Genomic DNA, 64,470 nt, shown 5'->3' on the forward strand with positions numbered 1-64,470 from the left:
TCATACATTCCATATTCCGATGATTAATGGATGTCTGCAGCTGTTTCTCTTCAATTTGAGTGGTGCCACATCAGCAAATGGAGGTCTCGAAAGCTATACCTTATCCATATGAGTAATATGGGTTTAGTCTGATGATGCAGCTCTTTCCCAGTCTTATTTTGAGAGCCTTCTAACCTAACCGGACTATTCATAAAGTTGCGCGGTAATGTATCAAACAGTGTTTCTTTGCTATTCATAAGGTTTTCCCTGGCCAATTATTTGAGAAGTGGACCTCCTCCTCCTTCTTCCTAGTCTGTCTCAGTCTGTAAGCTGGGATGATACCTGTGCACCATGTGCATCCCGCTGGGTTAGAAACACCAGTGGCACAGCCTCAAAACTCACATCAACACGTCACCACAATAGGACCAACTGACAGACAAGTTTGCCTCCCTGTTGGAAACCTCTCGTACCACACTTACCTGGGTCCCTGCGGCTAACTCCTCCTCTGTCCAGACTCCTAGGCCTTTTAATCCCTTTTCTCCTATTCTCCCGCCCTGCTGCTCTGGGCGTGTCTGAGTTCCTCTCTTCACCTGGATCCCTGCAACTGACTGCTCCTCTGTTCAGGTTCCTGGCTTTTTTATCCCCTTTCTCCCGCTCTCCCGCCCTGCTGCTTTGGGCATGCCTGAGTTCCTCTCCTTACCTGGGTCCCTGTGGCTGACTGCTATTCTGTCCCAGATGAGATCTAGAACCACCAAATCTTCAAACTCTTTTGTTCATGTACTCCACAAAATAATTTTTTTTAATTATGTACTCACTCTTTCATTTTTAGTTGATATCTACATTTTTCTTCATCACTTTAAATAGTTGTAAAGGACATACTTTCTGTCTCTTCTATATTGTGCAAGCTCTTAATTCAAGTTTTTTTTTTTTTTGAGTGTGTGTGTGTGGTAAAAATATGTATAACAAAACACTTGCCATTTCAATCTTTTTCTTATAAAATTCAATGACATTAATTATGTTCATCATGTTATACAACCATTACCACTATCCATTTCCAAATATTTCCATTACCCTTAATAGAAACTTGACAGGGAATTGACAGAAATCCAAGTTGGATTCAGAAGAGGATGTAGAATGACATTGCTGATGTCAGATGGATCTTGGCTGAACGCAGTGTCTACCAGAAAGATGTTTACCTGTGTTTTCTTGACTCTGCAAGGGCATTTGACTATGTGAATCATAACAAAATATGGATGATGTTGCAAAGAATGGGAATTCTAGAACATTTAATTGTACTCATACAGAACTTGTACATAGAGTAAGAGACAGTCATTTGAACAGAACAAAGGCATACTCTGTGATTTAAAACCAGGAAAAGTATGCATCAGTGTTGTATCTTTTCACCATATTCATTCAATGTGTATGTTGAGCAAATAATTTGAGAAGATGGACTATATGAAGAGGGATGTGGCATCAGGATGGGAGGATGACTCATCAACAATGTGCCATAAGCAGATGACATAATCTTATTTATTAAAAGTGAAGAGGACTTGAAGCATTTACTGATGAAGATCAAAGATCAAAGCCTTCAGTATGGATTACACCTCAACATAAAGAAACCAAAAATCCTCAAAATGGGACCGATAAGTAACATCATGATAAACCAAGAAAAGATTGAAGTTGTCAGGGATTTCATTTTACTTAGATCCACAATCAACGCCCATGGAAGCAGCATTCAACAAATCAAATAACATATTGCATTGGGCAAATCTGATGCAAAATGCCTCTTTAAAGTGTTAAAAAAGCAAACATGTCACTTTGAGGGTAAGGTGAACCTGATCTAAGCCATGGTATTTCCAATCACCTCATATGCATGTGAAAGCTGAAAGAAGACCAAAGAAGAATTGATACATTTGAATTATGATGTTGACAAAGAATATCAAATATATCATGGACTGCCAGAAGAATAGGAGCTCTGGTGGCGTAGTGCCTAAGGCACTTGACTGCTAACCAGAAGGCTGGCGGTTCAAACCGAACAGCCATTCCTCGGAATGAAGGTTGGGCAATCTACTTCTGTAAAGAAACCGCCTCGGAAACCCAAGGAGGACTCGCTATGAGTTGGGGCCAATTCGAAGGCACATAACAACAATAGGGGTATGAGGGGAGGGGAGGGAACATTGTAAAAAATAAATAAAATTTAAAAAAAGAAGAAGAAAAGGTACAGCTAGAATTCTCCTTAGAAGCAAAGATGTCAAGACTTTGTCTTATGTAGTTTGAACATGTAATCAGGAGGGATCAGTTCTTAGAGAACATGATACTTGGTAAACTAAAGGGCTAGGGACAGTGCCTGTTCTCATCAGCCAGACTAGAAAACCTCATACTTTATCAGGCATTGGTTAAAGTTCTCAGAAAGTCTTGTTTCAGTAGTGGAAAAAGAGGAAAACCCCCAATGAGATGGTTTGACACAGTGGCTATAATGATGGACTCAAACATAGTAATGATTGTAAGGATGACACAGGACTGGGCAGTGTTTTGTTCTATTGTACATAGGGTTGCTATACATTGGGACAGGAGCTCTGGTAGCATAGTACTTAAGGCACTTGACTGCTAACCAGAAGGCTGTCGGTTCAAACCCACCAGCCACTCCTCAGAAGAAAGGTTGGGCAATCTACTTCCGTAGTGATACTGCCTCAGAAATCCAAGGAGGGATTACTATGAGTTGGGTCCAACTCAATGGCACACAACAACAACAACAAATACATTGGGACAGACTAAACAGCACCTAAAAACAAAAATAATAGAAGCTTAGCTCCCTCCCTCCTACCCCTGGTAACCACAAATAAACTTTGGTCTCTATACATTTACCCATTCTATATAGTTCATGTAAGTTGGATTGCACAATATTGATCCTTTTATGAGTTGTTTTTTAATTTATGTATTTATTTGTTGTTGTTGTCATTGAGAATACACAACAGAACATACACCAACAGTTTCTACATGTACAATTGAGTGACATTGATTGCATTGTTTGAGTTGTGCAACCATTCACACCCTCCTTTCCTAAGTTGTTCTTCTCCCATTAACACAAACTCACTGCCCCTTAAGGCTCCTATCTAATATTTCGAGTTGCTATTGTCGATATGCTCCTGTGGAGACAGCTCTTCAAAGAGCACAGTGCTTAAGGCAGACCTTCTTTACTAGTGCAGCTAAACTAGTGTTTGGTTTTAAGAAGACCTCAGGGGATACTTTTGGTTTAACCTTTAAAGATTACCTCAGGGCAATACCTTTAGGGGTCTATCCAGCCTCCATGGCTTCAGAAAGTCTGGAGTCCATGAGAATTTAAAATTCTGTTCTGCATTTCCCTTTTTTTGATCAGGATTCTTTTATAAGATCTTTGATCAAAATGTTCAGTAAATAGCTTTTTCTAATTTTTCTAATTCAGTTTTTCTAATTCAGTTTTTTAAATTAATTTTTCTAAGTCTTCAAGTGTACTAATTTTTTCTTCTGCTATGTCTAAATTAGCTCTGGTAACATAGTGCCTAAGGCACTTGATTGCTAACCAGAAGGCTGGCGGTTCAAACCCATCAGCCACACCTTGGAAGGAAGATGGGGCAATCTACTTCCGTAGTGATACTGCCTTGGAAACCCAAGGAGGGGTCACTATGAGTTGGGTTCAACTCCACGGCACATAACAACAACAACAACAACATGTCTAAATTGCTGTGAATCCTATTCAGTGTATTTTCCATCTCAGACATTCTAGTTTTCATTTCTGTAAGTTCTTCCATTGGTCTACTTTGTGAACATATTAGATACAACTATAATAAGGGTTTTTAACATCCTTGTCAATTTTGAGTTGGTCTTGATTACTGATTTTTAGTCTCATTATGGGTCGTATTTTTCTGCTTTTTGCATGACTGGTAATTTTTTGTTAGACCCCAGATATTGTGAATTTTACCTTATTGTGTGCTGGATATTTTTGTATTTTTGTAAACATTCTTAAGCTTTGTTCTGGGATACAGTTAAGTTACTTAGAAGCAGTTGTATCCCTTTGAGCCTTGCTTTTTAGATTTGTTGGGTGGGACCATGCAGTGTGTGGTCTAGGGCTAATTCATACCCACTACTGAAACAAGACTGTCTGAGAACTCTAACCAATGCCCATTAAGCATGAGGTTTTCTAGTCTGGCTGATGGCAACAGGCACTGTCCCAAACCCTATGTGAGCTACTGTTCACTCTAATCCTTTTGGGGGCTTCTTTCCTTGGCCTTAACATATTAATGTCTCCCACACTTACGTTATGTGTTGAGCGCTACTCTGTTGGATACACAGGGAGGCTCTCTGCAGATCTCTGGATTTCTCTGTTCACATTTCTTCTCTGCAGTGCTCTGTCCTAAATAGTCTGTCTACCTTGGTTACCCTAAACTCTCAACTGTTTCCTCAGTTCAGGGAGTCTGCAAGGTTCTGCCTGGGCTCCCCCTCCTTGCACCACATTCTGCACCACAAACTCTCAAGCAGTAAACTGGGGCAGTCGTGAGGTTCACCTCATTTTTTTTTTTTTTTTTGTCTCTCAGTGATCACTGTCCTTTGCTGTCTAATGTCCAGTGTCTTAAAAACCATTATTTCATATATTTTTTGTTTGATTGGTTATTTCAAGCAGGAGGGAAAATTGGATCTCTGCTACTCCATCTTGGCTAGAAGGGGAAATTGTATACACACTTTCTGCTTTAAATATATATTTCAAACCATGGAGCTGCAGATTAAGATAATTTCATTTTTGGAAAATGTCCACTCAATATCCTATTTGCAAAGCCAGTCCTCTGTCAAGCCCATCAACCAAATTAGAATGACTTTCTATCAGTGAGAATCTGATTTTATTCTTTAATTCAAATAAATGTGGTTAATATGCATCCTGTGTCAACCACCTCAATTTTGATTTTTAATTCTTAGATAGAGAAGGCAGAGAGCTGAGCCACAGGTTTGCCCCCTTTGAAACTTCTCACAGATGTTCTCTAGGCTTTGCTGTCTTGAGAATTTCCTCAAGCTGAGCATTCTTAAGTAGTCCTTTGATTTGATTTTTATATTCCAGAACAAAGTGCCAGAGTAGGATTAAGAATGAGGGAGAGGGCACAAATGGAAAAGTGGAGGTTGGGACAGAGATCTGGCAGACCTAAGATTTTTCTTAAAGTCAAGCCAAACTCACTGTTGTTGAGTTGATTCTGACTCGTAGTGACCCTGTAGGACAGAGTAGAATTGCTCTCTAGGGTTTTGAAGGCTATGAATTGTTAATGGAAGCAGACTGTCACATCTTTCTCCTGCAGATCAGCAGATGGGTTTGAACCACCAACCTTTCAGTCAGCAGCTGAGCACTTAACCACTACACCACCAGAACTCCATAGATTCTTTCTTAGGTAAACCAATATGATGAGAGAGAACATATGAAGAATGAGACTCTGGAAATTGATTCCCTTAAGACTATCAGTGTTCACCTATTTTCTAGAAAGTCTTCATGTCCCTGTGTGGGAATGCAAGCCCTAGTCTGAAGGCCTCTGATGCAGAGTGTGTGAAGATGTTATAGACTGAATTGTGTACCCCCAAAATATGTGTTGGGATCCTAGGCCTATACCTGTAGATATAATCCCATTTGGGAACAGGGTTTTCTTTGTTATGTTAAAGAGGTCATATCAGTGTAGAGTGTGTCCTAGGCCTGATCACTTCTGAGTTATGAGGAGCAGCATAGACACAGATACGAGCAAGCACAAATAGGGGAAGACAGATGCTTCACCACTTGGAGATCACCAAGGAACTGAGGCATGCTGGGAAAGATAAGAATCTTCCCCCAAAAGAAAATAGCTACCTATGACATATCTGACAAAGGACTTATCTCCATAATCTATAGAAAACTTCAACACCTCAACACCAAAAAGACAAACAACCCAATTCAAAAATGGGCAAGAAACTTGAACAGACACTTCACCAAAGATGACCAACAAACACATGAGGAATTGCTCATGATCTTTAGTCATTCCAAACCAAAACAAAACTCACTGCTGTGGAGTTAGACCTGACTCATAGTGACCCCTCCTTGGGTTTCCGAGGCGGTATCACTACGGAAGTAGATTGCCCAACCTTCCTTCTGAGGAGTGGCTGGTGGGTTTGAACCGCCACAGCCTTCTGGTTAGCAGTCAAGTGCCTTAGGCACTATGCCACCAGAGCTCAGAGAGATGCAAATCAAAACAACGATGAGATATCATCTCACCCCAGCAATAATAGCAAAGTTCAACAGGACAGAAAATAACAAATGCTGGCAAGGTTGCAGAGAGATTGGAGCTCTTGTGCACTACTGGTGGGATTGTAAAATGGTACAACCATTGTAGCAAATGGTATGGCGTTTCCTTAAAAAACTGAAAATAGAAATACCATTTGACCCAGCAATTGCATTACTAGGAATATATCCTAAAGAGGTGAGAGGCAGGACACGAACAGATATATGCACGCTTATGTTCACTGCAGCACAATTCACTATAGCAAAGAGAGGGAAACAACCTAACGCCCATCAATGGATGAATGGATAACGAAACTATGGTACATTCACACAATGGAATATTATGCTACATTAAAGAACAATGAAGGATACGTGATCATCTCACAATGTAGATGTGCCTGGAGGACATCATGCTGAATGAAATAAGTCAATCGCAGAAGGACAAATATTGTATGAGCCCATTACTGTAAAAAAAACAAAGAAGGGTTTGCTTAAGGAAGGGAACTCACTTTGTAGGTTACTGGGGTGGGAAGGGAAAGGGAGGGATTAATTTTGGGCTAGGTGGTAGCCACACTCTGATGTGGGTAAGGGGAGGAATGGTATGGAAAGAGTCTGTGACCACCATGATAGCATCAGAAAAAAGGAGGACACTGAATTGTGCACATAAGATATAGATGACAGAGGCTAACGCCAGTATATCCACAAAGCTGCATTACCATTAACACCAAATACCAGGCTATAAATAAACACATAAACATCTGAGAAGATCAGATGGGGGTCAGTGAACAGGATTATACTCTAGATCAAGGACAGATTCAGCTGAGGCTAATCTTGCACAGATACCCATGATACAAAATACCCGCAATCCTTACAGAAACAACAGAAGACAGACATAGAGTAATCCCTCACAGCCAGCCAGACACTGTGGGTGAGAGGTACAATGGATCCACCAACTCAGGACCACAGTTTTGGGGGTACCTGACTCAATTGGCACAATAAAATACATTCAAAATCTTGTTCCACAAAGTACATTGATGAGTAGCAACTGGGGCCTTAAAAGCTTTCAATCAGCCATCCAAGATGCAGCTAATACATCTATCATCAGAAGCAAAGAAGAGTACAAAAAAAAAAAAAAGATATTTGGAAGCAATCAGCCCTAGGACATGATGGATCTCAAGACCGGAAGAACTAGATGGTGCCTGGTTACCAATGCCAACCACTCAGGAAGGATCAAAACTGGAGATCCTGGATAGAGTGGGAGGAAAAACGTGGAACAAAATCCAAAAACTCAATAATGACCAGAATTACTGATCAGATGGAGGCTGGTAGAACTCCCAATACTATGGCTCTGGGATATACTTCAGGCCTGGAATAAAACTCGCTCCCAGGGGATGGCTCTTAGCCCAATAGTAATTAAGATATATACACAGAACACTCAATCCAGGGTAATGCACCTACGTACTCTATGGAGATGCATTCCTTGGAGCAATCAACCATGGGGCACCAGAGGGGCAACATTCACACGAGGAAATACAGGACACACAGGAGTGCATAACTATGAGGGGCACTGGGGGGGGTGTTACTGGGCAGGGAGGGGAGGAGACTGAGTTAGGGTTGGGGATGGTAATTGGGGAGTGAAAACAAATGTACACAAAATATTGAATATGAAACAAAATCTGTAAACTTGCACCTAAAGCACAATGAAAAATTTAAAAAAAAAATCTCTTCCCCCAAAGCCAACATAGAGAGAGAGAGAGTCTTTCCAGTGCTCTGAATTCTGACTTCTAGCTTCTTGAGATGTGAGAAAATAAATTTCTGTTTCCTAAAGCCACCTACTTGTGGTATTTCTGTTATAGCAGCACTGGCTAACTAAGACAGAATTCACCGATAGAGCCATTACTGCTTCTTTCATTGTAATAGAAGGGATGAGGAGAGAAACAGGCAGGAGTGGGGTTAGTAAACTGGAGATTTGATAAGGAAATTTCTATTTGATGGCTTTAGTTTTCATTATGAAGAGTGAGTTTTTCCCTCCCCAATGGAAAGTGGTAGAGTTGTTGTTAGTTGCTGTCAACTGCAACTCCTAGTGACCCCACGTGTCCTGAGTAGAACTGCTCCATAGGGTTTTCAAGGCTGTGCCCTTTTGGAAGATCACCAGGCCTGTCTTCTGAGGAGCCTCCTGGTGAGTCCCACCTGTCAATCTCTTACCTAGCAGTAGAGCACTTAATCATTTGCACCACCGAGGGACTCACCAAAAGTGGTAGGTAGAGGGCACAAAATGTTTGAGGAAGGTGAAGAAAATATGAAGTGTCATAACAAAAAATGGAAACTAGTAACTAGAATGGAGACTCTAGGTAGGCAGGGCTGAGGGCCAAGTTGAGTTTGGTGGCAGTTGTGTGATTTTAGCAATGATGAAGCTTAGTTGTTTGATGTTTGTGAATTTGGTAGATTGCCCATCTTTTCCCTGTGCTGAGGTATAATGTAAATAATCACTCAGAGTCCTGATGATAATTACAAGAGAAGTTTATCAAAGTCCTTTCAGGGCTGCAGCACAAGTTGGCTTTGGACAGCCCACATTTACATTAACACATAGTGGCTTTCGTTTGTTCCTCATTTCCCCAGCAAATTGAATTACAATCTTCTTTTAAGCATGAACACCTCCAGACCTTGAGTTAGTCTCCCCTATGAATAAGAGTGAGGAATTTATGTTTTCCTTTTTCCCAAGTAAATGGGATTTGGATGCATGGCATGGCATACCAGAGAGCTTACCACTGCCTGTATGTGTTATCAAAGGATGGGATAAGGCCACCAGAGAAGAAAAGATTAGAAACTCTCTGGATAAGGGGTGAAAGTTGTAAACCACTTTATATTCTTTTGTAATACCCTTCACCAGTCTCCCAGCTCTGTCAAGCACTGTGAGAAAAAATGGAATGAGTTGGGGAAGGCTACGGAAGTTTCTCATGAAATGTCTCTTATAGAATCAAGCTCAAGTTGGAATACTGCCCAAATACCATGATATGGAATATGCCATGTGTCACTAAGATCTAAGATTCTGCCAGTCAAATCAGTCTCTGTCTGACTTTGTTACCCTGAAAGGCCTAAAGGGCCATCATCATGGAAGAATGGGTTTCCTTATAATAATAGACTATATCAAGTTATATTTTTAAAATATACTGCACACATAATTCATACTCTGAAGTTGATTAAGGATTTGTGGCATAAATAGGAGAAATGATTCCAAGTTCCAAAGTGTTAATGTAGTTCTCTTTTAAAGTGTCCTAATGAGGAGAAACTATTTCTTGAATTTTCCAGGGCAAACATGAATGTTTGACTATCTTTCCCTTCTCATGGCATGCTTCTAAGTCTCTTCCCACATATGTCCAGGGCCATACACTCCTTGTAACCACCAATAATAGTAATAAAGTAAGTCTACAGAAACTCAAAGGAAATTGAAAATGCTTTAAGTCTTGCATTCCAAAATCAGGACTTGAGAGGTGTGCTGGATTACCCACTGATGTGGGTTGCCTGCTGTTGGTTTGAACTACTCTAGGTGGAAGGTGGGGAGCTCTGGTAGCATAGTGCTAAGACCCTTGACTGCTAACCAGAAGGCTGGTGGTTCAAACCCACCAGCCACTCCTCGGAAGGAAGATGGGGCAATCTACTTCCGTAGTGATACTGCCTCAGAAACCCAAGGATGGGTCGTTATGAGTCGGGTCCGACTTGACGGCACATAACAACAACAACAACAGGTGGAAGGTGATGCCTTCTATTACTACTGGGTTCTTTCAGTCCCCTGGACCCAGAAACATCAAGTACAAAACCAGTTGCTACTTCGTCTACCTTCCTGTGAGTTTGTGTGGCCATGATCTACAAGAATGGGACCCAGAAAAGCCCAAGCTATAGCCCTCAAGTGCATCCAAATCCCTGTGCTCCACCTATCCCTTCCATACTCTCTAAAATTTCAACGACTACGTTCAGACAAAGTTTTTGAAGCTTAAGTCCCAGATGTCAGTGTCTCCCCTTGCAAGACACAAAAGAGTGTATTGAATTATTTTTGGTCCAGGTATCTGCTGCCTTGCCATAACATAGGGCAATAGAGCCTTGGTGAGTTGCTGAGAAGTAACTACGATGCTAGACTGCACTCCTTTTTGAGTCCAGGCAGGACTTCTGCTCATATTCAAGAGGAAGGGCTCACTTTGTCCTTCCTCTGGCTCACCGTGCCAGATTAAGACCAGGGCTCTCTTGGCCTGGTTGTGTGATAACAGAAGGTTGTGGTCCATGATGCAGAGAAGCTAGGACCCTGAAGAGCAGCCCAAGGTCAGAGAGGCTGAATTCTACTTGGACAGGAAGAGAAAGCAGTCCCAGCAGATCTTCAGGGGCACATGTCCAAGTGAGGTCCTAATCACAGCCTCCCTTTCTGGTGTCAAGAGGAAGAATGGGTTTGATTCACTTCTCTTGCAAAGGAGTCAACAAAGCCTGTCATTCCTGTCCACAGTCTTCTGTCTCTTCCACACTCTCATGTCTCTTTTGGGTTTCTATTCCACTTCCATGGACTACTTGTGAATGGGAGGGAAAATAGTCCTCCAGTTCTGCCACAGACTGTCTATTTGGCCCTGGAAAAATCCCTTCCCCTGAGAGTCCTCTATACTTTCCTGGATCAGTGATTTTCATACCACATTCTGTGGAGCTGCCAGGTGCCTAAGGAGTTCCTCAGAGCCCCCAACTGGCTGCAGTAGAAAGTGAGGCTAAGCTGGCTGGCTATTCCCCCACTCAACTTTCACCAGAGCAGCCATATTCTGAAACTTGTTTTACATATTATGTTTCCACATAAGGTTTCTTTGAAGAGGGGATCATGAGGCTACAAAGTTTGAAAGTTCCTGGGCTAGATGATTCCTAAAGTCTCTCCCAGTCTGAGATCTTGGTCTTCTGAAGCTCAGCTCATCTTCCTTCAGGAGGCCTTCCTGTCTGCCCAGTTCTGGGTATCTGAGCCCCAGCATTCCTGAGGGTGCCCTCAGTACATGCTGCATAGCACCCCCTTGATGACTCATCTGACGGTTGCATATCTATGTGAGCTGTTTCCCCAGCTAAGTGAGCTCTTTGAGGGCAGGAGTTCGATTTTCCTTCCATGCATATCTCCTTGAAGTACTTTATGCAAATGAGGTGTTCACTAAACCGGTAGATGTTACCAAGTGTTGTGAGCTCTCACATGAGATAAAACCTCTCAAAGGGGATTTTTGCTTAGGGAAGGAGAGCCAGCCTTTGACATGATGAGTGCCCCCCAGAGAGACCTGTCCTTAGGAAGGAAGCTGAGGACTCTAACCTGGGAAACTGCTTCAGACATACAACTCCAAGAGCAGGCCTGAGATCCTTCCTTGATAGAACTCTGTTACACCTCCATTGCCTGTCAGAGCCTCTCCTGGCAGAGAGGTACTCCCTGTGCTGTGGCCATGGAAGAGTCATGCCCCTCACCCTTGAAGCCTGACATCAGATCAGCTAGGATGCCCGTGGCTAGTAGGCATTTATGCCAGATTCCAAATGGAAGCCTTAGCACAGAGGACATGGGGGAGCAACTCTGGAGTTTGCTCAGAATCTAGTTCTCTCTGGAAATGGAGGCCTAAAAGGGGAAGTGGGCTTGTTTAGTCATAGACACATGAGAAGGCAGGTTGGAGGAGGCTGCTAGAACTGAAGGACCAAGACAGCCCCAGGCCAGTGTCCCCGAGGCAGGTGGCCAGGAGGAGATGGGGAAGTATAGTGGTGGGATAAATCAGAAAACCAGCTCTGCCACTTACTAGCCATGTGACCTTGGGTAAATCACTTACCTTAGTCTCAATGTGTTTACTTGTAAACTGAGAAGAACCTAGCCAACTGCAGGCTCCCCCATAGTAAAAGGGTGAGAGATTACAAGGAGACAGGGGGTGTGAAAGGACTCTGTAAACCAAAAAGTGCAGAGATGTAAAGGATTATTGTTTCCTGATGGAGAGAGCACCGGAGCCTGCTTCTAAAGAGGGACCACCTGCAATTTAGGGATGCTTCGAGGCTCACCATCCCACTTTCTCCTATTCACTCCTAGCAGCCTCTCTGCCTGGACTTGAAGAAGCTCTGTTCAGACTGGTGAGTGTAAGAGCAGGAGCAGGTTGGGACAGAGCTCACAGCCCAATTCCAGCCCAGATAAGCTCCCCAAAGAGAGGTTAAAAGAAAGATAAAGAGCCCAGAAAGGTGTGAGACCCAGGAGGCTGCTGGTTTCCAAGGGCTCTTCTGATCACTGAGGTATCCTGACAGTATCACAAGGGTTGAGTCCCTTAGTCCCATTGAACTTCTTGCTACTTGGGATGGGACCAGGTCAGCTTCCATGAAACATGGAACTACGTATCTGGCCTCCCCCCTTCCAGAGGGTCAGTCTTGGTTGGGCTGTGGAGGAAGAATGGCTCTCAGCAGGTTTCAATGAGAGCTTGGCATTTCCTTTCAAAGACCCTCCCTACTGAATCCTCCAAATGTGAGGAGTGAGCAGCAGCCCTGGCAGGGTTTAAAAGCCACAGCTGGAGAGTGAGAACTATCCATGCTGACTTGGAGAAACACCTTCAGGCTTCAGCCTGCTGTTGCCCCAACCCCTCATCCTTGACAGAGTTCTGCATCCCAGCCCAGCCTCACTGGGCCTCCCTTAGCTGCTATAGCCTGAGGTGTGGGTACTGGGCCTGCGCAGCCAGACATCTGGCAGATCTGGCTGGCTGTTGGGGAGCATGACAGGGCTGCCGTCCCCTGGCCCTGGTCCTTGCCCCCCGCGGCCCTTCCAGGATGAGCTGCTCTGGTGGGAGGCAGGCAGTGATGGGTCGTACACTGGCTCCCTGAGCGCCAGCCACAGCGTGTCTCGTTTTTCGTTCAGCTGTCCCCGTTCAGGTACTGGCTGCCCAGTTTCATCCAGGTCCTCTGGGGAGGCACCTACTGAATCAGGTACACGGGCACTGGGCTCAGAGGTGCTTAGGCAGGTCTCATCAGATACACTGAGTCCCTCCAGGGTGCTGGCTGAGGAGCAGAGGCAATCAGAAGGCTCTGTAGCCTTAGGCTTGGAGGAGTGGATTGGGGCTTCTGTTGAGGCTTGCAGGGGCTCAGCCTTCTGACCTAGGGAGTCTTGCTTGGCCCAGGTTTTGGGGCTGGTGCCAGCCTGTTTATAGGGCGAGGAGGTCTGCAGGGCTGGGCACTGGCTGAAGACTGCCTGGTGATCCAGGAGCAGCTCCCTCAGGGAGGCAGGGGCTGGTGGGGGCCGGGAACAGCAGGGGCCATCATGTAGCTGCAGATCCTCAGAAAGTACTGAGGGTCGGTGGGACAGCTTGCTGGTGGCTGTGCTGGTGTCAAAGCTGGGGCTCCGGCGCCGTGCCAGGGGCTGTAGCTCATAGTGTTCTGAGCAGGACCTAGGCGCCCCTCCCAGTGGCCCTGGTCGGGGGTGGCCTGCCTTTTCCCCACTGGGCTCTCCAGTTCCAGTATCCCAAGGCAGGTGAGCACAGGGCCAGAGGATCTGCCCACAGTTCTTCTCTGGCCCAAAGAAACAGCACAGAGATTGGAAGAAGAAGCTGGCAAAGCCACAGCTGACACACTTGACCATCATGAGGACGATGCCCAGCTTGCGGTAGAGCAGCACTGTGGCGGGCAACATGAGCACACCAGCCGCAAACAGGGCTGCAGCCCCTACTGCTGTAGCACAGCTAGTCTGGCGCAGTGAGAAGGCCACACGGCTCAGGCGGTCAGGGTGTGGGCATAGGTGATAGGAGATGCAGTAATTGACGGTAAAGTCTACAGACAGGCCCACAGAGGCAGAGAGGAAGAGAGCCTCGGCAGTGTTGAGCTGCCACTCGAGTAGAACTAAGAGTCCCACAGTGAGCAGTACAGTGCCTGCTACAGCTGCCACGGAGAACAGGCTGAGTGGAACATTCCAGGTACCCAGCAGCAATGTGGCAAAGGCCAGAGCCAATGCCAGGCCCAGCACCACAGCAGGCTCCGTGCTCAGGCTGTGCTGCAGGCTATACAGCTCCAGATGGCTGGTGAACCAACCCCTTCGGAGGCCAGGAGGTGCCATGCCCAGCTCTGCCGCCAGCCATTGGCTGACCTCCGTGTAGAAGTGGTGAGCCTGGCTGTAGTCTGAACTATACTGGAAGTTGGTCTGGAACTGCAGGACTAGGGCAGCCAGGCTGCCTTGGGCATCGAAGCGGGGGCCCAGGTCATGGGTGCCATCCAGGCCTTGCTCCACAGCCATCATCTTGAGGCAGTGCAGGAAGAGTTGGGGGGCCCAAGGGAAGCCTGAATGGTCACAGCACAGGCCAGGCCCCAGTCGTGCACAGTGGGGGCTCTCCATCCAACCCTGGAGGGCCTCCAGGAAGCACAGCGTGGGCCAGCCCTCCAGCTGGGTGCCAAAGAAGCTTTGATTCTGGGCCCCGTGGCAGAGTGCCAGGAGCCAGCGCTGGGCCTCAGGGCTGCTGGCAGAGAAGGCAGGGTCTATCACCAGTGAGCTATTGCTGCGAGGGTCCAGGGGGTCACCGGTATCCACGGGCAGGACACCCCACACCAAAACCACCGGCATGTGGCCACCCTCGCCCTGAGGCAGCCGCTCGAACAGGAACTGTTGGCGGTACTCTGCATCGAAGCGTTCGAAGGGGTGGCTTGGCCGGAAGACCTGGCCGCGGGGCGGTGGCAAGGTGGGCAGCCGGAGGCGGGGGCTGACGCCGGCGATGTAGGCGCCCCCTGCCGCCAGCGCCGCAAACCAGCAGATCCAGATGTAGCGGAACTTGATGACGCCGCAGGGCAACAGGCGCTGAAAGAGCAGGCGCGAGGTGCTGGCTGCCGCCCTCCGAATGCCGCCGAGGCGCCGGTGCAGCGCCAGCGCCAGCCGCCGGGGTGCGCTGCCGCCCCACGGGCCCTGGGCTCGGAACGCACAGCCGCGTGCCAGGTAGCGCTCGTGGAGCACGGCGGACGAGGGCAGCCAGGCGAGAGTGAGCACCAGGTGCGCCAGCACAGCGGTGCCCATGTAGAGGGCGAAGCAGCGTACGGCCGGGAGGCGGCTCAGGTAGCTGGCGTAGAAGGCTGCGCCCGTGGTGAGGCCCGAGACCAGCAGCAGGTAACCGAAGTGATGCATGGTGCGGCCCAAACGCTGCGCCAGCCCCCCAGAGGGCAGCTGGCTCTTGCTGAGGCGCCACAGGTCGAAGAAGATGAGTGTGTGGTTGGCGCAGACGCTGCTGAGCAGGACCAAGGCAGCGAGGTTGACGAAGGGGAAGTAGGCCATGCGGAAGGCCACGCGGTAGAGAAAGAATGCTACAAGCAAGGAGCCCAGCACCCCCAGCAGCACCATGAGCGTGAGGAAGAGCGAGCGCAGATAGAGGGCGATGCTGAGGAAGATGGCAGCCAGGGCCAGCACAGGGTAGATCGTGTCCTGGGCCAGATAGTGCCTCAGCAGCTCCTGCTTGAGGCCCAGGTCCATGCCAGTGATGGATGTGTAGTTGTCAGAGAGCCCCCAGGGGGCAGCTAGGCGATCCAGGTAGATGTCCATCATGGAGGCACCCTTTGGAGTGGGTAGGAAGAGCAGGCTGTACTTGAGGGAGGGTACCTGGTAGTCAGTAGTCTGGGGGCTCAGGAAGTCCCGGTCCAGTAGAAAGTGCAGGAGTTGGTAGATGGCACTGCTCCTGGAGCACTTGGTGGGAACCTGGGCACAGTGTGGAGACTTGTCTTGGCCGGGTCCCAGGCAGGAGGGCACTAGGGTGCCACGGTGGTAGTAAAGAGCACAGGCCCGCAACAGGGCCAGTGTGCGGGCCACATCAGCCTGGGTTGTGTCCAGGCAGGAGGAGCGGTTGGAGAGCACAGCCACATAGTTGCCCAGGGACCAGCTGGGGCAGCACTCGTTTTCTGCTGTTCGTAGGCACAGGGCCTCAAAGTGAGTATGGGAGCGGATCTGTAGGGCACACAAAGCAGGAAGCAGCTCAGGGGCCCAGGTTCCCTTAGCCCTGCCTGATGCCCTCTCATCTCTTTCCAGGCTGCAGGGCAGAGGCAGAGGGGTAGCTTGACAGTGCAGCAGAACTGGCTTGTGATGTCAGCAGTAGTGTGGGAGAGGAAAGGAGGCATGAGGTCTGAGAATAAAACATTCTGGACTGGGGTAAGCGACTTGTCCCAGAGTTGCTTTTGGCCCCTGACCCAGGTGCCATCAAAGAGGAGCCTCAGGAGTACTGCCAGTGGCCTCAGTATGAGAGACCCTGCTGCTCCTAAGGGCTCCTGCAGGTCACACACTCCAACTCTGCACTATCTGAGCCAGGCATAGAAGAGCAGGTGGCAGATGGAACAGGTCCAAGAGTACAGGGAGCTGGAAGCAAGCAGTAGGAAAAGTGGAGGCCAACAGATCCCAGGATCAGGGTCACTGCCAAGCGCTGGCCCCCTACCTCTGTCCACTGAGCTGTGTCACTGGGCCAGAGGTGTTTCTTTCTCAGACCTTGTGCCTCCTTTGCTCTTGCACCCTGCTACTGACATTACAACAGCTGGTGTAGTGCAGAGAGCACTGGCCTGGGCCCTGCTTGGCCACCAACTGGCTGTATGGCCTTGGGCCTGAGATGATAACAATTGGAACATTTATTGTGAGGTTACAATTGCCAATCATTATGTATATAGTTGTTAGCTGCCATCGAGTTGGGCCTCAGGTCATGGTGACCTCATGTGCCCCAGAATAGAACTGCTCCATAGAGTTTTTAAGGCTGTAACCTTTATGGAAGCAGTTCACCAGGCCCTTCTTCCATGGAGTCACTGGATGGGTTTGAGCCATCAGTCTCTAGGTTAGCAGCTTATCGCAAACCGCTTATACCACTCAGGCTCCCCCCCGCCACACACACACACACTATGCAAATTCTACATTTTTTAATTGTCACAGCATCCCTCTGAGGAAAGTGCCATTATTACCTTTGTGTGTATATATATATATACAGAGACTGAGGCACTGAGAGGTTAAGGAACTTGCCTGAAGTCACATAGCTAGGAAGAGTTAGAGCTGGCCTTGAATTTGGGCATCTGACTTTAGAGCACATATTCTTAATAAGTGGCTCTTGATACTTCAGATACCCTCCTGTAAATTGAGGGGCTTGGAATACCTTGTGTTTTCCACACTGTTTTTAGCAGCAAATCTTTGCTCAGATGTTAACATAGTTGGTTTTCCAGTTAGCACAATTAGATTGGCACTGCTTGGGTTGATGAGGGCTGGGTCTTGAAGCCCATACTCTCAGCTCCCTGGCCCAGGGCATCTTAATGACCCCTGATGCTCCATTTGCTGACCTTTTGAAAATCTCCGGGCTGACTGCTGCATGGTTCCCCTTCCAGCACTTGTAACTTGGCTCTTCTGAAAACAGCTGACTCTTCCTTTCCCACCCCAACTCAGAGCCTCTCAGCAGGGTGGGAATAATTTGCTAAGGAGCGAATGCTTTTCGACAGTCTACGCTGGCAGACCTGGTCAGCTGTATTTCCTTGGGGTCTATTCTCTAGTATTCCTGATTTCCCCAGCCCTCGTACCTCTCCAACCTAGCAACCTAGCTCACCTGATCTTGCTCCATGCGACACATAGAATGGATGGCGTGCAGGTTCCATAGGCTCCCCTCGGAGGTGGACATGAACACCAGCTGTGCGTAGCTCTTCTCTGCAACATACCCCCCGAGCTCAGCCCTTTAGCCCCAGGTCCTGGGCCCACCAAAGAGAAGATGCTTACCTAAGACTGTCTGAGGTCCAGATATTCATAAGCCCCAAACCTGGACCTGACTGCTGATCCTGAGTCTGGATTCTTGTCCTTTTACCCTATTCCCACTCAACTTGACCTTTGCTGGCAGGAGCGTTTGAGACCTGCCTCCTCCTCCCAGCTGTAACCCAACTTATTTGGCTTCAAAATGGCCAGCTGGCCATCTCCCCTTTCTGTCTGCCCAACTGTGTTCTCCCAGGTCCTCCTATCTTAGCAGGTGGATGGGAACTGGCCAGGAACTGGCCAGGCTGTAGCTTACCAGGGGGGCCACAGAAGAAGCTTTCCTGCCTTCTGTCCTCCAGGGGCTCAACCATCCTCCGAGGCCGGACGATGCCCTCCTGGGCACTGCCCCAGGATGTGGGGCTCAGAGTGGTATGGGAGTTTGAGCTGAGGTAGAGAGAATTTCTGTGCCAGGGACTATCAAAGGATGGAGGGCTCAGAGGAGGCCAGAGATACTCCCCAGGGGGTCCCAGTAAGTCCCTTTGACTTGTGAGGGTCACCCAATAGCCCCTCCCTGGGGACATTGATCTTCCTCCCTTTCCTGTCCACAGTGGAAAGATGGAAACCTGTTACCTGTTCAGCTCAAGGTCTGGGGAAAGGGAAAGCAGCTTCTTGGGGCCTGTGAGAGCCTGTAATGCTCTCCAGACCACTAGCTTGCGCCCAATGTCCGTGTCCCGAGGCTCAAAGCCCTGTAGGGAAGGGGCAGAGAAGGGGCAGGTGGACAGGTTAAGAGTTCTCCATCTGGCCCTTCTCAGTTCTGACCTTTTGATTCCCTGGAATAAGGAGGGCCAGCTTGTCTGCCTGGACTGTAGGACATGAATATGACTTCTGTTCTATGTCCCCAGCTCTCTTGGGAAGGAGAGAGCCCACTGTTGCCACTCCACCCCCAGTTGGGCCACTCCAACCTTCTGCTCCAGAATGAATGGAAGTGGCCAGGCCTGAGTACTCCCAACCCTCCCCTGGCCCCCTCACCAGCAAGGGCTTGGAGAAGTCAGGCAGCTGGCCCCCTAACAGTCCAGCCAGAGTGCAGAGGAGGACGACAGCCAGACACAGCAGCAGCATGGCCACTGGCCACTCGGCAATCAGCTGGGAGTAGCTGGAAAGGAGGAGTGAGCCTACATGAGTTGGTGTTGGGTGTAGTAGCAGGGGGCTGGGTAAGCTTAGGGGCTACCAAGAAGGGATGGTAGAAAAATGCATTGAACTATGTCACTTTAGTTTTGTGTATTTCACTGTACATATATTTCAATAAAATGTATTAAAAATGGAGCTCTGGTGGCATAGTGCCTACGGTGTCATGCCTTCTGCTAACCAGAAGGCTGGCAGTTCAAACCCACCAGCCACTCCTCAGAAGTAAGACTGGCCAATCTACCTCCATAGTGATACCACCTCAGAAACCCAAGGAGAGGTTGCTACATAAATTATATTTCAATAAAACGTATTTAAAAAAAAAAGAAAGAAAAAAGAAGGGATGGTAGAGGAGAGAGCACATGGAATGGGGCTGAATTAGGACCAGAGAAGGCCAAGCCTACCTCTTTGGCATCCGAAAGGCCTGTTCCTGTCTGTGGAAGGGAAGAAAAGACACTTGCTTGCCAGAGTCCTCTTGCAGGTGGGTGTGGAGTTAGGGGCATAGGTATGTCAGAGGAGAGATGGCATTAACCCTTTTGTGCCTTTCCCACTTGTGGCTCCAACCCTACTTCCTAGTCCATCTGACTGCCTCCCCCATCAGAGGCAGGGAACATACAGCGCTGCCTCCTAAAAAGGAACCCAGAGCCCTGGGAGCTACCCCATTTTAAACCCTGCCCACCTTCTTGTGGCAGCTGGCAGGCTGCTGGACCCCTCCTTACCTGACACTGACCACATGGTGCTGCACAGACCGTGGTTTCCAGGCCCCATCATGCTGTGAGGGGGCTGGGGAAGGGCTGAGGCTGGAGCCATGGGAGCACAGAGCTGCCCGGTCCCCAAGCCCTGGCAGAGAACTGCCCCCCCGGTATTCCTGTGGTGCCTGAGGATAGGTGAAGTGAGCAGGGGCCAAGGGGCTGGACAGACCCACAGGCTGGAGGGTGCTGGTTGCTGGTGGAGGTCCTGAAGAGCTGGAAGGGTCTTCAAGGGGGCAGCTGTGGAGAGAGCTGCTTTTCTCTGGGCTTGCCTCAGGGGCTACAGCCTTGGTTTGGGACCTGGGGAGAGAGGAGGCAGGGAGGATTGGGTGGGTGGTGAGGGTAGGCCATCCCAAGTTAGGAAGGAATGGTCCCATTCTAGCTCAACAGTGCTCAGTAAACCCAGACAAGGGGACAGAGGCTCAGGGCTGAGAGAGAGACAAGGAAGGTGGGGGCTTGACCTGTATCCCCAGCCCACCTCTTGGGATCCACTCGTTCACTCATCTATGCACATTCTCAGTAAACATTATTGGCAGCCTGCTGCATGCTTTCACACTTATGATCTTATTCCACATATACTTATTCCTTACAAAAATTCTACAAAGGAAAAGTCAAGGAATGGTTTATATATGGAGGGAAATTTTCTTTGTTGGTTACCAGGGGTAGGAGGGGAGGATAGGGAACACTGTTAGATAGGTAGAGGTAAGTATTGATTTGCATGAAGAGAAGGGCAATGTACCAAATGTGAGTGATCAACATGGTGGCATTGAGGAAAAGGAAGACATGGAGAGGTGCATGGGAGGTACAGACAACAAAGATGAACCCTTTTGCACAAACAGTATTGCATTGTCAGTGAAGGCAAACACAGGTATATGGGTGGATAGATGGGTGGACAGGCTGAACTATTAGGTATATCTATGCAGCAGGGAGGGAGCTCTAGTAGCATCATGCCTAAGGCATTTGACTGCTAACCAGAAGGCTGGTGGTTCAAACCCACCAGCCACTCCTCGGAAGGAAGGTTAGGTAATCTAGTTCCGTAGTGATACTGCCTCGGCAACCCAAGGAGGGGTTGCTATGAGTCGGGTCCGACTCAATGGCACATAACAACAACAACAACAACGTGCAGCAGGGAGTGTACCCAAGATCATGTATAGGGTTGGCAGACAATGGTTCTACAAGTGTATTTGTATGTTCTATAAGAATTCCCAGGGGTATAGTAGAGCTGACAAGGGACAAGGTTGTAGTCACTTCTTGGACACAGCCAGCTACCCAGAGGAAATGAGGAGTTGAACCTGTGGGCTCAGGACCATGGTCGCAGGGGACATCAAGCTCAATTGGCATAACATACTATGCAAAACATTGTTCCACCTCCTTCTTTGGCGAGTAGCGACTGGGATCTTAAAAGCTTGCAAGCAGCCATCTAGATACAACGATGGGTCTCTTCTCATCCAGAAAAAAGAAGAATGAGGAAAACCAGGGATTCATGGAAACAATTAGTCCTCGAGACTGGTACACCATGCAATCCTCAGCCTATATGACTATGAGACCAGAAGAACTAGATGGTGCCCAGCTACCACTGTCAACCACTGGATGAAGGATCTATGTAGGAGATCCTGGATGCAAAGGGAGAACAAAAGTTCTAAATGTGGAACAAAAGTCAAAATCATTTGGACAAAACAAGGCGGTGGGGGGGGGGAACCAGGTTTGCTGGTCTGATGGAACCTGGTAGAACCACTGAGACTATGGCCCCTAGCTGCCCTTCAGGTCTGGAATTGAACCTACACCTGTGGCTTCCAGCCAAACAAAAGACAGGCATAAGAGTTAAACATGTACCTGAGGTAGATATACTCCTTGGAGAAAACAATCATGGGAGAAAGAAGGGCTGTTTATAAAAGCTAGCAAGCTGCCATCTAGATGTAACGATGGGTCTCTCCTCATCCAGAGCAAAGAAGAATGAAGAAAACCAAAATTCATGGAAACAATTAGTCCTAGCAACTGGTACACCATCTGATCTGCAGCCTATACGACTATGAGACCAGAAGAACTAGATGGTGCCCGCTGCTGTCATCCACTTGGAAGGGGATCTGTGTAGGAGATCCTGGATAGAGAGGGAGAACAATGTGGAACAAAACTCAAAATCATTTGGAGGAAAAAAAGGGGGGGACCAGTCTTGCTGGTCCAATAGAGCCTGGTGGAACCACTGAGACTATGGCCCCTAGCTGCCCTTCAGGTCTGGAATTGAACCCACACCTGTGCTTTCCAGCCAAACAAGACAGGCATATGAGTTAACATTTACCTCAAGTAGATACACTCCTTGGAGAGAACAATCATGGGAGAAAAAAGGGCTGCTTATGCACAGGGAGACAGCTCAGGGGGCAGGAGCCCATGGAGGGATGGTCACTGGGAAGGAGTGTCTAACTATGGGGAGGAGGTGGGAGGGGAGCTGTTGCATTGTAGTAAACTGTGGTCAATGTCATGAGACAAAGTGTATGTGAACTGCTGTATGGAAAGTGAATTTGCTCTGTAAATCTTCACCCAAATCAATAAAAAGAAAAAAAAAAAAAAAAAAGAAGGACTGCTTATGCACAGGGAGACAGCTCAGGGGGCAGGAGTGCATGGAGGGATGGACACAGGGAAGAGGTGACTATCAGGAGGAAGTGGGAGGGAGCTGTTGCATTGGGGTAAATTGTAGTCAATATCACGAGACAACGTGTGTGTGAACTGCTGTATGGAAAGTGAATTTGCTCTGTAAACTATCACCCAAATAATAATAATAATAATAAACTCTACAAAGGAAATATTTTCATTTTATCAATTTGAAAGCTGAGATTCAGAAAGAGTAACTCAACTAGTGAGAAGAAGAGCTGGGACTTGAACCCACTTCTGACTTACAGACCTATGCTCCTTCTGCTATGGTCAGTTATTTGTCCTCTTTGTCAGACATGTTTTGAACACTGCTGCTCTCTGTTTCCCACCTGATGGCCTGTGAGTTTTCTCCTTCCTTTCTCTGGGATGTTCCTCCCCCAAATAATGACATGGCTCACATCTGGTGGCTGTTCAACTATTACTTCCTCAGAGATGCCTTCCCTGATCCCCCTCTCTAAAATAGTCACCCACCATCTCTCCATCCCCTTACCCTGCTTTATATTTCTTCGTAGCATTTGTCACAACTGGATATTATATAAGGAACTCTGGTGGGACTGTGGTTAAAGCACTGAACTGCTAACCAAACGGTAGTTTGAACCCACCAGCTGCTTTACAAGAGAAAGATGAGGCAGTCTGCTTCCATAAAGATTTACAGCCTTGGAAACTCTATGGGGCAGTTCTACTCTGTCCTATAGGATTACTGTGAGTTGGAATCAACTCGATGGCAGTGGGTTTGGTTTTGGTGGTTTGGGCATTATATAGTGATACCTATGAGAGCTGGAACTTGACGGCACTGCCTTTTTTTTCCTGGGTCTCATAAGTTTTCTGCCTTTGACAGGGTGTTTACCATTTTTCTATCACTCTCTGTTATGAATTCTACCTCATAACTACCCAGTGAATTTTCCTTCTCTGAAAGGTACCCAGCTTACACAGGTTCTGGCTTTTCCAGGTTTTACTGTATTATATATATTATGGATTGCATTTTGACCCCCTGAAGTGTATGTTGGAATCCTAACCTCTATACCTGTGTTGTAATCCTGTTAGGAAACAGAGTTTTCTTTGTTATGTTAACTGGGACATACTGGTGCAGGTGTATCCTAAACCTAATCACTTCTGAGTTACCAAAAGAGCCGATCAGACACGGAAAGACACACAGGAAAGAAAGACAGACTATAGAGACCAATACATCTATAAGCCCAGCAATATAAAGGACTGTGGCAGCTACCACAAGCTGAAGTAGACAAGGAAGGACCTACCTCCTCCTAGAGCCACTCCCTCAATTGTATGAATTCTAGCCTTCTGAACTGTGAGAAAATATATTTCTGTTCTTTAAAGTGACCCTTTTGTGGTCTTTGTGTTTTGCAGCACTAAGTAACTGAAACAATTTAGTTGTCGTATTTATTGCATGCTTCTCATGGAAGGTGAGCTCTGGGAGAGCGGGGCCCTGGTCCACTTGTCCATCTCTGTATCCCCACAGCATTGAACAGTACTTGCATTCACACAGAAGGTACCCAGGGATTGTTTGCTGAATTAATAGTATGAATACTAAGTGGTAGGCAGGCTGTTTATAGTGGTGCTAGGATGACTAAGACCCAGTTCTTGTCCTGCAGGCACTCATAGTAGGCTGGAGATGTGAAAAGTTCAGTGTGTTGTATGCTGTATGTGAAATGTGAAATGTGAAAGAGGAAGTCATAGAGCCCTGAGGGATTCTGGAGGAGGCCCCAACTTTGATGGAGGCAGAGATGGTCAGGAAAAGTCTACAGAGATGACTGCCACCCTTTCACCAATCCTGTCATGGCCTATGCATGGGCCAGAAGGTTTGCTTGGCAAGAGTGTACACAGTAGGGGAAGGGAGCTGGGACTACTGAGGAACTTACTGGGGAGGGGAGGAGTGAGAACTATATTCCTCTCCCAAAATGACTCATGAGGGTAACACTCTGTGCATGGACCCAGCCCCATCTTTTCTGAGGGGAGGAGGACCAGCCCACTGGCAGGCTTGCCAGCCAGGGTACCAGACCTAGAATGGAAGAAGGCAGCCATACAGCAGAATGCCTGAGGGCCATGGAGGGTGCCCAGAGGGGATTAGAGCTGGGCAGCATTGGCCAAAGCCTGCTTTCTTCCGCCTACTCAGCCTGGTTTTCCCAGCCCACCAGAGCTTGCACAGCTTCTATTGGAGAGCCAGGTTTATGGTGAGGCAACCCTGGCTTCCAGTCCTGCCTGCTGCACTGCTGAAGGGGTTGTGGGCCAAGTCCTGGCTGCCAGGACTGATGGACATTGCCCACTGAGGCTGAGTTCTTCCCAGAGACTAAATAAAGGAACTAGAAAGAACAGGCAAGTGCTTCCTCTTTCTCCTGGGAAGGAATGACCCTCATTCAGAGGGTAAAATGGGGGAGAAGTAGAGGTAGCTTCTGGCTCTTTGGGCAAGACACGCAATTCTTGGAGCATTGGTGTCCTTGTCTGTTGAGTGAGGGTATGATGTAATGCATGCGTCTTGGGGTTGGTATGGAAATTAAGCAGTATAACATATGTGAAGTGCCTGGCACAGAACCTGACATGTGTGAGATACTTTGCATTCTTTCCCCTTCCCACCGTCAGTGCTGTGGGGAGCATGCACTTTCAGAAGTATATTTGTATTTACAATGACCTCTTTAGGTACTTCAAATCATATATCTCTATTTTAAAACGTCCAACACTTTGAGACTCTCACTACATATATAATTATAAATACTTTCCTTTTTGCTATCCAAAAGCTGCATCAAAATTCAATCTCATGATTTAAATCACTGATATATTTTTTTACTAACCCAACATTTAGAAAAATAGGAATTTGAGCAAAGTAGTTCTAAAGCAAGACCTCAGATGACTCCATAATGTTGGTGACATAAGCAGCCAGCTCCTGGCAGATAAAAGACCCTATAGGCCAATCTCTATGGGCAAAGAGAAGCTAGATAAATGGCCTAGGATTATAAGTATAAGTGTAGACAACTACTTCTTTAAGATTTATTATTATTATTATTCTGCAGGTCTTTTTGAGTACCTGCCATGTGCTGGCCATTGGGCTTGATCTGAGTTGGATCCTTAAGGCATGGAGGTGACTAGTTAGCCTTGTTCTCCCTCTTTAGAAGAGGGCCTGCCATTTAGTGTAGGGAGAATAGGCAGCTAGGATAGAGGTGAGGGTCCTGTTCTACCTGCCCATGGCCTTATAACACTGAGCACTGGCTTGCCCTAGGATCTGGGCACCCTTTGGGGTGTCAGTTTCTTCATATAAGGGAAGACAGCAAGCCAGGGGGTGTTGGAGAATGAGAGCACTCCCCCTTAACCAGTCAGCTAGACTTCATGAGCCCCCCTTCTCTAGCTGGCTCTTGCCCAAGGGCATTTCCAGCCTCCACCTCTGCTTTGCTTCCACTTGGGTCCCTCCAGGCCCACATCCTCCTCTTCTACCCCTCTTCAGGGGTCTAGGATCCTCTGCCCCAGATCTTACCCTTTTTGACTATGCCTGTCATTGTCAATGTGGCAGAGTTTGAAACCCCCCACATTCTGACTGCTGAGCCTTTGCCTCAACTCCCCAAAATGAGAAAAGCCAAGCTCTATTCTTCTCAGAATAAAATCTTTCTCTTGACAGCCCCTGCTGCCCTTTGCTGTCAGGCGACCTAGTAATAAGACAAGTTAAACACTCCAGGCTTCACCTCCCAAGGCAGCTTTCATTTTCATCCTCTCAGTTCCATAGACCTTATTGGGATGAGTAGCCTCCTGGGCTGCTTGCCTGGGTCTGCTGGCCTGTAAGCCAAGTGACTGGGGCAGGCAGGTAGGGGGATGGAAAGTAGTGACACAGGCCTTACACAGGAGACCAACATCAGAGCAACCAGGGCTTGTTGATAGGGCTGCAGACACAGAGCCCCTACTCATGGGCAAATGCACATTTTTGTAAGGGGCAAATGTACATGTGCATTAACGGTGTCCCCAAACCTTCAGACACACAGTCATATGGACATCCATGTGAGCTTGCAGAGTGACCAGGACACATGAGGCAGCAGGTCATTCCTTAAGAAAAAAAAAAAAAAGTGTGTGTGTGGGGGTGCAGAAGGTAATTTTAAAAACACAAGAGTTAAATATTTCAAATTGCTCTAAAGTCGATACATTTGTAAAAGACTGTGTGTATGCTGTCTTATTGACAATGTGTCTATCCCCAGGATGTGCTGCTTACCCCAGTAGGAGCATATTTGTGTTCTTGAATTAAATTGAACAGAGTCCCTATGCCCAATTAGCATACAGGGTTTCCTAGGGAAGTTCAGCAAGGTGCTAGAAGTCTCAAGAAGTTGCTGAAAGACAGCAAGTGGTTCCTATGCCCAAAAATGACTCTCATCTGCAGGGGACGTGAGCAGACCAGGCAAGGCTAACCCTTGGCAAAATAGCTAAGGCAGTAAGTGACAATTTAGCCCCTTCTAGGGATGCTCCTGGGAGCTCTGGTGGTGTAGTCCTTAAGGCACTTGACTGCTAACCAGAAGGCTGGCAGTTCAAACCCACCAGCCACTCCTTGGAAGGAAGGTTGGGCAATCCTACTTCTGTAGTGATACTGCCTCAGAAACCGGCACATAACAACAACAACAACAGGGATGCTCCTGTCCCCAAGCCCCTTCAGTCACAGCTCCATCCCTGGCCTCTTTGGTCAAGTTATAGTTCCAGGCATCCTGGTCCAGGGAGCACACCATCCTTCATCTCACTCCCTTGAAGAAGGCTCTGTGCCTCAGACTGAAAAGTGGCTAAATCTATTCAGGCTGAAATGTTGACAACAGAGGGAAGAAAACATTTCACTTGTGGGGCCTTCCCAATGAAGTACATAATGCACATTTTAACTGGGACAATGTGGAGACAATGTGTCGTCCAGTTCTGCTTTTACTTTCAAAGAATGCCTTTTATTTCAGTCTAGGCAGGAGAGACAGGCAATGCCATGTCAGGGGAGGGATTCTGGGGGCGGCAGCACCATGCAGGACACAGAAATTGCGCCATATTGCTACCTGGCTGGGCTCTTTCCTCACGCATATGGTGGAGGAAGGAAAAGGAGAGGCACCGGGATCTGGCCGTCAGCAGGAAAGTGTCCCTTTTGCCTCTCCAGCTTTGGGGCTCCTTCAGAGATGGTACGGACTACTGGCGGCCGGGTTTTCGGAGCCTGTCCAGCCCAGCGGCTCCATGGAGTGCTGGCGGCCGCTCGCGGGGAGTGGGGCCCACACGTGCACAGCCCGGGCCAAGCAGGGCAAGCAGGCGACCGATGGTGCTGGACAAAGACAATCCCTGACGTGGCGACCGAGCATCTACCCTTCCCAGGACCTGCCTTTGCGAGACTCCCGTGCACAACACACGCGCACATTCGTGCACCCTTACACGCTGGGACCCGGGCTGAGGTCGCTGCGGGCTTGGGGCTTCCGGAGAAGATGCAGGGGCAGGGCCTGGAGGAAAAGACTAGCCGAGTGCTCCAGAGGCTGGGGGGGGGGGGCCATTGGCCTAAGAGGAAAGGTAGGCACAGTGGGTGGGGCAAGTCCCTCGGGGCGGTAAGGGCGGTGGGGCCGACACTAGGGGGTGCCAGGGAGCAGGGAAATTGACCTATAGAATGAGGGCGTGGCAAGGGGGACTGGGAGCGAAGAGGCCCCGGGGAGGAGGTCTGGGTTGGGCTAGGGAATGAATGGGGCGGTCTATGGCGGCTACTGGGGATACCTGGGGCAAGGTGCTAGCAGGGCTGCGAGTCTGGGGCTGCGGAGCGATCTGCCCTACCTGTCTGGGGAGCTGCCGTCTGGGGCCAAGGACTCCCCCTCGGGCCGCTTCTCCCCTTCTGGACCCGAGCCAGGCGCCGGACCGCTGCCGCCGCTACTGCAGCTACCACCATCCATGCCCGTGGGCGGCGCCGCTGTCCGGGCGCTGGTGCTGAAGCCGCGGCGGCGGCGGCGGCGGCGGCGGGCTTCTGCGCATGCGTCAGCGCCAGGCGGGCCCGTCTGTAGGCGGAGTCGAAGAGGAGCCTAGCAAATGGGCGAGACGCCGGGGGCGGGGACAGAGGCTCCCCGAGACGGCACCGCCCTGCGACTGGACTCGCAGTTCTGAGACCCCCAGGTTGGTGGTGCCCCTCCGCCAGGGGCAGGACTGTGAGCTGCTGTTAGGAGTCTGGCTGGCTGGCTAGAATCTTCACACGAGTCTTTCTTGGGGGCCTAGGTCTTACTGTAAGGAAGTGGGGAGTGCGGTAGCAGGCACCATGCCGAGATCCTCACATTTCCAAAACGCAGACTTCCCGTCACAATATCAGGCAGCTTTAGGCCCGCATTTGTTTCGGATCCTCTCAGCATCTCCCTCTCCTACCCACTGGGACTGGGCACCTCGTCAGTTTGGGTCCTTCTTGTTCATATGGGCTTTTATCAGGGTCCACGCCCCTCAAACGTGGAACCACGACTCTGTTCTTTAAATGCTGAGTATGAGGGTAGACGGAGAGAAGACGGGTGACATTCAGAGGATCCCTAGTCCCTTTTGTTATAATCACCCTTATGCTGCTTCTCAGTCTGGAAGGTACCTAACAGCCACTCACACCAGGACACTTGTCCACTATTAGGGAATGGCTGTGAAGTTTGGGGAAGGGGAGGACAGGGCACATTTGAGTTGGTGGGCCATGTGCATACCTGGCTAGAGGGCTGTGGTAGAACTGTCATAAATAATGGCAGTATGAGGATTACTGCAGGAGGGAGAGGGTCCCAGATGTGGGATTTGGATAGGCAGAAAGGGTTTCACAGCAAGCAGGCTGTTCAGGGCCAGGCTGCGTGTGCAGTGAGGGATCGTCACTGAAGGAATGGGGCTGGGGGGGTCAGAACCCAAGAATATTTGGAGTATTGGTGTGAGATGTTTGCAAATGTCAGTCTGTGCAAGGCATGAGTCAGTGGGGGGTGGGAGTGGGAGAATCCAGAGGTGTAGATATAGTGGGCCTGCCCTGAGTGTGTATAGTCTGGTTGAAGACATGAAAGACCAGTCCATAAGTTGGTGCTGACTGGACAGGATGTGGTGAGGACCGTGTGATGGTTGATAGAAACTGCAGAGAAGCGGAAAGAAGTGTGCAAAGACGGAGAACCTCACTCTTCCTAACAGGCCTTGGAGAAGGCTTCATGGATATGATGGGGCATCAGGTGGTTTGGAAGGAAGGATAGGCTTTGAAATGTGGAGTTAGGAGAGAGAGAAGACATTCCTGTGGGGATGAGGGAGGGGGCTGCACAAAGTTAAGGAGGCCAGAAAGTTCGATGCATTTTCAGGGAATGGTGAGAAATCCATGTGGACAATAGGAAGCCATTGATGGCTTCTGATCTGTAGAGTGAGGTATGCAAGATGGAACCTTGAAAGGCCCATCAGGGCTGGGTTTAGGATGGGGTAGAGGAAATAACCTAAGGCATTTGACTGCTAACCAGAAGGCTGACGGTTCAAACCCACAAGCCACTCCTCGGAAGGAAGGTTGAGCAATCTACTTCCGTAGTGATACCGCCTTGGAAACCCAAGGAGGGGTTACTATGAGTTGGATCTGACTCAACTGTGGTGAATTTGGTTTTATGGAGAGGTAATAAGGCCACACTTGAAGCCCTTTGGTAGAAGAGGGCAGACATGAAAAGTAAAAGAGGGGTGGCCTTATACAACCATGTGCAATGGGCACCACTGAGCCAAGCTTCTGAGAATGCTGCACTGGGTGCCCCATTTTCATAGCTGGAGAACTGAGAGACACCTGGCCCCTGAGCACTAGGCTGAATGTGAAGGAAGACTGGCCCTTTTAAGAATAGAACATGGCCTTTAGGAGACTGTTTATTAGGAAGAGAAGATTTCAGTTCAGGTTCCATAGCAGGTCAGCAGGGCAAGCCACTCAGGCTCCCCATCTGTGTCCTTTTTTCTTCTACTTCCTCAGTGATAGGGACCAGGGGGCTTCCCAGGCTTCCCATAAGGCCCTGGGGAGTGGTTCCCCCCAGGACAGTGGCCAGGGCTATAGCCATGGCCATGGCCAGGGGGCTTCCCACAGGGCCCTGGTGGGTGGTTCCCACCAGGACAGTGCCCAGGGCCATGACCGGGGTGTGCCCACAGTGAGCCATATGATGACCTCCATGGCCAAGGGAGTGCCCTTTCCCGTGACAGTGCTCAGGGCCATGGCCAGGGTCATGCCCCCCACCATGGCAGTATCCCCATAGAAAGCCAAATGGACAATGTCAGAGCTAGAGGTCAGTGCCAATCATTCCTCCCCCTCCCTGGAGAGGATGAGGGACTCATGGGCACCAGCAGGGGGCTTGTGGGGGAGGGCTGGGTGGCAGGGACAACACCAGACTCCTAGCCCTGGACCTTTTGCCTTGATGAAGTCACAGCACTGAGCAGATAAAAGGGAGGAATTTAGCATTATTGGTTCTATGACTTCTGCTCTCTGGACCTCAGTTTGCTTTATGTGTAACTTCTCTTCTCCCTTCCTTCACCCAGGAACCTTTGCAGAGCAATTAGAATGTTGCCATGCTGGGAATTGTGGGCAGACTGTACACAGAAGCGAGGGTGAAGATGTGAGTGGCTACAGAGGAGTTCATGGAGGGCAAAGGGGAGACAGGAAGCCGGGTGGGGGGAGATGCAGGAGCTACGTATGAGGAGGGCAGAAGGTAGGAGAAGACCAAGGGTAGGAGGTGCCAACGTGAGTGCTCTCCACATAGGTAGTATGTGTGTGGACATGGATGTGTGCTGTAGTTACATACCAATAGTTATCTATGACTGTGCACATATGCATGGGTCGGTGCGTATACATGTGTGCTGTGTACACAGATACATGCATATGGGATGCATGTGCCTGGTTGTGTGTACATGAGAACGGGAGTGTGTGGGAGCCCTTGTCTGTCCCTGAGCAGGCCAGACTCAAGAAACACTGAAGAACAGAAGGCAAAAATCAAGGTTTTATTGCCTAAGGCAGAGAAGGCCTGGAAAGAGAGTGGTTTAACCATCTATCTTGGCTGAACCACTCCTGGTCCCAAGGCCACAGGGATCAAGGAAGAAGAGATAATCCTTAACTTCTGATGCTAGGGCACTAGAGCCCTGGGGGAGCAGAAGAAGCTTTGGGCCTCCACTCTCGAGGTTGGATTACTCCCCAGTCTGCTTCTGCCTCTTGGGACTTGATAAGGGTTTCATACCGGTAAGAGGGGGTGGGGAAGAGGCAGACCTCTGCTCCAGGGCTGGGGCCTTCCTGTGATCAGGTCCTAGCAGTCCCTGCCCCATCAGGGCTCAAACAATGTTTAGAAAGTCACTTCCTGCCCTGCCTGCATCTCCTTCTGTAAAAGCTCTTGGGGTGGGACCATAGCCCCAGGCCTAGGAGCTGGCTCTGCAGGGAATAGCCAATTGGGGGAGGTGGGGAGAGTAGGGTGGAGGGCTGGCAGCCTCCCTCTGTGGCAGAGGCAGGCCCCAGAGGCCCTGCAATGAAGTTGAGGTTTGGGAGAAAGCCAGTCATCCATCGAGGCTGTGGGGGTAGCCAGGAAAGCAGAGAAGCATAGAACAGGCGTTGAAGCAGCAGGAGAGAGGATGGGCTGCTGGGGCAAGGGAGGGGATGTGAGGGAAGGAGAGAGACAGATGGGAAAACAGAGGAGAAGCCGCCAAAGAGAGGGTTGCAGCCGGCAGGGGGTGGGGAAGTGTTGTTGTGCTGCCCCACCCCAGGAGCTGATGTCTCAGCCAGCTCCCTTCTTTGCATTTGGTGGGACTGTTGGCTGCTCCCCAGAGGTCATGGGGGGGGGCAGAGCTGGGGAGCTTTCCTACCTTCAGGCCTGTGGGAGAAGAAAAGAAAAAGAGAAGCAGCTTTGGTCACTTGGCTCTGCAGTGAAAAACCCGTCTGCTTGCTGGCGCTGGTGCTGGGCTGGCGCTTTGTGCTTATACCCTCATCTCAACACCTCTTTCACACCTGGTCACTTGCCTGACAATCATTCCTTCATCCACTCATTCAACCACAGAGACATATTGAAAGGCAATTTAAAATTCAGTGGTACATCCCTGTATGCTTGAGAACTGGCTGAGTCTTCCAGGTGGGGAGGTCTTATGCCCACTCTGTCAGCTGTCTGTCCTCCCAACCTCCTCCAAACTTCAGAATGGTAAAGGAGACTCTCCTCAGTGGCAACCCTCCATCCTTCTGCTCCCCATCCAGGCAGGTCCCACCTACTCTTCCCATCAGCCCCCTCAAGTCCCAGTCATATAAGTCCTCAAGTCTCAGCCCAACCTCTGCTCAATCCCTCAGAGCTGTTTGTTGGCTCTTGGCCATGGCTCATGTCTTCCGGCCACTTGGAGATTCCTCCAGCTCAGCTGTGCATTGCTTTCCTGCAGGAAGCCTGCTTAGATTGGTCCACCCTGCTCGCCCAGCTGCTGATCTACTGGGCTCGTTCCACAGCTCACCAGCCTGAGTGGTCCTGGGTGTTCTGAAGTGTTTCTTTGATTGTTGTTGTTGTTGTTGTTATGTGCCGTCGAGTCGGCCCCGACTCATAGCGACCCCTCCTTGGGTTTCCGAGGCAGTATCACTACGGAAGTAGGATTGCCCAACCTTCCTTCCGAGGAGTGGCTGGTGGGTTTGAACCGCCAGCCTTCTGGTTAGCAGTCAAGTGCTTTAGCCACTATGCATAGGACTTGTCTATTTGAGGAAATTTATATTTCTTGAGATCCAAGGTGGTCTTTGGGTTCTTCTGAAGAGAACCAATGGTGCAGTTGCCAGGAGCTGGGTTCTGGGCTTCAGATCTAGCCATGCCTCCATGGCCTCAACCGGTAAGCATGAACTCTACCTTTCCTGGGCCTTGTGTGTATGAGGGGGGAAGCATCTGCTTGTTTTACTCCTGAGCTTGAAGATTTGATGAGATAAAGGGTGTGTAAGCTTGTTTCTAAACCTAGAAAGTGTTCCACAAAATATAAAGGCCTGTTTTCACGTTGGCCCTACCACCACCATCTCACACACACATACACACTGCTTTGCATGCAGAAGTTATGCTAATTGCCTCTGCCTTCACCACCCACCTTCCTTCTCCAGGCCTCCCACCCTACAGCCTCCCAGCCACGGTGCTTACCTGGCTCCATCTTTATAGGGCAAGAGCAGGTGGTGACACAAGGAACACCTGTGGTTCACCAGGTAGAGTTTAGATGATTGTAATCTAAATCTTAGTCTCTTCTCTCCCAGGGATCCACACATACAGCCTCTTCAAGGCATCAAAGGGACCAAACTGTTCCTTCTGGCTTAGCTTGGTACCCAATATGGAACTGACACCCAGTAGTTGCCAGATATGAGTGTTAAATGAATACAGCAGATTCTTCCAACATGGTGACATGGTGGGTAGACAGAAATTCCAGAGAGTACCTGGCCCTGAACTGTATCTTGCCACTTGACACCCAAATTCACCTCCAAACTCACAATTATGTGTTTATTCATTTCCATTCAGGCCAATTTCAATCATGTTGATTACTCATGTTGCATGCCTGCCATGTGCCAAGTCATGGTGCTCTGTCCATATAGCCTCTTGTCCCTGTGTAAACATCTGACTTAGGGACAGGAGAAGAGGCATAGAGAAATCAGTGTGCCCAGGCAGAGAAGAGCAGGATGGGTCAGTGGGTGGGGGCCTCTGGGAGACCCAGGACACCCAATGGTCTTTGCCTCTGCAGCACAAGTGAATAGAAAGCCTTCCAGGGTTCTAGCTCTTGTTCCTGAAACCCTTCTCCAACACACCAGGATTGAAAAGGAGTGGGTAGTTTGGGGTCTGATCCATTTTGTCATTCACCAACAAGCTATGCTATCAATAGATGGAGCTGCTGAGGTCCCATGTGCCAAGGCTAGCCTCATCTTCCTTGGGGCTGGCGTGCATTTCACAATAACAACCCTAGGATGCACAAATTGCACACATAGTACGTTCATTCTTTCCTGACTCACAAATCAGGGCCAAATACTTGACATCAGGGCTTTCTGGTACTCATATGGTTGCTGAATGTACAATCACAAATGTCCACACACACACACACACATCCTTAGTGTGAAAGCCCCTAATGTAACAGGCAAGGGCCTCCGGAGCTACCCATTTTTCTTAGCTTCCACTTGCATCACAAATGTTTAGCTGAGGTCAGCCTCTGTGCTATGCCCACATTTCTGCCTGTGGCCTCATCCTTCTTCTTAGTGAGTGATGGAGTAGGAAGAAACTTTGGGGCTAGAATTGGTGAGGGAACAATAAAGAAAACCTTAGGGCCAGTCAGGCTCTGAGTTGGAAGAAGGAGAAAGAGGCTGCCAGGTCTTGGGCTGGGAAGGGTTCCTGGTGCAAGCCTGGAAGTGAGAGTTTATCTCCCCAACTCAGACCACGGTATCTGAGGGACAGGAGTTGGTGGCTTTGGAAAGGTCCTAATGCAATGCCTTCAACGCTCAGCTAAGTGCCTGTGCCTGGGCAAGGCAGAGGCTGTAAATTCAATTATTACTCAAGTAGAGAGCTGGGCGCAGGGGCCCAGCCAGGAGTGGGGGCAGGGCAGGATAAGAAGATAAATATACAGCACACAGGCACACATTACAGTCACCAGAGAGACAGCCCGATGCACACAGAGGCACACAGAGGCAGATTCAACACATACACATATTCAGAGAGACACAAAGCCCGCAGAGAAACCACAACCTCACAGACACAGAAGCCACTCTCACAGAGACCCTAATGCCCCCTACCCATAACAGGCAAGGCCAGATCCTTACCTGAGTCCAGAGCAGGGGAAGAAGGAAGTCTAAGACTCTGTCTGTCCTCAGATGTATTTATATAGTGTAGGGAGGGGCTGGATTGGTCAAGGTATACTGGGAAGGTCCTGGACAAAGAGTGTGGAGGGATGAGGAGGGGCAGGTTAATATTTAGTTGGGCAAAGAACAGCTGGAAGTAGATTGTGTGTGTGTGTGTGGGAGGGAGTGATGAGGGGGTGCAGTGCAGGACAGATCTGCCTGGTGATGAGATGTCATAGAACCACGGCAGGAGTCCCAATCCTTAGCAGGGCTATCTAGCCAGGGGCTGGCTCTGACCATCTGTGGAGCTCCTACTGAATGCTGGAGTCCTTGGGTAGTACAAACGGTTAACGTGCTTAGCTGCTAACAGAAAGGTGGGAAGTTCAAGTTTACCCAAAGGCACCTGGGAAGAAAGGCCTAGCACTCTACTTTAAAAAAATGAAAATGTGAAATCCAAAGCAAGGAAGAGAAAGCAGGGAAGTTCTACTCTGACACACATGGGATTGCCATGAGTCAGAATTGACTTGATGGCAACTGGTTACTGAATGACAAGCCATGCATTAGACGAGTCACACACAATGGTTACCCACTGACTCCTCTGGCCTCAGCTGCCTGCCACAGTCCCTAGCTCTGTGTGCTTAGTCCCCTGCAGACAGACCAGGGGCCTCTGTTACAAGCTCTCTTATCTCCCTGTATCCTTTCTTCTAATGTCACCTGACCCTACTGGACTGTATGCTCTTCAGATGCAGGGATTATGGCAGCTGTCAGTCATTTTTATGTCCCAGGGATTGGCCCATTGTGGGGCACGTGCCCAATAAAATTTAGTGGCTGAATGAAGAGTTGGAGTGAAGTTACTGTTGGATAATAACTGGCTTCTGTTTCCGTGGTCTATATTTTCTGTGTTTATTTTTCTTCTGTGCATTGAAAAAAAAAAATTTAATTATATTTTTCTGGAAAAAGCAGCAGCAGCAGAAGCAGCATTTCTTTCCCAGTCTCACCCTCTGTCTGACCTGGCTCATGTTGCCTGCCTTTGAGCTCACAGTGCTTTGCAAAACAGAGGACATCTAAACCTCTCCAGCCTCAGAGAAGCAGAAAGACCCTGGCCTGCCTTGGGTTTCTATAGAAGCAAACAAGAACCATGTGAAATCTAAAGCAAGGAAGAGAAAGCAGAGAAGTTAAAACAACCACTCTTTCCAGGTTTGCCTGCAGAGCTTGGATGAACTGGTTGCATTTTAATTATATTAAATTCATTTTTAAAAAGTAATATATAATTTGATATTAAGAACTTAATGCTAATCTTGTATGTAATAATGATAGTAGAAGAACCCTCTGCCATCAAGTTGATTCTGACTCATAGGGACCCCCTTAGGGTGTCCAAGTCTGTAAATATTTATGGAAACAGACTGCCTCATCTTTCTTCTGTGGAGTGGCGATGGGTTCGAACCACTGACCTTCTGGTTAGCAGCCCAATGCCTTAACCACAGTGTCACCAGAGCTCCTTAATGAAAATATGGGTATGTTCAAAAATTGTCCTTGTCTTTAGGAACAAATACTGAAGCATTTATAAACGGAAAAAATAAATAACATATACCCAAGGGAAGGAAGTGCATCAGGGTTGTATCCTTTCACCACATTTAATTCAATCTGTATGCTGAGCATATAATCTGAGAAGCTGGATTATATGAAGAAGAATGTGGCATCAGGATTGGAGGAAGGCTCATTAATAACCTGCAATATGCAGACAACACAGCTTTGCTTGCTGAAAGTGAAGATGACTTAAAGTACTTACTGATGAAGATTGAGGAACACAGTCTGCAGTATGGATTACATCTCAATATAAAGAGAACAAAAATCCTCACAACTGGTCCAATAAACAGCTTCATGATAAATGGAGAAAAGATTGAAGTTGTGAAAGACTTCATATTACTTGGTTCTACAATCAACACCAATGGAAGCAGCAGTCAAGACATCAGAAGATGTATTGCATTGGACAAATCTGCTACAAAAGACCTCTTTCAGGCACTGAAGAACAAAGATGTCTCCTTGAAGACTAAAGTGCACTTAACCCAAGCTATGGTATTTTCAGTTGCCTCTTATGCATGTGAGAGCTGGACAATAAATAAGGAAGACCGAAGAAGAGTAGATGCTTTTGAGATGTGGTGCTGGTGAAGAACAGTGAGAGTACCACAGACTGCTAAAAGAACTACAAATCTGTCCTGGAGGAAGTGCAGCCGGAATGCTCCTTGGAAGTGAGAATGGCCAAACTTCGTCTCACCTACTTTGGTCATGTTGTCAGAAGGAACCATTCCCCGGAGAAGGATATCATGCTTGGTAAGGTGGATGGTCAATGGAAAAGAGAGAAGGCCCTCAACAAGGTGGATTGACACAGCGGCTGCAACGATGGGCTCGGATTGTGAAGATGGCACAGGACCAGGCAGTGTTTCCTTCTGTTGTATGTAAGGTCACTAAGAGTCAGAGACAACTTGACGGCACCTTAAAAAAAAAAGGGGGGGGAAATGAAAACATAGGTCCTCACAAAGATTTCTGTATGAATGCTTCTAGCGGCTTGCTTTGAAATAACTAAAAATTGGGAACTTCTCTCATGTCCATCAACAAATTATAGTTCATGCATTCAATGAAATGGTCCTCGCATCACAAAGGAATGAACTACAGATCTGCACCACAACATGACCAACGCTCAAAATAACTATGCCAAGAGAAGACAGACAAAAAGAATACGTACCGTATGGTTCTCTTTACAAAGTTCTGGACCTTTAAAATGTAAGCTAGTGCCAGAAAGCAGTTGAGTGGTTGCCTAGAAATAGGGAAGTAGGGGGTGGGGATGGGGTGGAAGGAGGGATTGGGTAGGGGCACCAGGAAACATTTTTGAGGTTGCTAGATTCATTCATGATCTTGATTGTGGTAATGGTTTCACAGGAATATAAATATGTCACAACTGTCAAATTGTACAAATGAAATATGTACAGTTTATTATAGGTCAATTTAACCTCAGTTAGAGCTGTAAAAACAAAAGTAACACAACCACATCAGAAAACAATTTGATGACACATTGAGGGGATTGCAACCAAAGCCACAAAATAATCTATGCATAAATTCTTGAATGGGAAACAAATTTGCTTTGTAAACTTTCAGCTAAACCACAATAAAATGTTCACAAAAAATGAAAACAATTTGAAAAATAGAAGGAAAAACAGCGATTCTTCCTTATTTTCAGTGTGCCAGGCCACTCCTCGGAAGGAAGGTTGGGCAATCCTACTTCCGTAGGGATACTGCCTCGGAAACCCAAGGAGGGGTCGCTATGAGTCGGGGCTGACTCGACGGCACATAACAACAACAACAGGTACTTTTACAGAATCAAGGATTTCATATCAGCTATTGGAGGCAGGCATGATGATTATCATCCCCTCTTTTGTAGATAAAAAAGCTGTGGTTCCGAGGAACTAAGACACTTGCCTGAGATCGCTCAGCCAGTGTAATGTTAGTCCCAGTCAGGAATTGTCTGACCTAAAGCCTGGGCCCCTTCTCCACATCACCTTATCTGTCCTTTCAGGAATGCTCTTTTGAAAAATTCCAGCCTGCTTTGGTAACATTATGGACAAAAGACTTTGCTTCACAACTAGACCAAACACAAACCAAACCGACTGCTATCGAATTGGTTCTGACTCATAGCAACCTCCGTTGGGTTTCCAAGGCTGTAAATCTTTATGGAACTAGATTGCCCCATCTTCCTTCCACAGAACAGCTAGTGGGTTTGAACCACCAACCTTCTGATTAGCAGCCAAATGCCTTACCCTGGACTAGACCAGGAGTTGTTAATCCACTGGGTTCACATCTATTGTGGGCCTACAGGGTTTCGGGCAGGTAGGGCAAGTGAGCTCCTGGGAGGGACAGAGGGGAAGTTCACAAAGGTGTGGCACCCTGCACTGTCCCCACCCTGTAGCCACATATTGCATGGCACAAACAGTGCCCCACCCATATCCCTGCCTTCACCAGCCCTCCAAGCCCTCCTCCTCCAGGTAGCCTCCTTTTCCCCTTAGAGGACCCTGAGGACATGACCTCCCCACGCTCACGCCCAAGCCTTGGACAGGAAGCCAATGGATAGGCCTCTGTCCTCATAGACCCCCAAGGGGGCAAGCAGGGCTGCAGGGCTGAGGAGTGGGGTGGGGGCTCAGTGCTCTGGGTCCGAGGTTCCAGACCTCAGTTCTTAGTGTCTCTGGAGTCAGGGTCTGAGCACAGGGTCTGGGTCATGGCAGGCAGGTGGTGGTGACATGGGAGGATGAGGTGGACAGAGAAGATGGGGCAGGCTGGGCAGCCTGGTGGGACCGGAAGACCTGCTGGGAGTGAGAAGAATGTCCATAGCAGTGGTTGCTCATTGGAGTCAATTTATAGTAGTGTGTGTATGTTCAAAGGAGCTCTGGTAGCGTAGTGCCTAAGGCATTTGACTGCTAACCAGAAGACTGGCGTTTCCAACCCACCAGCCACTCCTCAGAAAGAAGATTAGGCAATCTACTTCCGTAGTGATACTGCCTCGGAAACCCAAGGAAGGGTCGCCATGAGTTGAATCCTACTCGATGGTAGTGTGTTTTGTTTCGTGTGTGTATGTTCAAAGGAACTGAGGTGGTGTAGTGGTTAAAGCATTTGGCTGCGAACCAAAAGTTCGGTAGTTTGAACCCACCAGCTGCTCTGCCAGAGAAAGATAAGGCAGTCTGCTTCCATAAAGATTTGTTGTTGTTGTTGTTGTTAGGTGCTGTTGAGTTGGCTTTTACTCATAGTGACCCTGTGTACAACAGAACGAAACACTGCCTGGTCCTGCACCAGCCTCACAATCCTTGCTATACCTGAGCCCATCTTTGCAGCCACTGTGTCAATCCATCTCGTTGAGGGCCTTCCCCTTTTTCACTGACCCTCCACTTTACCAAGCATGATATCGTTCTCCAGGCAATGGTCCCTTCTGACAACATGACCAAAGTAGAATACAACAGTGCAGTTCTACTCTGTCCTAAAGAGTCACTATGAGTCGGAATCAACTAGGAGTCAGAATCGACTCAATAGCAGTGGGTTTAGTTTGTTGGTTTATGATGTTCAAGGAGCCCCTGGGCCTGGTTAATACACCCAGCTCCTAACTGAAAGGTTGAAGTTCGCGTTCACCTAGAGGCGCCTCAGAAGACTGATAATCTTCTTTTGAAAAATCAACCATCAAAAACCCTATGGAAGATGGGGACCAGGTTTGCTGGTCCGGTAGAGCCTGGTGGAACCACTGAGACTATGGCCCCTAGCTGCCCTTCAGGTCTGGAATTGAACCCACACCTGTGGTTTCCAGCCAAACAAAATACAGGCATATGAATTAAACATTTACCTCAAGTAAATACACGCCTTGGAGAGAACAATCATGGGAGAAAGAAGGGCTGCTTATGCGCAGGGAGACAGCCCAGGGGCCAGGAGTGTATGGAGGGATGGACACTGGGAAGAGGTAACTATGGGGAGGAAGTGGGAGGGGAGCTGTTGCATTGTGGTAAACTGTGGTCAATGACATGAGACAAAGTATATGTGAACTGCTGTACGGAAAGTGAATTTTCTCTGTAAATCTTCACCCAAATCACAATTAAAAAAAAAAAAAAACCCTATGCAGCACAGTTCTACTGTGACACACCTGGGGTGGCCATGAGTCAGAGTTGACTCCACACAAACTGGGGACTTTAATGTATGTTCATGGACTCTTTCCCCTGCTCAGTCCTAACTCAGGACAAGTAGAGCCTTAGCCACGTGTGTGTCCCCTATATCCTTCTGCACTGTGCCTCACAGATAGTAAGTGCCCACTAAGAGCTAGGATTTATTGCTGGCTGAGAGAGGTGGTTCTTCCCTGACAGGAAGCCACAGAGTGGGAGAGAAAGTTGCTCTGTGGCATGAGAAGAGACATTTCTGGTTTGAGGGGCTGCAACCAGGAAGAGGAGAGGGGAGGGCAGGAAGAGGCTGAGGGGTGACATCTGCAGCAGTGGAGGGGGGTGCTGTGGGTGGGTGAGGACCCACAGTGGGGTCCAGAGGCAGGATTTTGGCCATTTTTGTTGTTGCCAGTCCCTGCTCAGCAGAGCCAACAAGGACTCCCTGCCTATGGGCTGCCCTGAGGAGTAGGTAGGGAGGCAGGACAGCTAGCTGCCTTTACATCCATTTGGGCAGAACAGGTTTCTCATGGCATGAGGACCAAGGTGTCCCTCCCACGCTGGCCATAGGCTGGAGACAGTACTTCAGGGATGAGGCCATTGGCCTCAGTGAATCAGGGCAGCCATGAGGAAGAAGGTCCCCACCCTCCCACAGAGACTCCTGGGCAGGTCACTGACCCTGATCTCCAAGGAGAAACTAATAATATCCACCCTGGCAAATTCACAGATTTCAAAGCTTGAAGAGATCAAATGACATCACATATGTGTGGGCTTTGGAAGTGTTAGGTGTGTCAAGTGCTATAATTATTATTGCTATCGGGATAAGGATTGATGATGAATTTGCTATCTTGGCCTCATTGTTCCTTCCTCTGCTCAACACTGGAGCTCTTCCTCTGTGACATTTTACCACCCTTGGCCACTGGCATGGCTCAGAGCATTCTACCCACAGGCTCCTGAGAGAAGCCTGCCTCAACCTCCCTGAAACACCTTCCTTCTCCCTTGGAAGACCCAGGTTTGCCCAGAACTGAGGGATACCTGGGACTTTCAGTGCTAAAATGTGCACAATTCCAGGCAAGTGGGGATGACTGGTCATCCTACTTGTCTCTCTACCTCAGACTGCTCCTCTTCCCCTATGACAACTACCACGTCCCCCACCTGACATATCATTGTGCTCTCTCACACTCTGATTGGACTCTTCTTGCCTTGAAGCCTCTAGGCTGGGTGATAGCCTCCAAGCCATGCCATTCATGGCCACTCCAAAGGCCATCCCTCTTCTCAATGGGGCCCAGCCAGCTCCCACCATCCCTTGGCCTTCCATGGAGCCACTCCCTCAACCTCTAGAAGCTGTGTCTGACCATCTTCCTGAAAGACTCCTCTTATACCTCACACCCATAAGAGGTCCTTGTCTGCTCAAAGGAGCCTGCCAGCCTTTCTCCTGGCCCTGTTGGCACTATCCCAAACATTGCCCCACAAGACCAACCTGGGCCTTTCCTTCCTCCCAGCCCAGAGGAAGGAGTATCCTGGGGACATACAGGGAAACAGTTCTGCTCCTCTCATCTGTGAGGGCCACCAGGCTTCAGACCTAATGCTGTCTTGGCTCCCCCCTACCCACTGTGTCTACCCCCCAACTATGCTAATGCTCTGAGGCTCCCAAAGTCCCTCTGGTCACTCCTTCTCTTTACTGCCCACTTCCCTGCCTGGCCCAGACTACTTTCTCTTACACCTGGACACAGCCTCTTAACAGCACCCTCTTCCTCCCCGGAGACAAACCATGCCAGCCTCAGCTCCCTAACCCACTGAGTGGCATCATCAGACCCCTGCTCTAAAGCCCTCAGTGAACCCCTCTGGACTTTAGGGTGAGGTTTACTCCCTCAGTGTGTACCTCAGTGACTTTCCCAATCTGGTCTCTACCATCTTACTGGCAAAGCCACCACCACTTCCCCGCCTCTTGCCATGCTGCTCTCCAGCATCCATGCAATGTTCTCTCACTACTGTTCCCTTGTCCAAGTCTTGCTCATGCCCTTGAACTCATGTTCTTTTGGAAAACTCCTCTTGGCCTGAGCCTAGACTTCTCTGACAGGCTACTGCTACCTGGTACTAGCAAGTGTCTCTGAGGTGCAGCCTGGGGCCTCACCCCTAGGTCCTCTCATTGCCTAGGCCAGATGATGCATACCTTAGGTGCCCTGCTAATGATGCTGTGGGCAAGCCCTGATGGGGTCACCTTCTGCCTCTGGTTGTGGACAGCTCTGGACTAGAGATCAAGGCAAAGGTTTCTGGGAAAACACTGAGTTCTCTGTGTTCCCACCATGGGAAACAGAGCCCTGAACAAGGGCTCAGCTCCATCCAACGTTGGAGAACTCGTGATGCTCCAGCCCTGGGTGTGCCCTGGAGAGCAGGGTGGAGGAGTGAGTCCCCAGACCGGTCCTCGTTCTGCCTCCTGACGCCTCAGAAGGTTGGACCTGGGTCCTGCCCGGCTCCGGCATGTGTGTTCTTGAGAGGGGTGTGGCCCAGACTTTGTCCCTTGTATCTGGAGCCTACCCAGGGCTGGTCCCTCCAGTCCTACTTCCTGCACACTAGGTCCTTCCCACCCCAGACAACTGTAGGGAACATCCAGAGGCCTGGCCTGAGAGGGCTGCACAAAGACCTCTAGTCAGTAGGACTCAGAACAATAGTTTCTTAAGACAGGAATGGCCATGGGAAGGTGAGGGGCAGTGGGTTTGTAGGAAGGGAATGTCATGCTTTAATCTAATCTCTTGCTGTTTCCTTGCCCCTTCCAATTTTGAGGGTCACCTGCCTAGTAACTGGGCTGTCATGCAATGCAGCCTTGCACATCCTCTTCCTCAACACTCACCCACCCACCCGGAGCTGGTAAGTAGAGCCAGTGGCCTCTGATGGCTCAGCCCTAGCTGAGGAGGATGGTTCCTGAGCACTGGGATGTGAGTCTGGGGCTGGGCCTGGTGGTATCCAGTGCTGAATGGGCCATAGTGACTGTCTCCAGGATCACCAAGGCAAATTGGGGCCAGATGGCAGCCAGGCTCTTCAGAGGGAACAGGGCATGGAGGAGGGGAGTCAGCAGGGAGCCTGCATTTGCTGGCAGAGAACCCCATGAAGGGAGGTACAGAGAGGATGGTGAGGGGCTGCCTCAGGATCCCCCATACCAGGTCACAAATGGTCCCCATAAAAAGTGTGTTCCAGCCCCATTGGGGTAGTGGGAGACAACATTTGGGGCCTTTTAAAGGCCACTATGGAGATAGTATCTGGCCACTTGGATGGTGGCTAACACAGTTACCTGAAGAAAGAACAAAACTATTTAGAGCCTCACTCTGTGACCTAACCTGTGCTATCTCATTTCATCTCCCCAAAGACCTAGTAATGTAGGTACACCCTCATTTTATAAATGAAGATCAAGGATAAAGGGTTTGACCTAAAGCCACATAGCTAGTGAAGTTCATTTGGGATCCACCATCCAGCCCTACCTTATCCCACAGAGAGATTGAGGAGAAGTTGATGGCCAGAGGGTTTCTATTTTATTAATATAAATACAATCTCAACGGTGGGGCCTCCAGGTCTGTGCTCTCTGTGGTGGTCCAGAGGGAAGGACCTCTCTCCCTAGGGTGAAGGACTCACTGCCACCTTGTCCTCAGAGTTGGTTCTGGGTCTGTGTACAATGGACCACAAATATGGTTCACCCCAGGAGTGGAGCTATCCTCTGAGATTGCAGGCAGCCGGCAAGGAGGATGGGGGACCAGGCACGAAAGAGACGTGACCTGGGCCGGTGCCCTGAGGTGGTGAGACACTCGGCCCATCCCTGGACACGAAGAAGGAGGGCACAGAATGAACCATCAGCCCAAACAGCGTTGGCGGGGCAGCAGCGGGTGAGAGGAGCATTGGACCGGGAGTCAGCTGACTTCCAGTCTCACCTGCTGCAAACTGTCTGTGCGGTCTTGGGCAGATGGCTCTGCCTCTCCGGGCCTCAGTTTCCTCATCAATAAAACAAAGCTTCTACAACTGGGTGCTTCGCTAGACTGATGCAGTTGGGAAGAGGGGCTTCGGGAGACTTGGCAGAGAGGAGCTGAGAAGTGGCGAGGGAAAGGGGAAATCACCGCGCTCCTACGCGCCCCCAAAGCCGGGTGTTCGTAACTTGGCTGCCCCCTTGTGGTGGCAAGGAGTAATCGCGCCGCGATCTCACGGGAACACCGTGACTGTCATCCTCCTGCCTCCCCCTGCCTCCGCCTGCCTCCCCCTGCCACCTAGGGACTTCTGCCCAGGGAGGAGTAGTAGTACTCTAGGGTCCTTCACCGTTCCCTGCCTCCCTTAGGACTGCATGCATTCTGTCTGGAGATAAAGGGAATCACAGATTATGCACAGGATACTGCAGTTAATGCACAGGATAACATAGGCTATCCATCCCACTCATGTATTCATTCTGCAAGTGCCCATGGAGGGTCTGTAATATGCAAGGGCACTGTGCCAGACACTGGGGATTCAGAGGCACTTGGCATACCGTTCCTACCTTGAAGGAGCTTCCATCCAGTGGGGAAGCAGCCAGGCAAACCACAGATTCTGGAAAGACTGGGAGAATGTGCGGGTGCTCAAGGGTGCAACACATTGTGTGAGTAACACTGGGTCAGGGCACAGCTAGCAACTGTAAGTCCCTGTCCTGGCTATTGGGGTGTTCTGGGCACATGGCTCTCCAGCCTATTGGGCTGGGAGACCTTTGCCTCCAGATTAGGGGAGTCCTTCCCTGAAGGCCCTTCCAGAAGAGTTGGGTCACACTCCCTCCCTACGGGTTGGCTGGATTTCCACTGTGTTTCCTGTTTCACCTGTTCTCCATGCCGTTCTCCCACCCCCATCCTGGTTGGGAACCGAGGCCAGTGGTGGTAGACCCTGCCTTGCCTCTGTGGTCTCCTCTGTCCACACTCCTTTTCTCCAGATTGGGTCTGGGGTTCTAAGAAGGTGGGGAACATTAGGCCACATCTAATCTCCCCCTTCCAGGCCAGTGTTCTTTGGGTCTCCCAGCCCAACAACACAGTGTGGGATAGGTGATGGGAAGCTTGACCACTACCCACCCAGGGCCTTGCCTCTGCCCTTCTGAGGCTGGACTGCAACTCAGCAGCCTGTGTGGGGTAGGAGAGGATGGGAAGATGAGGGAGTACATGTGCGTGTGTGTGAATGTGTGTGTGAGAGAGAGGAGGCCCAGGGTGAAGAGTCTGGTGCGTCACTGTCACTGGAAAAGTAGACAAGTCTGACTCAGTGGGAATATCCGGCAGGAAGATGAGAGTGCAGTGGCATTTCCAAGCAGGATGGGAACTCTAGGGCAGTGGAGATTGGGTGTGGGGTCAGAGGTGCTGTGTGAAGGGCTGGACAGGAAAGGGGCTAGCTGTGATGGGGAGGGTGGGGCGGAAGGGGCAGTTCCAGGGGAGCAATTCCAGGCTGGATCTCCAGCTGCCTGGGCTGATCTGGGAAGGAGAGAGAAGGCAGCTGGACTTTCTCCCCTGGAGATAGAAGGAGACAAGTTGTGGCATGGGGTTAGGGAAACTGAGGCCCAGTCACCTCATGGCCCTCCCTTCATGGCCTGAGAGTTGGGTCCCTGTAACTACTGAAAAAGAACCTCCTCCTTGCAGAACTCTCAAGCTGTAGGTCCCAGAGGCTCTAGGGGGAGCTGCTTGGAGAGCTGCCTCTCTGGGCAGGGAGACCAGCCTCAGTTGCATGGGGCAGATTTGGAGAGGGGCTTTCCAGGGAACGCTGCTTCCTTTCTTGGGGTCAGAGAGAGAGAGAGAGAGAGAGAGTAGGGTGCCCAGGGCAGGACAGCAGGTGGGCCAAGTTAATAATGACTGAAAGGACCAGCACTGGAAAGAAGAGCCAGGAAGGGCCTAGAGTTCAAGAGACTGAGGGGGCAAGGCTATTGGCCACTTGGTGTTGTCACATCAAGGTCCCTAGAGGAAGGCCCAGCTTCCTATACCAAAGAGCTAGAAACCCAAACAGCTGAGCCTCCCAGGAGGAGCTGTATTTTAAAAAACAGAGAGTGTTCAACCTAAAGGAATGAATGACTATTGGTATAATTTTAGGTATGTGGTATTGTTCAGTGACCTAGAGGGGTGAATTTCTTAATCCCTTCGAATTACTTAAACTGAATAGTAGAACAGAGATACTTTTGGGGTGGGGGGCCCTCAGACCACAGGGCTGGCTGGACTGGACTGTATCCTGTAAGCCATTCTCTACTAGATGGGAGGGACACAGCCCTACACTGGCTGCCCGTCTGTCTGCGGGCTGCCCAGGCTGAGGTTCTGCTGGGGCACAGAGCCTCAGGTGACAGCAGGGCCTGGGCAGCTAGGCACTGCTTTGTGAGCTCGGCCTCCAAGGAGAAGCTCTGCAGTCTGGGGACGCTGGGGCAGGGCAGGGAAAGGTGCTGGGCAGGGCCAACTGGCTGCCAATGTCCTGGTCCTCGCCCTCCCAGAGTGGATGGGTGGGGGCGGCGACCGCTGCGTTCCTGGCTGGGAGCCCAGAGGAGTCTTTTGTAATCACAACATGATCTCGTGTGCTGAGCAGTGAAGCCGGCAGGGAGAGGCCGGCAGAGGCCCGGCTCGGCTCCCAGCGGCTCTGCTTCCCTCCCGCTCTGGCTCCCCTGGGGCTGCTCTGGAATTCTCTCGGTGGTGCCCGTTGTTGCCATGCACTTGGCTGTGAGTGGCACCTTGCCTTTGGCGGGGGGCTTCCTGGCGCTGGGGGTGGGAGTGGCTGGGATAGCAGGCAGTCACATTCTCAGGGCAGCTGGGGACAGCTGGGCCTGGGAGGAAGAGGGCTGTGCCTAGGCGGGTGGGGGGCTGGGCAGGGGCATTGGTCACAATAGAAACCCTGCAGCCAGGTGGGGGAGGGACCCAGGAATCTCGCTCCAGAGGCCTGGCCTACTCAGGGTACCTCCCTGGCTGGGCCTTGCCAAACAAACGAGGGAGACTTGCTGGGACTGTCAGTAGCTCACGGCCAGGAGAGGCTGGGCTCATGGGAGTGGTGCTTGCCTAGGCTGGGCACAGGCCTGGGAAGTGGGGTTCAGGTCCTGGTAGCTCAGAATGGAGTCGGGACCTCTCTTTTTTCTGTAGTTCTGGGCCTGGGAGCCAAGCAGCTCCCCCCTCGACCTCCTGAATCCTCTGGCAGCTTCCCAGTCACGGCAGGTTCTGCTGCCAGAGCCATTTATAACTCCCATTCCAGCCTCCGCTTGGCAGTAGAGCTCCTTGGAGAGCCGGGGGGAGGGGCAGCCCGCTGCCGGGAGCGTCAGGCCTGGTAAGAGGAGGCCCCTGACCTGAGCCCCTAAGAGCAGAAAGATGCCAGATAGGTCTAGTTGGGAGGGGGCTTGGAGCCTTGCATGTGTCACTCTCCAAGTAATCCTCTTCCTTCCTGTCTGACCTAGTTCTGGGTCTGGGGTCTGCTCCTTGGGTGTTGAGAATACAGTCAGGGGTGTGAATGTGAAATTGGGAGAACTGGGAAGGGGTGGGTCCAGCAGCCAGGAGCTTGCATCCTCACCCTCTCAGGGGTCTCATGGGGCTGAGTCCCCAGTGAGCAGGCAGGAGGAGAAGGATGCTGAGCTGGACCGGAGGATCATAGCCCTGCGAAAGAAGAACCAGGCCTTACTTCGCAGGTATCAGGTGAGTGGGCTGCAGCTGGGCCAGGAGGACTTACTTGGCTGCCACTCCCCTGCTGACCCGAAGACCTTCGCATGGTGAGCTCGCCTACTATCCAAGCCTGCGTCGGGCTCTGGAACATGTTTCTGGGCCTGGGGCCAGGGATTGGTGGGCATGGTCCCTCCCAGTGGCTCAGTAAAAGGTCTGGGGATTCTGTGATGTGGTGCCTCTGCCCCCTGGTGTCCCACTGGTGTCCTTCCATGTAGGCCTTTCGGTGTCTGTGTCTCTGTGCATCTGGGGGGCCGTGGCCTGTGCTGACCCCGGCCCCTCCCACAGGAGATCCAGGAAGATCGGCGGCAGGCGGAGCAGGGGTGCATGGCTGTGAGCATGCCGCAGCCCCTCCAACCTGACAGCCTCACCGTTACCATCAGCCAGGTTCCTGGCGTAAGCCTCACCCCAGGGAGATGGGTAGAGTGGCAAGAGGTGGTGGCCCAGCCCTTATCAGAAGACTCCCCCAGTTCTTCTTCTCCTCCCACCCCTAGTTCTGAGGTGTACCCTCCAGTTCCCACACCCCAGACCACTGCTTCCCACCACCCAAAAGGGCTAGAGCTGAAAGGCCACCAAATAGAAACTTTCTCATCCCTTTTCTAGCCCCATAGCCCTGCACCAATGCCCCAAAGCACAGGCTGCTCCTAAACCCAAAAGCCCAGGGGCTGGAAACCCTGTAGGAAGTGAGAGACAGCTAAATGCCAAGAACAGTGTCTGAGAGACAAAGCCACATTGTCTTAGTGCCCTGGATTTCCCACTCCAGAGATGACGGGCCACTGTGGTATCTTGGGCCCTTGTGTCCCTGGGCCCTGGATAACCTAATGTCATTGGCACATGAGAGTGGGAGAGGAGTTAGCTTCTCGGAGGGCATTCTAGGGAGGGCCACTGCTGGAACCTGGGTCTGGGGAGCACCCAAAGGACCCAGCCCTCAGCTCCTGCCAAGCTCTGCCATGTGGCCTGCAGGAGAAGCGAGTGGTCAGCAGGAACTGGTCCAGGAGCAGCCTCGGGCCCAGTGCAGCCAGTGAGATGCTTGAGGATGAGGACGGGGACCACACTGCTGCTTTCTGCTTGGGGGAGCGGGTGGAGCTGGCTGTGACCATGGAAAACAAAGCTGAGGTGAGCAGGCTGAGGGGGTGGATCCGGCCACCAGCGGGAGCAGACTCTTCTTCCCTGGCTCTCTCTTCTCCCCCAGGCCAAGAGGATTGTAAGTGAAAAGCCCACCAGAGCAAGAAACCAAGGGGCCGATGGGTCACCTGGAGGGGGCTCTGGACGGAGCCCCCACACGTACATCACTGCCAGCTCGGATTCTGTACAGAAGGTATATCTTCAAGAAAGGTCAGGGACATGAAAGTGGGGGCCTCACTTGGGCGTGGCAGACATGCTGTGTCAGATATGTCTCCACCTGCGGGGCCATGGCCCCGGGCAGCACTTCCAAGAATTCAAGAATTCCCAACCTTCCTTTCTCTGGCCAGTCTCCCCTTTCGGTGGCCTTGCAGAGGCCGCCATAAGAGACAAGGTAAGCCAGAGATATAGTCTAGCCTCCTAGCCTACCTAGCCTAGCTGGATCTGAAACCCTGTTCCTTTCTGGGACCACTGTGTGTGTGTGTGGGCGGAGGGGGGTGGGCCATGTATATGAGGGGACTGGCCATGTGCCAGCTGTGACCTCTAGGTGGCAGCAACCCCTAGTCCTTGCTCTTGTTCACAGCCTTTGAGTGCCCCTCCCATCCTCATAACAACCTTATGAGATAGGTTCTATTATTATCTCAGTTTTACAGATATGGAAATGACACACAGAGAGGTTAAGGAACTTGTGGAAAAACACACAGCTAATAAGTGGGTGGAAACTCTGTCTATGCAAACACAGCATGTTACAGACAGAACAGGCCTAATTTTAGGTGAGGCAGTTGAAGACCTGAGAGGGGAAGGGGTTGATAGCAGCTCTAGGTCTCCATTCCAAGCCCAGTGCTCTTTCTGCTTCTACCTCATGGTACTGAATGCCTTTTCCTCACAGGGTTGCCGGGAGCTCCGGAGTCCAGGCTGGGTCCCAGGACCAGCTCCCCGGTGGCCAGCAGGGGGGGTCCCAGAGATGGGCTGGGACTATGACCAGTGGAAGCAGGAGCGGGAGCAGATCGACCTGGCCCGCCTCGCCCGGCACAGAGATGCACAGGGTGACTGGCGCCGTCCATGGGACCTGGACAAGGCCAAGCCCACGTGGGTGGCAGGGCCAGGCAGCTTGCTGGGCTGACACAGGGGGGACCTGAGGGTAGGGCTAATTGTGGGCACTGCTTGAGGGCTGGTGGGACCCTCCTCCCCAGGGTGGTGTGGCTCTGCTTTAGCCCTCTGACCAGGCCCTAGGCACAGGGGTCTCTGTGGGCACTGGGTCTCCGTCTCTTCTTGGGCCACCATCTCCCTGCTGCTTTCTGTTCTGGGGCTGGGGTGGGTGGGGTGCAGTGTTGGTGTGGGTCCTGCTGCAGCCTGTCTTCCCTGGCACCCAGCAGCCTGACTCCCTCTCCATGTCTACACAGGCCAAAGGACTCTAACCACCCCAGGGAAGAAGGCTTGGCCAGGGGGGGCAAAAGGGGTGAGTCAACACCCACCTCTTCCCACTTCTTGACCTTTGTCACTCCACCTCTTTGTCTGCCTCTTGGTTTCCCAGTTATTTTCAGAGCTGGAAGGGATTATCCAAGAACATCTTCTTTCTTCTCCTTCACTATCATAGGAGGACACTGTGATCTCCTCTCCCATCCACCACACCCACAGCTCGTCTCAGGTTCTGACTCCAGAAAGTCACTGAAGGAGGCTCACATGGAAGTCTGCCATGGAGTCCTTCAAGGGTGTTGGTCCCACGTGGGTGGGAGTCCCACTTTCCCTGCCCCTGACCCCACTGCCAGAACAGAGCTCTGTACGTTGCTAGCCCCCTTATTTTCTACTAAGCGGAGGCTGGGGACAGAGAGGTGAGGCTGCTTGTCAGAGTTACCCAGTATGGGGTGGCAAAGGCAATATCAACATAGGACCCCAGCTCTCAAGATCTCCAGGTCAGGGCTCTTTTCAGGAGGCAGAAAACCCACAACTGGCCCAAGAGAAGAACTGACAGCTTCCTGGTCCTAGAGGAACCAGTGCCTTGGGTTCTTTGTCATCCACCCTATCCCCATTTTCTTCGCCTGCCTTAGGTCCCAGGAGCCACCGGAAGCTGCAGCCCCCACCATTGGTCCCTGATGGGAAAGGTGAGTTGGGGGAGAAGGAGGAGGAGGAGGGTATAGCCAGGCAGTGATGGTGCTCCTTTCTTTGACTTGGTGGGCCATCTCTTGCAGGTGGTACCACTCGGGGTGGGCAACATGGCAGACCCTCGGTGGCACCGGCCACAGGCAGCAGAGCCAGGGGAAAGGAGAGGCTGACCGGCAGGGCCCGCAGGTAACAGGTGGCAGAGGGCAGAATCAAGGGGGGCATTTGGGACTCCTGATTTCCTGGATCTTCCGGCCCTTGAGAGGATAGGACCAGCACAGGTCCAGGTGGCCGCTTTGGCCCTGGGGGCCTCTGCCTCCTGGCTAACTGCTGCCTGGCAGTGGGTTAATGAGGTGCCGGGAGAAGCCATCAGCAGAGGCAGCTGCAGTGAGCTGGTGCCCAGGGAAGCTGGCAGTAATTACAGCAGTTACCTTCCCAGGGGGACATCAGGCTCGTCTTTTCAAGGCACTGCAGGTAGGGACATGCCTGTAGTCCCCTCAGAACTCAAGGTGCTGCAGGCTTGGCCATAAACAGCAGCTGGGGACCTGGGACCAGGGTGGGCAGTGTTCAGAGGAAGTGGTTGGATTTTGAGAACAAGGTCAGGCTGGGAGGGAAGCATCCTGGAGGCTCATTCAGGCTCAGATCCTCCTTAGACCTTTGGTCTGTAGGTTCTCCCAATGGGGCATGGCCATCAGTTATGGGGGGGTTAACATGAAGTGGGAATGGGTAGGAGGAACGCCTGCTATGTGTGCATTTCTACAGGTGGGATATGAAGGAAGACAAGGAGGAGCTGGAGAGTCAGGAGGTAGGTACTTGGGCACAGGATGGGGTGGGCTGGGGACATGAGTCATGAATTCACCAGCCACAGGGCCAACCTCTTGTTTCAGGGAAGCCAAAGCACCAGAAAGACTCCAAGTGATGAGGAACATGGACAGAAGCAGAGCGAGGCGGAGCTGGGCAAACTCGGGAGTGCTCTGGCCACCAGCCCGGCCCAGGCATCCCCAGAAGGGCTGAAGGGGGAGTCAGGGGCTTCAGCAGCTGGTTCTGCCCCTAGCTCTCCACAACAGACTGACCTGACTCCTCTTGACCTCTCTCTAGGAGGGGCCAGAAGCCCTGGGCCCGGGGAGAGCACGTGTGTGCTCAGTCCCGTGCCTGAGGCCCAGGAAAGCCCTGTGTCCCAGCCAGATGGTTCAGAGCAGTCTCTGAAATGGACCGACCACCAGGCCAAGCCAGAAGTCCAGACTTGCTCTGAGCCACAGAGAGAAGCAGGATCCCCACAGCCCAGAGAAGATAGGTCTGGCAAGGTTGGGGCCCAGCAGGGCCTGGCACCGAGAAGCAGGCCGCCCAGAGGAACCAGCCAAAGGGCACGAGGCACAGGAGGTGTAAGGAGCAAGACAGGGAGGCCTGGCCCTTCAGGAAGATGCTGAGCATAGCTCCTGGGAGCTAGTAGCCAGGACAAGGAGAGGAGGAGCAAAGAGCTCAATGGAGAGTCTTGTGTGTGATTGGCATCTGGTTGCCGCAGGCTTGTGCCAGCTTGGCAAACCCTCTGGCAAAGTGATGTTGTGAGGGTAGGAGGTGTTTCCTTCCCCGCACCTCACCTGCACATTCCTGCACGTGTGTGTGCTTCATGTGCAGGTGTGACCCCTGCTGTATTCCCCTGCTGGCTCCTGGTCAGCCCTCTCTTGGTCTACTACTGCCAGACCACAAGGCTTCCCTGTCACACTGAGAAGACAAGCCTCAGAAACACTTGGCACCTGGCTCCCTGCTCCCTATCATCCCTAAGGGCCTGGGCTTCTACCCCAGCTGCCAGTTTTAGGTTCCTCAAGTTCAGGCATCCTCAGCGGCTGGCATGGCTGGTCAAAGCCTGGGCCCTTTCCCTTGAACCCAGGTGACTTACCCCTTAGAGTCACAGAATGATAGAACCAGGGGAGTCTTGCTAATTACCTGCCTAGCCTTCTGCCTTTCCTGACGAGGAGCTGAAGCCCAGAGACAGGAAGGCCACACAGCTGGCAGGGACTGCCTTGAGCATAGAAGAGTGGGGTCCAGATCTTGTCTGGGAAGCACGGTCTTTGGAGAGGCCCCTCTCTGAACTAGGGTGGGGTGGAGTGCAGTCCTCTTCTCACCACAGGATGGGAAGAGCTCACCACCAGGAACCTCTGCAGGTCAGGTATCAAGTGCCCCCTGGATCATTTCTTGCCCACTTCCACTTCCTCTTCCCCCCACCACCTCCCCTAAGTATGGCCACAAAAAGCACAGACTCAAGAGAGGACAGGGACTCAAGAGACAAAGAAATAGTGACTCCAGCTAAGTAAGACAACAGGACTTGTCTCTCCTTCTTAGTTTCCATTCCCACCCCTTCCCTGGGGCCCACGTCTGGTGAATTATCCAGACTCCGCACAAGCTGTGGCTTCCTCTCAATTCAACAAACATTTCCTGAGCACCCACTACAAGTAATCCAGCCAGTGGGCGATGGTGACTTTGCCAGCAAGAGAGAGGGAAGAAGCCCAGTCATCCACCACATCCAGGGTAACAATGGGAGCTGAACACGCATCCTGGCTAGAGGTGCCTGACAGAGCCAGGGCAGGATGGTGGTCATAACCAAATGGAAATGACCACACTTCAGCTTGGCAAAGGCTAGTGCACTTCTCTCTCTTGTGATGCATGCTCTTTGCTTTCAAACCCTTGTTTGGCCCCCTCTTCTGTGGCTCCACCGTGGTTGTCCCTCTCTGCTGAAGCTCCTGGGCTCACTTCCTGTCTGAGGGCTGCAGGGAGTATCTGCATCATCCCAGGGTTTCTCCACTGTTCACACTGAAGGCTAATCTGTAGGGTCCCAGTGCTGTTTCCTCTCTCCCAGGGTTTACTGGCTCTTGGCCCCAGCCTCTCCATATAGGAAACTTGAGGATCAGTTATTTCTTCAGTAGATCAAGCTGTTCAAAAGGCAGGAGGGAGGGGCTTCTTATGCTTCAATGTGCAGATTAATGCATAATGTAGTTCAGAAGGTCCAGTGTGGGCCTAAGAATTTGCATTTCCAATAGGCTCCCAGGTGACACCTAAACTGCTGGTAGGGATTATACTTTCTGAGTAGGAAAAATACAGAGAGAGGACTGGGGGACCAAGATAGACTCTAGGTGCTAAGGGCTGGTTGCTGGATGTGCAGGAGATAGGGTAAGTGCTGTCCATGCCAGGTAAGGGATAGGTGAGCAGAGGCCCTTGGGGAAGGTAATTTAGATGGCAACAAGTGGGTGCTACCAACTTCCTGTAGTGGGGAGTGAGGAAGCTGGTAGGGAATTGGATGGGTGAAGTAGAATGGAAGAGATTGGTGTGGGGTTGATCTGAGGAATTTGTGGAAGGACTACAAACATTCCTGTGCAGGTGGGAGGAGGGCTTCTATGAGACATGCCAACTCAAGTTTTCCTCTTGCCTTCCAGTCACATGTATATGGCTTTGGAGGGTGGCTTAGGCCCCAAAACTGCGACTCCCTGAGGATGGTGCTGGGGTAGAGCAGGCTCAGGCAGAACCCTTGAATTTGGATGTCTCCAAAAGCTATTTTGATAAAGAATTTGAATTCTAAGATTCACACACTGCTCCCAAACCCCCAGTGCTGCCAACTGTGTACAGCTGTGCCTCCTTTAAAGGGTAGATGCATGTTTGATGATGGGATGGGGCTGGAAAAATTGGATCGGGTGGAGCTCTTCATCCCTCACAACAGGATGAACTCAGGAGGGAAAGCTGGGCAGATGGGCTCTGGAGAAACAGGGCTTCTCCCCTTGGGGTAACATCCAGAAGGATTCTGGGATAAAAATGTCATGGGAATCACTAGGGGTTGGAGAGAATGGAGACTAGGCAAAGGGCATCTTCACTGTAGGAAAATTGTAGGGCCAGGCAAATAGCACTGAGCTTTCTTCAATACAGGGCAGCTCTACTTTGGGATAAAGGGAGCGGCAGCTATGGTGGCCACCCCTCCTGCTGTATGATGGAGACATCTATGGAATAGGATGGACGAGTAGCTAGACACCATGCCCACAAACCACAGGGTCAAGAAAGCCTGGCTGTATCTCTTCCTGGCTCCATTGTTTAAAGGCTTAACTGAGTCTTCCTCTCGAATGCCCTTCTCCTCTCCTACCAACAGACAAAACTCAAAGGTGGGAAGTTGTTCCTTAGATGAAACTATCAGAAACCCAGGCACATTGCTAGAGGAACTGAGAGAGGAGGGCACACAAGCGTAGTAAGAAGGCAGCAGAGAGATAACAGTTTCACTTTGGGCCTCCAAGTGAGGAGGGCAGAAGGCCTGTGTTCCAGGCTCATCTCCCTTTGGCAGAAGGGAAATACAGTAGTTGGACTGCAGCAGGGGAGTGTTTTTCGGACAGGGAGCATGGTAGAGTGGAATAAGCATGGGCCTTGGAATCACAGGTTGAATCTGAATCCAAGGTCTGCCATCTGCTAGCTGGTTGACTTTGGTCAATTTCAACCTCCGTAAGCCTCAGTTTCCTTATCTGCAAAATGGGGCTAGTAATACCACTAAGGTTGAGAAAATTAGAGACAAGAGTATGTGGAACATACCTGGCATACAATAAGCATTCTACTAACAGTAGCCTGGCCTATAAAGGATGCTTAGTACCCACGTGTTGAATAAATGAAGTAGCTAATTGGTGTGATCTCTGTCTACTTTGTCTTCTTTTTATCTTCTCTTCTAGCCTCATCTTCTCAGGGGTTCAGTACACTCTCAGGGAAACAGGGATGCTTTGTAACATTAGTTCAGCCTTCCAGGCAGCTTCTTTTAATCCCTCTGGGTGGTCTAGTCAAGAGCCTCACAGAGTGACTCTGTTTTCACAGGGCATGTTCTTTGCTCTATCCACTAGCTCTATGACAAGGATGTCTTAAGCATTTTCCCCTAACTTCACATACTGGCTCTTAACAGCTCAGAGTGGTTCCTTTTCTCTATTTACATCAGTACTGATCTTATGATATCACACCACTGTTTTTTGCTTCTTTAATATTTTTCTAGGAAACAAACTCCCTTGTGGGGTTCACTCCACACTTCTCAGAGTTCAGTTTTGTCACCCAAAGGAACACCGTGACAGTTATTTCCTTATAGTCAAGGGACCACTGGGGATTGCTGGAAGCAGGGGAAAGGCCCCAGCTATCTAACAAGGCCCTTTAGACGGTTTAACCACCAGTCAATGCCAGCCCCAATCCTGGCCTCAAGGACAAGAGTACAGGATAAGATGGCATTGGCCCCCCAAAAAGAACAAAGGAAATGGCAAAAATTCCCATATAGTCATACCTTTTTATTTTGGAGACTAAATCAGCAGGGCTAAGGGAATAAAACAACCTAAAGATACCACTTCCCTTCTGCCTCTGGAGTCATTTATCAGTGTCCACAGACCCAGCCACAGTGTTTCTTTCTGAGCATGGGTTATCAGGCCTTGTGAGGAAGGCCTGACACGCTGACCACAACCTGAGCTGAGGGGAGAACTGAAGTCTAGAAAAGGCAGTTAGAGGAGTTAGCATGAAGCACCCACCCAGGGTGCTTTCTCTCAAGGAGTCTGCCAGCCTTACGTCACAGCCCCTTCATTAAGCATCCACTTGACGCCAGGGAAGTGAAATAGTACAGACCTGGCACCAGAAAGAACAAACGTGGCACCCAGTACTCCTTTTAAGGACTGGCTGGAGGAGCAACAGGCCCCAGGGCAGGAGGTGAGGCAAACATCATTACCTTTGTTGGAGGGAGATGGGAGGTTCTTTCAGGCCTGCCCCCTCCTTAACAAGCTCTCCAGGGCAAGTTTTCATGCTGCTGTCAAAAATAACTATCACCATAGGCTTTTTCCCTTTTCTTGCAGTCTGGAGACACAATGTTTCCTGTCCTCCAATAGGGCAGCTGGCACCAACCAAGGAAAAGAGTCAAAAGTCACTTTGAGAACCATTTGTCAAAACAGAAATACCCTAACCCTAAATTACAGAATCAGAGAGAAAGGCTAGGCCAGCGTTTCTCAAACTTCAGTGTGCATAAGAATCAACTGGGAGCCTGGTTAAAACAAAGTGCTGGGCTCCCCCAACCCAATTTCTCATTCAGTAGGTCTGGGTCAGGGCCTAAGACTTTGTGTTACAAGTTCGTAGAACTTGTAACTGATCATCGTGTAGCTGATGCTGCTGGTCTGAGCATCGGTACAATGTTTTCCACCTGCCCCTTCTCAATTCTCTCCATGCGTATATTACCTCATGTGTATACAATTTTTATTCCCAACATTTCAAAGCCCTTTTGCATCTATTGGCTCAATTTGCTCTCATAAATTCTCATTTGGTTAGGAGAAAATGGGAACAGGAGAGGTTGAGGGCTTTACCCAATGATATTGGTGAGTCCCCAGATTTCCTATCGTCTGGTTCAGAGTTCTCTCCCAAGAACATCCTGCCTCCTCACTCAAGTCTTCAAGATGCTGTGAACTGCCTATATATAGCTCAGAGACTGGCTGCAGGGACTTGACCCCGCCCAGACCACCAGCAGAGAACTGAGGAGGCAGGTGCCAAGCTGGGCTAGAATTCAATTAATGACTCTGAACACTGACATAGTAGAGAGAGCTAATTAATGTCACTGAATTGTACACATAAAAAATGCTGAGATAACAAATGTTCCTTACATTTATATTCACCACAATAAAAGAGAGAAAGGTGTATCTGAAAGGAGATCAACATAGTTGATCTTAATGGCCATGGCTTATGAAACTATTCCAAAGGAAAGTCAGAATCTTAATGCCATTTAACTGATAACCAAAACTAAACCAAACTCACTGCCATCAAGTCGAATCCGACTCATTGAGAAACCCACTGGGTTTCTGAGGCTATAAATCTTTACGGAAGTACATCACTTCATCTTCCTTTCACGGAGCAGCTGGTGGGCTTGAACCACTGACCTTCTGGTTAGCAGCCAAATGCTTCATCCACTACACCACCAGAGCTCCTATTACACGATTTAACTGATAAACTATTATAAAAATAGATTACTAAAGTCAAGAAACAGGCAGGAATGGTATTATGTGCATTCTGACTGTAAATTCCTCGAGGTTAAGATCTGTGGGGTAATATTCCAGTCGTCCCTTAGAAGTAGCTTAACAAACGCTTACAGATTTGAGTAGGGCACTGGTAGCTGGTTTTGCTGGAGTGCTCCCTACTGATGAGATGGTCATAGGCATGGTACACCACTGGGGGCCATGGCTATCTCTGCACATAGAACAGAGAGTCTAGTAGAATTTGGGTATGGTTAAAACATACACACACACACACAGACACACATACCCACCAGCCACTCCTCAGAAGGAAGATGGGGCAATCTACTTCCGTAGTGATACTGCCTCGGAAACCCAAGGAGGGGTCGCTATGAGTCAGGTCCGACTCGACAGCACATAACAACAACAACAACATATATATAAATTAGCTACTAGAGGGAACAAAGGAGCTCTGGTAGCATAGTGCCTAAGGCACTTGACTGCCAACCAGAAGGCTGGCGGTTCAGACCCACCAGCCACTCCTCGGAAGGAAGGTTGGGCAATCCTACTTCCGTAGTGATACTGCCTCGGAAACCCAACGAGGGGTCGCTATGAGTCGGGGCCGACTCGACGGCAAATAACAACAACAACAACAGAGGGAACAAACATCATGACACAACTGGCATCAGAAAACCCCACAGGCTATGTCAGCAAGTGAAACAAATGTGACCAAAAAACTGCTGATAGAGCTGGTATTTTTGTAGACCAACATTAGGCCACAAGGCTGGGACAGAGGAAACAATGAATGGGTCAAGTGGCATATGTTGTCTCCATTAAGCACCACATAAAATACAGCTATGGGATTCCAGCACTTGGAAGGAACAGGAAGGCCAAGCCCAAGTCTTTCAACTTGGAAATAAAGAAAAGGAGGCCAAGAGAGGTCAGTACAGCTGTGATTTGCAGGGGTTCTTTTCAGCAACCCACCACTGGAACCAGTTTATGGGCTGTGGATGTAGGTACACAGGTGAATTATGACTGTGATGCCACAATGATGCCAGGGTCAATTCCATCCAACACAGTCAACCAGGCAATCAACAAATACTGAGCACCTACTCTTGTGTGCTAGGCACTGAGCTGAACGAACACTGGTCACATGAAATGTGCAAAGCTATGGCGGCACGGACAGAGACAATCAATCAATAATTAATTAATAAATGATAGATAAATAAATAGAAGTATAGCTGTAGCCCTTTTGGTACTGAATTGCAATTCCAGAAATACCTCTATGCTTTGCAGAAGGAAAGGGATGACAACTGTTACCCTTTTAAATAGCTGTGGTTGCCCTAAACTCAGGACTGACCTTTCAGTTCTCCTTGCAGATGAACATGTAGAAACAAGTAGATGCTCTCCACTCAGCATTTCAAAACAGGATATAAATACTCAACTAAAGAACACGCTATCTCAGAATTCTCCAGCTAAAACTGAAAAACGAGGTAGATAGAGCAGCTTCCATAGCTTTGGTCTCAAACCACAGAGAAATCTAGAGCTCTTAGGAAGAAAAGAATTCCTTGTGCTCAACACTTCAGAGAACACTTCTTTCCACCTTGGTATCAATGAGGGAAAGAAATGATTCACACACAAATTCAGTCTAAATGGTTTAGTAAATCCCCTGCCCCTCCAACCCTCCACAACTTCACTTTACAAAGAGGATTATCACTCCCTTCAAATTCAGGCTGTCAGAGGATAAAAGCACAGTGACTTCTGATATAAGCAAACACCTAGCAATGGTCCTGGTAGTCTAGGTGCAAAGCAGTTGAAGTACCCTCCCCTTTGTGCAGACTTTTCCTTCCTGGCTCAAAACTCAATGAACAATTTTGCAGTTAATTTCTAATCCTTGAAAACAAGCCATTCCAACCACTGCTCCCTGGCCAACTGGGCCCTGTTCTGGTGGAACACCACCCTTCTAATCACCCACAGGTTCCTGCTGTATACACTGCTGTATGTGTCCAACATGTGAAGCCATGTGCAGCTGCAGGTTCCCGTCTACAGGAAGGAGGGGCTGACTAAAAGAAACTCACAAACTCTCACTCCCTTTCTGCTCTGCCTTACCAAGCCCTCTCACAGAAAGCCATTGTGTGGGCTGAAGAGGAAAATAAAAGGAGGGCGGACTTTTTCCACGCTTCCCAGCAGACTACAAGGTGATGTAAAAGCACAGTAGCTACCCCCCAACAGCTCTGATGAAGTGCAGGCCTCAGGGGGTCCCATCCACACTGGCTTCTCACTCCAGATTTGTACTGGGCAGCATTGTCTAATAATGAGCTGGGCTCAATTGTGTACCATGAATTTTGCAGCATAACTAATCCCTTATATTTGTGCTTTTCACTCACATGTCTTTTATTGTTTGCTTCAGGGAGAGACAAAGCTTCACCTCTGAAGTAACCTGCACCTTCTCTCAGCCATTTGGCTCTCTGTCCTCTGCTGTGGTGGTTAGGATGCTCTGATCAAACTATTGTAGATGCATGGGCTGGTCTTTTCCATTTTAGCACTTTCTGAGATACCTAGCACCAAGGGTTTAAAGGTGAGAACAGTGATGCTACAAGGCAGCTCTCAGCCAGCTAGATGTTTGCAAGAAACCTTAATATTCTTGCTTACCGGTTTCTTAGCCTTGTTGGCTAAGCATCTGCTCAGAGTCCCCATAAAGCAGAGCTTTTTTTGACCTTTCTAACGTTGGCAAAGGTGGCTAAGTTAGCTATCACCATGCTTCAGATCCCACAATTGCTTCCTTAGAGGACTCATGCCACCCTTCACTAACCAATTCAGTCAAGCCATCTATCAGGGACCAGGAACCTCAGGGCAGCTGCTGTTCACTACCACTCAACTACCACGTCTCCAATCATTTACTCTTTCAGTCTCTATGCTTTCCCCAAGAAGTATGAAAAGAGACGCGATCAACTTACACAGGCTTAGGCAGAGTTCTTAGGGTGTATTTTTGTTTACCTGAAAAATAAAACTTTTAAAAAATATACAGAACTTTTTGAATACAGGTATATCTTAAATGGCTGAATTATAAATAATGTCTCTGGTCATGTTCACAGCCAGAGCTGGAGCTAATGTCCCAATTCCAGTGAAGGCTTTAGAGAGTCAGGAGGCCAGCAGCTGGACCTAGAATGGTCTCTCTGGCCTCTCTGATCCATCCCAGTGTGGATTTAAACAGTCCAGAACACAGGGGTCAGGATGGGGGTAGGGGAGTGAACTCCCAGATGCTCTCCTGCAAGTTCAAAGAATTCTTGAAATAAGACATTTATAAATTATTAAAATATAGGACTAAAAATTCACACAGTAAATATAAATTACAGGCTTTTGTTGAAGTTATAAAGGTGGCATTTTATGTTTCTTCCTCTATCCCCCCACTGAAATTTTAAAAAGACCTCATAGGTTTCCTAATGATTGAAGTCTGTCTGAGTCAGCTGCTAAGAAATCTTCTCCAAGCAAGACACCTTGGGGGTGCTACCAGCCTGCCTGTAGGCTATGACAGCTCAGTTGCTATTCTCTTGCCCACAACAGGACATGGCTTAAAGCAAGGCTGTTGTCCTGTAAACTTGGATCAGAGTTAATCAGGGTGGATATCAGAAAAGTGGTGAGACAAACTGTTTCAGAACTCAGGTGGTTATGTTTTTTTTTTTAAGTGCCTCATTTCCCAAAAAGGAAATACTAAGGGGTTTGATATCTTGTCACTATCCACACTCAATTCCCTAAAAGCAAGTGGCAGAAAGAAACAGAATCCAAACTGGAGTGTAACTACGGCTGCCCCAGAGCTGTACGTATGCCATTTTCCTTTATGTTCCTCATCTCAATAAAAGTATAGGTTGCATATAAGTTGGGCTTATCTGGAGAGGTAAAGACAAGCCAATTTAATCTTTTCATGGCTGGTTTGTTGACTGAGTTTTAATGCTACTTGTACTTAAGCACAGTCTGAATTTGAAGCCCACCTTCCAGCTCTTTGATCCTGTAGTACAACTCAAAACCTGATATTGGTGGATCAGAGCTCTGGTTTCACAACAGATTCCATCCCAAACTCAAGGCTGCTTTGCTGCTACAGGTTTAGGAAAGAGGGAAGGCAAGGATGATTACTGGAATAAGACAAAATTTGAGGAGCAGTTAAAAAAAAAAAAAAAAAAAAAAACCTTTACTTACAAAAGCTTGCTCTTTCTAAATGAACTCTGTGACCAGCAGGCCAAGAACTGAAGCACAGAGGCACTGCTCTTTCCCTTCCTTCTTCCTTGGCCCAAATCCAAATACTTAGGGCTGCAACAGGAAGCCTCTTTCATGGGGGAACTAGGGTGGGAAAAGGAAGGGATCAGTACATTCCCCACCCTCCCTAAACTTCTGCTTCTCTAAGGTTTTCCACTGTCATGTCAACAAGTCTAAGAATGATTATACTCTTTTGTGTAAGAACGTCATAAATCTTTCTGAAACAGGATGGGGATTAGGGGAAAGGAGTAGGTGATGAAAAAAGCCGTGTTTGTGCCCTTCTGGCTAGCTGCACTTTGGGGGCCAACAAATAGCCTTTGCTTGACCCCATCAGTCAGTAGCTACCCAGGGTGTGCGAGGATACGTATAGTTCTATGTAACTATAGCTTCTAGTGCATATGTCAACAACTATATACACGGATCTATAAATAAAATTCATCTGTGGCCACTGCAACCAGCTTGACGTACCTGAGCTCCACTACTTTTGGTGCCCTCCTCGAGAGAGCTTCCGTTTAGTAAAAAAGAGCCCCTACAACTCCCTCCTTCCCCTGAGTCTTGGGGAAAAGCCCAAGTCACCCCTGCATGTAAGAAACACGACAGCAAGCGGCGGCATAGAAGGGTTCGTTGCTAGGGTCTCTCCGCCCGTTCCCCCCCACCTCTTTTATGGCTTGGGGCCCTAGAGCATCATCCTGGGAAGACCAAACCGCGAGGCCCCGGCGAATCGTGGTCCCTTCTTGGCTGAAGATGGGGCTGCGGGCCACCTGCCTCCGGGGAGAGCTGGCAATCACTGGGGAAGAGGTTCACTCCCGCTGGGGTCACTCCTGCAGAGTCCCCGCCCGGTCCTGCTGCAAAGTCCTCCCTCTGGGTTCGGGTAGAACGGTTCCCCGCCGCCCCAGACGCGGGGGACTCAGCGACTCCCGGGCGCCGCTGCCTCCTCTTCTTCGTCCGGTCCCTGCGGCCGCTCGAGCGGCCCGGTCGGGGGACTGTCGGCAGGGGGCTCCGGAGGCGCGGGTCGCGCCGCCTGCAGCGGGGGCGCGTCGCGTGGCGCCTCCCGGCGGGACGACCCGGTGGCGTTAGACCCCGGAGCCGCCCCCGAAGTCCCAGACGGGCCAGTGGCGTTAGAGCCGCCGGGGGGCGGGCCAGCGGCTCCCCCCGAGGTCCCGGCGCCCACCGGCTGCCATATAAGACTGTAGTAGACGGCAAGCACGATGGCGGCCAGCGACACGGAGAGCACGTAGGCGAACACGGTGGCGAGCCGGACCCACTTCTTGTTGGTCTTGGCCGCCATCTTCGCCTTCTTGTCCCCGGTGTAGGTGGCCGGCTTGCCCCGCTCGGCTGGGGTCGCGTCGCGCTCCTTCATGGGGGCGCCCCGGCCTTTGCCTCGGTGCTCCACGGCCCCGGCTAGAGGGGGCCTGGCGGCCTGCGAAGACTGAGCTGG

The 64,470-nt window shown here is 50.0% G+C and overlaps 3 protein-coding genes across 3 annotated transcripts; 1 reads left to right on the plus strand and 2 right to left on the minus strand.

Annotated features, from left to right (window-relative positions):
• Positions 1–12,896: 12,896 nt before the first annotated feature.
• Positions 12,897–28,386, minus strand: DISP2 (dispatched RND transporter family member 2). Its single transcript, XM_007940452.2, has 8 exons — positions 28,271–28,386; positions 19,829–20,158; positions 19,514–19,543; positions 18,957–19,080; positions 18,558–18,673; positions 18,244–18,371; positions 17,791–17,888; positions 12,897–16,169 (listed from the first exon to the last, which is right to left on the minus strand). The coding sequence occupies exons 1-8, from the start codon at positions 28,384–28,386 to the stop codon at positions 12,897–12,899; spliced, it is 4,215 nt and encodes a 1,404-aa protein (XP_007938643.1).
• CCDC9B (coiled-coil domain containing 9B) lies at positions 28,385–53,228 on the plus strand. The gene is made up of 12 exons (XM_042780893.1): positions 28,385–28,467; positions 48,068–48,193; positions 48,321–48,555; positions 48,868–48,975; positions 49,543–49,695; positions 49,772–49,888; positions 50,603–50,790; positions 51,105–51,160; positions 51,750–51,803; positions 51,891–51,990; positions 52,564–52,606; positions 52,689–53,228. The coding sequence occupies exons 1-12, from the start codon at positions 28,385–28,387 to the stop codon at positions 53,226–53,228; spliced, it is 1,803 nt and encodes a 600-aa protein (XP_042636827.1).
• Positions 53,229–63,939: 10,711 nt separating this feature from the next.
• INAFM2 (InaF motif containing 2) lies at positions 63,940–64,392 on the minus strand. Its single transcript, XM_042780903.1, has one exon. The coding sequence runs from the start codon at positions 64,390–64,392 to the stop codon at positions 63,940–63,942; it is 453 nt and encodes a 150-aa protein (XP_042636837.1).
• Positions 64,393–64,470: the final 78 nt, after the last annotated feature.

Source organism: Orycteropus afer, unplaced genomic scaffold (assembly GCF_000298275.1).
Source record: "Orycteropus afer afer isolate SDZICR_OR568_19922 unplaced genomic scaffold, OryAfe1.0 scaffold00068, whole genome shotgun sequence".
Lineage (NCBI taxonomy): Eukaryota > Metazoa > Chordata > Mammalia > Tubulidentata > Orycteropodidae > Orycteropus > Orycteropus afer.

What these genes read in the sequence shown, in the direction of transcription:
- CCDC9B (XM_042780893.1), top strand. Translation starts at nt 28,385, where the DNA reads ATGCCCGTGGGCGGCGCCGCTGTCCGGGCGCTGGTGCTGAAGCCGCGG. An exon ending in CCTTACTTCGCAGGTATCAG is followed by an intron (nt 48,556 to 48,867) that starts GTGAGTGGGCTG and finishes CCCCTCCCACAG; the next exon opens with GAGATCCAGGAAGATCGGCG. An exon ending in ATTGGTCCCTGATGGGAAAG is followed by an intron (nt 51,804 to 51,890) that starts GTGAGTTGGGGG and finishes CATCTCTTGCAG; the next exon opens with GTGGTACCACTCGGGGTGGG.
- INAFM2 (XM_042780903.1), bottom strand. Translation starts at nt 64,392, where the DNA reads ATGAAGGAGCGCGACGCGACCCCAGCCGAGCGGGGCAAGCCGGCCACC.
- DISP2 (XM_007940452.2), bottom strand. Translation starts at nt 28,386, where the DNA reads ATGGATGGTGGTAGCTGCAGTAGCGGCGGCAGCGGTCCGGCGCCTGGC. An exon ending in CACCATGTGGTCAGTGTCAG is followed by an intron (nt 19,544 to 19,828) that starts GTAAGGAGGGGT and finishes TCCCTTCCACAG; the next exon opens with ACAGGAACAGGCCTTTCGGA. An exon ending in ACTTCTCCAAGCCCTTGCTG is followed by an intron (nt 18,674 to 18,956) that starts GTGAGGGGGCCA and finishes CCTTCCCTACAG; the next exon opens with GGCTTTGAGCCTCGGGACAC.